Genomic DNA, 72,089 nt, shown 5'->3' with positions numbered 1-72,089 from the left:
ATCTTTTAAACGAGTCTCCATTTTTTCAGAAGAGAAAAATTAAATTTTATTTCTTTTGAAATATTACAATCTTATTCTCACTACCAACTTTCTCTCTATGACTTTCCAACTGCCAAGTCCAATGTATTGAAAGTCTCATTCACTTGTGACCTTATGTATAACTGGAATCTGGTTTCTACTCAAAGCCTTTTCCTCCTTTGACATTAAAACCTCGCCTACCATGCTCCTCTGCTTGCCTCTGCCATTTGGAGCTTTTCCAACTTATTTGATAGCAACACTTTTCAGGCTCTTATACACAGACATACCATGATCCCTGTCTTACACACTTCTTTCTTTATCCTTCTGCATGCAGAAACTCACCACCAATCCAAAATACATTTCCCCTTACAGAAACCCTCAATTGCCTTATTTTGCCTTCTAATTTAAGTACAAACTATTTGGCTTCATGGTTCCACAACACACATTTTGAATCTTCTATGCCAGTATTTTCTACTTTTGTTCATCTGTATATACCTATCCAGAAACAGCTGGTTGATAGCTAAGTAAATCTTAAGCTTCTCTGTCTCCCAGTCACTGTGATACTATTTATTCTGTCTGAAAGTCTACTTGTCTCTCCCCTTCTCGCCACCTGTCAAGGTGACTGAGGCTAGAACGCAGACTGTTCAAGGGCATGACAACAACTTGTGGGTTATTTAAATAGAAACTTGCTTAGTGACTAGCCTTTCTTGATATATTATTCTTGAACAAGTTCGTTTTGCTTTTTCTCATCTTTCAAACAAGTCTCCATTTTTAAGGGAAAAACCGTAAATCCTATTCAATTTAAGGAAATGTCCCATGATATTAGAAAGCAAGTTTATTCCTTTTTGGATTAAGAAATTTAAAATGGTTAATGTATATTTCATTTTTCAGTGAGAAAGTTAAAACTGCACTAGAATGACATTCCTCACTTCTTTCTTTTGTTTTCTATTTAAATTGGACATTTTGCTGTGTGCTAAAGCACTGGACTCTGTATTATAGAGAGACTGTGGGTGGTATGCATTTTGTGACCGTGTTAGTTAAAGCATGATCATACTGTTGACTGGTTTGGCTTAGACAGTAGGAAACATCTGGCAGTTTCCTGATATTTATCAAGACAGAACTGTGCTTCCTTTAAAAACAGTTTCACATGAACAATGCACTACATAATAGCAGAGGAATTCTATAACAACAAGTATAAAAACAAGAATGTGACTATTAAATATAGACATTAATTTTGATAATGTTAATCAAAAAGTTAATTATACTCTAGAAATATATCAATGTTTATATTATAAATCCAGAACAGAGTGTTTGTTCTTGCTGAAAAGAATATCAGAAAATTGATCTGGGATAGTAGAGCAAACTTTGATTTATAATTCTTTGACTGTAATGTTCAAATATATTTACCTAGCCTGGCATGGTGGCATGTGTGCTTGCAGTCCCAGCTACTTGGGAGGCTGAAGGAGGTGGATCACTTTGAGCCCAGGAGTTCGAAGCTGTGGTGAGCTATGATCACACACTGCACTCCAGCCTGGGCAACAGAGCAATTCCTTGACTCTAAAGCCAGTCCCAAATGAACTTGGAAGGAATAAGAATAGATCAGATAAGTGAGTGGGGTCTGATTTTTTTCTTTTTGAACCCTGTAGGTTTCAAATCCCAAGTTCCAAGGTCCATATCTTTCAGCTAAGGAACCTTAAAGTAGGGTGGCTTTTTATGACTTTTCCACTTTCATATAAATCTGTGATGGATACCTAAATGTGGCCTTTCTGTATGTCAGAAAATTGGACTAAATAACTTACAGTTATGGTTCCAGAGTTAGCAAATATATCAACCCTTTATGCTTGGCTCAAAGTAGATATCGCTAATCAGTCACTGAGTGCTCTCTTACCGAGCTAGAACAGCCCTCATAATCCTTTCCAATAGCACTGCAGGTTTACTAATCAGTTGGAGTTGACATGACATGTTAAACCTATTTGCTTTCCCAGGTTTAGACTTTCCAAAATATAATAAATACAATCATTTGGGCAAAACTTATCATTAATCGCTTTCCAAAAGAAATGCTGAAAAATTATTTTGGCAGCCCCTCCTCTCTGCCTAATACATGGCTATTTTAGGAGACATATAACTGCATGTGATCTGATTCCTCCCTTATCTTTCTTTTCCAGTAGTGTCTGCAAAGTTTATCTCATCCAGTTTGAATAGACTTCTGAGCACATCGCTCTCAGATCTTCACAGCTAATCTATTTTCAACCATGATATAACTTCCTATATCCAAGACAAGGTGTCCTTCCTTTTTAAAATAACTTATCTTTCCTAGTTCCTTTAATTCCTTTAGTTTCTTCCGTTTTCCTAAATGTTCATCACTTAGTCACTTCTTTACCATATTATGTCTCTTCTCTCCAATAATTGCCCCTCCTCACTAAAAATATGCTGTCAGTTTTTCCTTGGCTTTAACCAAGCATGCAAAGCCACAGACTTTTCACCAATTCTACCCCCTACTTAAACTAGCACATTATAACATTTTTCCCCCTTTAACCACAATGTCTGTTAAAACACCAGGCTGTTTCATCAATCTCTTCTTAATTCCTTGCAAGGATTTTTAAACTCCTGGAATTTGCCAAATGCTTTCTTTTCCTTTTAGCCTCTCAGTAGCATTCTTGACCTGCTCCGTTTCTCTGGCTTATCTAGCCCTGCACAAAATGAATGTCTTCTTTGCTTGTTCTTTTTGTGTTTCCTTTGTTAACATTTTATATAATTCCTAAGGTCTTATTCTTGACTTTCTTCTCTTCCCCTTCTCTACGTCCTTCTCTTTGGAAAACTCAACTTTGAAATTTTCAGCTATCATCTCTTTACAGCTTTCAAATTAATGTGAGTACTCCAGGCTTCACTCTTAGAGGTGAGTTTCACATTTTCAACTCCCCTTCTGAACATAAACAGTGACTTTCTTTTTCCAGTTACTTTTAACCTTAAGGAGACTTTTTAACCTGTGTTTTCATCTGTTGCATATCAGGCATGCCAAATTTAGTCGCTGTCCTTCAGTATGTTTTCTGGGGCCCATTCTTCCTCCCAGTTCTCATTGTCTTCTCGATTAAAGCTTTTATCACCTCAAAACAGAAAGCTTAAAATAGTTATATTGCAGCTTCATATTCCTGTCTCTATAGTCTTTTTTCTGAAAGCCACCTTGCAAAAGATCTTTAGGTTTGCCATCTTAAACCACTGTTTTAAAACCATATGTCTCTTGTCGAAAACCATCATGGGATTGCTATTATCTACTGAATGAGAACTGGGCTCTTTATTCTGACTGCCAAATTCTCCATAAGCCAGGCTTAACCTACCTTTAAAGCTTGTGCTCATGTCAAGCACACTACTTGCTGATTCCAAAATTTGCCTTGATCTTTTTTTTTATGAGTTTGCACCTTTGTTTTGCCACTTTAGATTTCTGGAATTAATTCCTCTACTTCTATATTCCATCTTTTAAAATTCTACTCTATCTTTAACAGCCAACTCAAACAACTTCAGCATTAGCCTTGAGGTAGAGATGTGACCAGGTCCATCCAGGTGGGCACTGACCAAGAAAGAAAAAGAAGGAGGCAGTCGAGGGACATCTCTGAAGGGGCATAAGATTTATGTCCAACAAAGACATGGATGCTAGCTAATACCAAGGGATTGCTTAAGGTGAGTTGTAAAAGTGAGCAGAAGAGAGCCTTGACATGACCTGAAGGCAGGCTAATAGTTATCTTGGGAGTAGGAAGAAGAAACATGCAAAAGACACCAGCAAGTTATGGTCAAATACAGGAGAAAAGCCAGGAAAATGCGATATGATACAAGTCAAAAGAAGAAAGTTTTTCATGAGGAACGTAGTATTTGATACTTTCCAATGTTCCTAAGAAATCAAATGAGACGAAAATCAAAAACAAAAACAAGTGGGTGGTGGGGAATAGAATTTCGTGACATGGGCCACTGGGGACATTGATGAGAGCTCTTTTGGTGGAGTGGTAAAGGGTCAAGCCAGATTAGTGTTGGCTAGTGATCAAGAGATGAAGAAGTGGAGACACCAAACATGTATAATATTTCTGGAGAGCTTGTTGTGGCTGAAAGAGAATGAGGAATGAATCTTCTTTCTTGGGAGTGGCTGGAGGTAGCTTAAAAGCCATTAAAAATATTCAGGTTTAATGGGAAAGTTAGAAGATAATGCAAAGAGAAAAAACATTTGAGTAAAGTTCCTAAGATAGGGGGAGAGGATAAGCTCAAAAGTCAGGAGATTTAGTGTGAGAAAGGAGCAGGCCACCTCCTGTCTTGCAAAAAGACAAAGAGTAGACGTGGGTGAGGAGAAAAGACATGTGTGTTTGGTGGCTTAGAGGATGTGATTTAGAGATTGAAGAAATGTCCAATTGATGGCATCTATTTTCCCTTTGAGACAGTAAGTGACATCAACCTCTGACACCAAGGAAGAAGTGGGAAGTAGTAGGGATGGGAGTTTCAGGAGAATGTAAATGGTTTGAAACAGTCATTGCAGAGTAATGTCATTGCAAAGTAATTTGAAAAAAAATTATTGGAATGCCAGAAAAGAATGTAAATGAAGAAAGACTCAATATGTGGGTTTATTCAGGACTGGTTTGTTAAGACCAGTGTGATCAAAATATGGGACATAAGTACATTTAGAATGTGGCCAAGAATGTTTTTTGGGGATTTTTTGTTTTTGTTTTTGTTTCTGTTCAGGGGTAGAGTCTTACTCTGTTGCTCAGGTTGGAGGGCAGTGACAAGATCATGGCACACTGCAGCATTGACCTACCAAGCTCAAGCAATCCTTCTGCCTCAGCTTCTCAAACATCTGGGACTACAGGTGTCCACCACCATGCCCAGCTAATTTTTTTTAGTTTTTGTAAAGATAGGGGTCTCACTGTGTTGCCTAGGCTGATCTTGAACTCCTGGGCTCAAGCACTCCTCTTGCCTCCCAAAGTTCTGGGATTACAAGCATGAGCCACCACGCCTGTCCTCAAGATTGTTATTGGAATGGTGGAATATATATCGTGAAGAGGAAAATGAAGGAAAAAAAGGCCAGTAGGTTTAACAAAAAAAGAAAGAAAGAGAGAAAAAGGAAGAAGGAAGGAAGGAAGGAAGGAAGGAAAGAAGGAAGGGAGGGAGGGAGGGAGGGAGGGAGGCAGATAAGGAGGGAGGGAGGGAGGGAAAAAGGGAGAGGGGGAGAAAGGGAGGGGTGTAATTGGATTGGCAGTCCTGATGAGATTCAAGAAGGGTCTCCGATGCCTTACCTGATTACTCCCATCTGGAAGCTGTTTTTTATCTAGCTTCCCCAATCACGGTTGTTTGAACCGCTTATTATTGAGATGTTATCCACCATATACTGCCCTATTTCAATATGGTATGCTAGCTCACTTATGTGGGCTGGATGTGTAGTACAAGTGTCTACACACTTAACCTTGCTCATGATAGGTAATCAATAAATATTTGTTGAATGAATGAATAAGAGAAGGGAAGAAGAACAGAAGGGATGAAAGTAAGAACAATATACTTTAGTTTGGTCTTTTGTTTACAGATTGTTGTCAACACATATCTTACTGATTCTATTTCCTTTTCTTGCAACTTTTAAGAATGAGTATATGGTATTTTAGTCATTTAGTGATCAAAAGATTGATCAAAAGATTAGATTAGGTTACTCAAACCAACAAATGTTTTATTTGACCATTAAACATAAATTTGTGCTCTCTTTTTATTCACAACATGAGACAGAAAATTGTGAAAGTTTCTAGTAATTATAATTCAATCCAGAGAGCCAGTTTGGGAGTGAGTCACCCCCTTGTCTGGACAGTAAGTGTCCATTATTTACGTCAATATGCTCTGTGGCTGTGCCTGCAGCTAACCCTGAATGATAGCAAATGTCTGCTTTTCCAATTCTTTTTCAATTTCCTTCTTTAAGAAGAAAACAATTGAATGTAACAGGATAGAACTACACTGAACATCACTATTAAGATAATGGCTTACTGAGTTTGTTGTTCATGACATGAATGCTGTTCCTGTTACACTAATAATTAGCCATCTGCTAAAATGTGAATTTTTCCATTTTGAGCTATGAATCTGTAAAGAATATGAGCACATTGATTTACTTCCTTTGAATTTTTTTATTACAATTGTATTGATATCTTTCAGTCCAGTTTTCCTTCCTTAACTTAAACGTATCCCTTTCCTCTTTAAGGATATTTCATGCAGAGTCAAGATACATACAAAGTAAAAAGCTTAAAATTTTTTTAAAAAATTGTCCATTAGATTGTGAAGTGCTATTTTAGTGACAATACTAAATCAATATTTGTTGTGTTATGGCTGAATTGAGTGAATTTTTCACTTGCCTAGTTAATTTTCTGTATGTGAAAAGAGTAGATCTCTTTTACTGAATACATCAAAGTTTACACGCATGATGCCTAATGGCCTAACTGAGGTAAGCAACATTACGTTCCATGAGTAGAACTTCAGTCTCTTTTGTTTCTGGTACTAAGACTAATTCTTTATTTTAGGAATTATTATTATTATTATTTCCATCATTATCATCATCATCATCATCATCACAATAGTCATTATCATATCTGGGACCTCAAGGCCCTTGCCATCACCAGGAGGTGACGATGAGTATCTCTTTTTATAAAGTACTCTTAAAGGCCTCATGATAGATGTGATTTAATATACATCCTTCAAGGGGACAAATCCTCCCCCACTGCATTCCTCTTGTTTATCCATTTTTTGAAGATTTTCAGATTTCTAGAGAATAGTTATTGTGGTGCGGTATGAAAAAGAATGAGGAAAAGATTTGAATTCAGAGTGGTTCAGGTTCAAATTTTGTGTGTACTAGTTGTTTGATTCTGACTAGATTATTTTGGCTTTGTAAATATCAGTTTCTTCAGCTGTAGATTAGGGATAATTGCTACCTGACATGATTCATTTATTCAACATCTGTTTCTTGGAAATCTATGTACTAGGTAGGTCCTGTGAACAAGGTAAATGGTTGATGACTTTGTGAAACCTACAACTTATGGAAGACATCAAGCAAATGATTTTAATTTGAGTGGCAGTATATACAATGTTTAAGAACTGAAAGTCTGGGGCCAGTCTACCTGGGTTCAAATCTCAGCTCTGGCACTTACTGGCTGCAGCAGTTTAAATTGCCTAATCTTATTTTGACTCAGTCTCCTCCTCCTTTTATGGATAAAGGTGGGTTTTCTTTTTTCTTCTGATGAGAGGACTCAAGTTCAGAAAGCTTGAAATAAAGTTAGGGGCAGCTCATAACTCAAGATGGCATTTTAAGGAAAAAAATACCTTCATCCTTCAGAAACCTGAACAGAAGTGGAAAAATAACTGCAGTTCTTTAAATAAGCTTTTGAATTTGAAGGTCTGTGTTGGAAACATGACTGGGACACTAAGGTCCAGTTGGAACCACTGAGTCACCACCTAAATGTATGTGTTTTACTGACCTCTGATGCTGCATGGAAAGACCAGGCTTCATTCAGACATATACATGAAGTAGGACAAGATAAAAAGGAATCCTGATGTGAATAACAGATCAGATACATGCAAACACATGATCACACAGTTGGGAACCTGTATTGCTGCTGCAAACATTTTCAGTCTATGAAAATAGAAAAACATTATCCATTCTTTAGAGAGAAGGAAAATAATGAAAATGTTTAAAACTTTTTATGATTCAAAATCTCTCTTTTCCTGTCTTAAAGTATTCAGAATGCCATTAAATTAAGAAAAATATCTATTGAATATTTAATTTTGCCAGGATAAAATTTAATTACTTTATATCATGTCATAAAGTTTTACAGCATGTAGTTACTTGTAGCATTTATGACAAGATGAATGAAAAATTTGAGTAATTACTTTTTTTGCAATCTTTTTCGTAGTACTTGTTTTGTGCCGGGAACTGTTCTAAGAGTTCTAAGTATAACATTCCACAATTACGTAGGAAGTTAATTGTTGGTTTTTTTATAGATTTCTTTGATCAGATTTAGAATTTTCTCTTCCACTCCTACTTTGATGGGAGATTTTCAACATTAACAGGTATTGAATTTTGTCAAATGCCTTGTCTGTGCCTATTAAATGGATCATATAATATTTCTATTTATTTCATTAATACTACTAATTGTAGAGTTGATTGATTTTGTATTGTCAGTCTAACTTGGCGTTTCTGGAATAAACTTCACTTAGTCATGATGTATTATCTTTTTCTCTGTTATTAGATTAAATTATCTAGTATTTTGTTTAAAATTTTCATATATAATTTTAAGCAGAATATTGGTCTATGGCTTCGTTTCCTTACAATATTTTCATCAGGTTAGTAGTAGGGTTATGCAGGCCTCCTGAAATTAGTTCGAAACCATTTCCCTTTCCTTAATTTTTGCAAAATGTTTTTGTATCATTTCTATTATTTCATTCTGCAAACTTAATAATATTCATGAGGGGAGGTGTTTGGGCCTAGTGCTATCTTTGTTTATGATGATGAATTCAATTTATTTAATATAGTGGTTTTAGTAGTTCTTAAGTTTTAGTATGCATCACCACCATTGGGAGGGTTGTCAAAACACAAATTGTTGAGCCCTTCCTCAAAGCTTCTGTAGGTCTAGAGTGGGGCCAAAAAATTTGCATTTCAAATAAGTTCCCAAAAGATGCTGTTGCTGTTGGTCTTCCAACCATGCTTTGAGAACCACTGCTTGCATAGATAGAGGACCATTGAGCTGATGACGCTCTTGGTAAATAATAACAATAAATAATTATTATTTTTAATTTTAATATGTGTTCCATGCTGATACGATTTGTGTCCCCATCCAAATCTCATCTTGTAGCTCCCATAGTGGCCATGTGTTGTGGGAGGGACCCAGTGGGAGATAATTGAATCACGGGGCCAGGTCTTTGCTGTTCTCTTGATAGCGAATGAGTCTTGCGAGATCTGCTAGTTTTAAAAAGGTGAGTTTCCTTGCACAAACTCTCTCCTCTCTTGCCACCACCAAGTAAGAAGTGCTTTTCACCTTTCGCCATGATTGTGAGGCCTCCCCAGCCACGTCGAACTGTGAGTCCAATAACCTCTTTCTTCTGTAAATTGCCCAGTCTCGGTTGGGTATGTCTTTATCAGCAGTGTGAAAATGGACTAATACACATACCTAGTTTTCTTTGGATTGTTTTTTCTTAATGGTATATTTTCTCACTTTTTCATGTATTTTGTATTTTTTTATTGACAGCTTGTCATTGTGTAAGAAAGATATACTTAGTGTAAGGTCTGGAGTGCTACAGAATTTTTGTCACTTCTCTTCCTCTACCCTCAGACTTCAACAGGCCTTATTTTCCTGCACCTTACATTGAGTCCTTTTAAGAATTACATCTTTCCCTCTAGGGTAGACAGATCATCACTGCCTCGTACTTGGTGCAAGGTCCATATTTCAAGAAGTTCTTCTCAATTCTGCTTTTTCCTCATTCTTAAGCAAACCTTCCTGCATCCCAGTAAAATTCATCTCAATATTACTGATTGCTTGACACCTTATAATTTCCTTGAGACTTACATTTTTGGCTCTTAATTCAAATGAGTTTTGCCACTGCTCTCTGCTTATTGATAAGATAATTATGTATTCTGCATCTTTGTGTGCTCTCTGGTGATAGATTATAATATAATTGTCCCTGCCAGAGCTGCTTTAGTTAAGTGCCTGGTAGCACGAGTCATTTTCCTCCCCAAGGGTTTGTAAATTTAATCTTCTAAAATCTCTTTTTGTTATCCAGTTACTAATAGAATATGCATTTTGGAGAAGGGCAAAAACAGATATACCTAATATTTAGACCTAGTCTCAGTGGAGTTCGTCTTTTATGAGAACTTCTATAAAGAAATGGAAGAAATCCCCTCCCCTTGTTAAATTTAAAACAATGAAGGTTTAGTGGGCCATACCTGCTGTTAGTTTGAAAAACATGGTAAAGAGCAGAATTGACTCTATGCCTGAATGTTCCCTCCCTTTTACACACATACAAATGTACACACACATTTTACACACATACAAATGTATAACCAGGAACCTGTTATTGGTTATTTTCACACTAATTCAACAGAGTTACATCAAGGATTAAGAGAACTGGAAAGATGCCAAAGGATGGGCTATGCAATGTCTAGTGTCCAGTCTAGCTTTTTATTTTAAGTAAAAGAGTTGAGAGACTTGAAAAGCAATTGTGCCAAATGAATTTTTAGAAATTTTATTGATGTTTTGCCCACATGTAATTCAACAGCAGTGTATAAACAATTCATCATTACAAAGTTATTTATAAATTTATTCAACATTGTTTTTATGAAACAACAATACCCTTTCTTTAACCCTCATCAAAACAAATGATGTTAGGGACTGTCAGCTTTGCACAGTCAGTGCATGACACAACTTCTGCTGAAAACGAAACTGAGTGCACTCAAAGAACACAGAGGAGTAGATGGGGTTCCTGGCATGATGTAAGATAATAATGAAAAATGACATGTATTTTTAAGAGTTTCTACTTATTTTATGTAACACATTGTAGCAAGAAGTGTTACAGGTATTTACAGAAACGCATGATCTCTTCTGCAAGTTTCCCTATAACAGTTGTTATTGTTATTGTTGTTACCTTGCAAGAATTCTCCAGCAAACATGTAATATTTTCAATAGGTGCTTCATGCTCCTAGTACTTGCTATCCTTGAGCTTAAGGGCCTAAGAGGCAGAACCAAATATTTAAAAATTCTAGCTTCCATTGGATGAAATAGAAAACTTCAAATTTCACAGGCAGAGCCACAAGGCAAAGATTCTTGGGGATGGGGTGGTCGTAGGGACACTAGAGTGAATCCCTGAGGAATGCAGCTCCTGCTAGATTGATTTAATTTCATCTTATGATGCTGTGCCCTGCTTTGTATATAAGATACATATAATGAAAGTTGTAATCTAGCAACATGGTATCAAATATTTCAAAGCATTTGATTTTATCCATTATATGAGTTTTATCTAAATAGGAAGTCGGAATCTCTTCTTTTGTCTGATTCTCAAATACTGGTTTGCAGACTTTTATCCTTGACCTTTTCTTACTTCGAATGCTTTAAATAGAGAAATAGACCTACTTGCATGGCCCCAACTACAACAAAAACTTTTATGTTTTTGTCACTCTTATGAGTCCATGCCAATGGTACACAGCTATATCTCATACAGCATGCTATAAAATGTAATTATTTTTATCTCTCGCTCCCCTAACATGCTTCTTGTCAAAGGTCATCTGTTGAAGCTAGACACCTAGGAACCACCATTGACCCCTACTCCTTCCTTACTCTTCACATCCAAATGCTTCTCCCAGACCTCTTGGCTTTATGGCATTTTTCCCTCAAAGTTTTGTTACCAAATGAGATGTAAGTGTTTCTAAGACAATATTTAGAATACCTAAAATGATTAATTATAAAGGGAGGGATTACTGTTAATAAGAGTATAGGTTAATTCTAAAACATAAGAGTTTCGTGCATGAGAAGTCTGAAATGAGATTTGAAATATGAGTGAACTTTGGGAGACTGGTATAGGGAGGCAAGGGGAACATTTTCACCTAAGATGAGAGAGCTAGGATACAGTCTCAGGAGGACGAGAAGGGCGGCACTGTCAAATAGTGCAGAAAGAATGGGGTGAACCAGGACTGGAATGAGTCACAGCATCTGAACCCTGGGGAGTCACCAGTGGTCTTGAGTGAACAGTGTCACTGCAGTTGGACATGAAGCCTCAACTGAAACATGAATTATGAAAACAATATGTGAGAATGTAGGAAGAAATTTAATGGTCAAGATAAAGAAGAAACAGAACTGATACCTGCAAAGGAAGTAAAGAGAAGTTTTCCTTAATGAAAAGCAGTTTTTCAGCCAAGGATGGGAGAAGATAAAATGAGAAAGAATAGTAATAATATAGCAAGTTTGCAGATGGAGGCATGGGTTGTGGAATCAGGAGTAGACGTAGAGGTACTATCTTCCAAAGAAGATGGGACAGTCTTCCTCCAAGATCACAGAGAAAAAAAGATGACAATACCTAAAGAAATTTGAGGCAAAATAAATGTAATATTGAGAGAACTTTTACTATATGGTTCTGATCACTGGAAGCAGGAAGTGTGTTGAAACTTAGCTGGGTAGCTTTTAAAAATATTAATGCTGGGTCATACTCCTAAAGATTTTGATATAAGTGGTCTTATGGGGAGCCCAGATGTCATATTTTTCAGTATTTCCCAGGAGACTCTAATATTCAGTCAGGACCATGGGCTAGAGAGAAGGGCTGGGGTGACCATATTTAGAGGCAGTAGAAAAGGTAAACAAGGTGTGAACACCTACAAAGATAAAAGGGTGAGTAAGGAACAACATCTTTTCACTGAAATATTGGAGATAAAGGGAAGCTGGAAGAGGAAGGTGTAATGAAAATGCAGCTTAATATCTTTCAAGTAGATGTGGTTTTTTGCATATTCTTTCATCTTATTTATTCACTTTTCTTATCAACTTCCTCCTATTTTCCTTATTTATTTCTAACCCCACCCTTTCTGGTTGCTTTGGCATTCCTTCCCTCTTTATCATTTACTTTTCTTACCTCTTCCATTCTCCACACTTTTTAACTTTTCCTAATTTTTCTGCCCATTAGTTCCTTTCTCCCTTCCTCTAGGCAAAGTAGCAAAAATAACTTTGGCTAGGCAAGGACAGAAAACAAGACGGTTTTAATAAATGAGCCAAGCCTGAGCCAACTGCAGAATATGGTAGGCCTAGGAGATCCTGGACTGGTACAGCAACTACTAAGAAAGTTAAATCAGAAGAAGGCAAAAGGCAGAGTCCCGTGTTATGTCCATTTCCCCCCAGAGGTATGATCTCAGGTGCTCTGGGGAAACTACAGTTATACCAGTGTCAGGGTATAAAAAAAATACTGGCAATCAGTCCACGCTTTCTTGTGCCAGTGGGTATGACTTGGAGATTATGCTAGTTAGGACTGTTTCAGTTACAACTGAGAGAAAGCAACTTGAAATAGCTTAAGCTAAGCAGAAAATTACTAAAACAGATATGCCATAGGATACCAAAGGCAGGTAAAGATGAAAACCAGGAACTAAAATGCTCTCCAGGCTGTCTCTTTCATATTTTAGTCCTATCTTCTGCTGACTTTCTCCTCTCCACTTGCATGCCAGTGTCCTCCACTGCTGTGGTGGAAATTGTTGCGTGGATAATAGTTTTAGACAAACAAAATGTGAAAGAGAGCGAGGAAGAGAAAGCTAGGCGTCCTAATTTTAGCACATAGAAGAAATCATCCACTGGGTTGAATTGGAATCACCTGTTGACTTTAGCCCTGGACAGTCAGTTTTCAGCTCTTCAATAGCAACATGGCTGCTACATTTGCACCCCTCAAAGTTGAGGAAGAAGAAATTGAAGAATCTGAGCCACCAAAAGATCATTGCTTCAGAGACTGTCCCTGAATCTTTTTTGGTAACTTGTGTTAATTCTCCCAAAGTTTTTCAAAGATAAATAATTAAGAATAAATGATATGGTTTGGCTATATCCCCACACAAATCTCATCTTAAATTGTACCCCCCATAATTCCCATGTGTCATGGAAGGGACCCAGTGGGAGGTAACCGAATCATGGGGGCAGTTTCCCCCATACTGTTCTCGTGGCAGTTAATTAGTCTCAGGAGATCTGATGGTTTTATAAATGGCAGTTCCCCTGTACAAGCTCTCTCTTGCCTGCTGCCATGTAAGCTATGCCTTTGTTTCTCCTTTGCCTTCTGCCATGATTTTGAGGCCTCCCCAGCTATGTGGAACTGTGATTTAGTTAAACCTCTTTCCTTTGTAAATTAACTAGTCTTTGGTATGTCCTTATTAGCAGCATGAGAACGGACTAATACAATAAATATATCTTAACATCCCTTTGGTAGTTTAATACATAAAATTTCTCTGTTTTGAAACAAAAGGAATAATGTATTTCATGAATCAAGTCAAGATTCACCCTAGAAGAATGCAGTAAGTGTACTTAAATGTAAAGGAAACTGAAAAGTTACAAATGTGATAAATTTAGACAGGTGCCTAATTTCATTTATGTTCTGAATGTGAAACAGAAGATGGGGCAGGGCCTCCATAAGTGTGCTGCACCCTTTGCCTCGCACAAAAGTGAAAGGGAGATCTATTGAGCAGACAATCACGTGCTTGAAGACAGGAGTGAGCATTTACTCTCAACCCTATTTCTTTCCATTCCATCTACTGTTAACTATAAACCATGTGGCTTCACTGGCATTTGAAACGTATGTGCATAAGTATTAGTAATGGTAATAATAGCAGTAGTGACAACAAGAGCAGATTTTCCCGTTTGCGTGTTTCAAAATTTGTTTTTTGTGTCACTGGTTGAAAAGTCTGAGAATCATAGCTTGCAAGCATTTCATTTACTATTTCATTTATATTTTAGCCTAGTACTAATATAACTGATGGTGAGTACTTATTGGCAATGAGAAAATAGCAATTTGCATACAATAACAGCTGAAGTTGATGGAAAATTCCAGGAATCATTGTTTTAAGTACATGACAGTGGTAATATGAGATGCTGATTGGAGTATGATGCAGATCAGACACCTAAGCCAAATTATCTTACTCATTTCCCCTTTGACTCCAATTCTGATTTTACAGATTCTATGCTGGTCTAGACTACTGTTGTCTACCACCTGAACCACTGCAGCATCTTCCTAATTGGTTTAGCTACGGCTACTGGGCTCCCTTTCATTTATCCTCCGCAGGGTTGCCAGAGCAGTCATCTCATAATGCCAGTCTGAACTTCCAGGATGAATATGACTATTTACGTCAGAATTTTTTGCTTTCTTCCTGGAATCATCCAAAAGCAACAAGGAGAGATTAAAAACTGAACAAAAAAATAATTGAACTTAATTTTTAGTGAATCTAAAAAACAGGTATGATCCGTCAATGCCAAAATATGCAAAAAGGAAAATATGCATAAGCTATAGCCCTGTTTGCAGCAGAGTATAGGAAAGGAGTTATAGCTGGAGGGACTGGTTTGACTCAGAGAAATGGAGGAAGTGAGGCTGCACAAAGATTGACGTGTGCAAGCAGCAGTTTCCTTCTGGTAGCAGCAACTGGAGGGGCCATTATATTTATAAAGTAAATAGTATATTTTATATAGTAAAGTATTTTTATATTATATATTATATATAACATATAAAGTATATGTATATGTTATATATAATATATAAAGTATAAAAGTATATTTATATATTATTTTATATATTATATTATATATTATATATTTATTTATATGTTAAAGTATATTATACATACTTTATATATTATATAATATATAAATATACTTTATTATATTTATTATATATTATATTATATATATTTATTATAATAATTATATATTATATATAGTATATATAATATATAAAGTATATTTATATATTTATAGTCAAGTATATTTTATAAAGTAAGAGTGTAATATTATTATATATAATATATAAATGTATTTTATATAGAATATATAAATATACTTTATATATGGTCAAGTATATTTTGTAAAGTAAGACTGTAATATTTTTCAGCAAACTGCAATAATGAGTGATTGCATTTGTTTTCTATTGATGTGTAACAATCTTACCACAAACTTAGTGACTAAAAACAACACATGTTTACTATCTCACATTTTCTGTGGATGAGGAGTCCAGGCACAGCTTATCTGGGTCTTTTGCCACTGGGTCTCACAAAAACTCAGTCAAGATGTTTCTGGGGCTGCAGGCTTGACTGGCAAACGATCTACTTCTAAACTCACGTGGTTGTTAGTAGAATTTAGTTCCTTGTGCCAGTGAGATTGAGGGCCTGTTTCCAGCTGGCTGTCAATAGGAGGCTGCCCTCAGCTTAAGGCCACATGGCCCTCCCCATATGATGCCTCACATCATGTTTCTTCAAAGCCAGCAAAGGAGATGGGTTACAATCTTAAGAAAGGTTACAATCTTATGAAACATAATCATGTAATCACATATATCCCAATATTTTTGCCATAGTCTCTTGGATAGAAACAAGTCAAGTGTCCACCTACACCCAAGGGAAGAAATCACATAAGAGCATGAATACCAGGAGGCCAGGATCACTGGGAGGGCCACCTTTAAGCTTGTCGTCTATAGTGATTTTTTTTTAAAAAAAGAAGATACATAGCATATACAAATATTTTAAGAGTCTATAGAAAAAAGAAAAATAACAATAAAATTTTATAAGAGATTGAGTACTCACTAGAAAATTGTTGCCATAGAATGAATGAAAAGTATGACCAAAAGTTTATAATTAATTGAAAATCTTATTGACGCAATCACCTGTATGAAGGAAGATTACAAAGTAGAAATATAAGAACTCAGGGAAGTGATAGAAAAAAAACTGAAATAGATGAAAAGTAAGTTATAGAATTAAAATAAAAGTAAAAAATATAATGAAAGAAAATTAGAATGAGTACAAGGAACACTAGACACTTGACATAAACATAAGGCATGTGGATGTAGAAATAAGAAAAATAAACACAAAATAAAAATATAGTTTAACAGGATTAAAACAAAATAATCTACAAGCTCTTAGAACTAACAATTAAATTTGACAAAGTTGCTGGATTAACAGTCAATATGTAAAATTCAATTGTATTTCTATATACCATTAACTTAAAAATAAAACTTTATTTATTTATTTTTTTATTATACTTTAAGTTTTAGGGTACATGTGCACATTGTGCAGGTTATTTAAAAAATAAAAATAAAATAAAAATAAAACTTTAAATTTTAAAAAAGTATCTTATACAAAGACATCAAATAGCTAGGAATACTTGCTACTGAAATGCGGTTAATAACTGCACACCAAAAACTATGAAATAGTATAGCAAGTTCTTAAAGATAATATAATAAAATGAAGAGGTATTCTATCTTTATGGATTATAGGATTCAATATTATAAAGTGGTCAAGTCCCCCCAAAATTATTCATAGATTCAATGTTATTTCAATGAAAGCCTTTTGCAGGCTATTTTATGGACATTGACATATCAACTCTAAAGTCTATGTAGAGAAGCAAAGGGCCAAGAATAGCTAGGATAATTTTTTTTTTTTTTTTGAGACTGAGTCTTGCTCTATTGCCCAGGCTGGAGTGCAGTGGCGTGATCTCAGCTCACTGCAACCTCCACCTCCTGGGTTCAAGTGATTCTCATACCTCAGCCTCCTGAGTAGCTGGGATTACAGGCACCCACCACCGTGCCTGGCTAAGTTTTGTATTTTTAGTACAGACGGGGTTTCACTATGTTGGCCAGTCTGGTCTCAAACTCCTGACCTCAGGTGATCCTCCCACCTCAGCCTCCTAAAGTGCTGGGATTACAGGCATGAGCCACAGAACCTGGCCTGGGATAATCTTAAAGAAGAATAAAAAGCTGGAATATTTGCATGACCACATAGAGGAAAAAATGTGTGTATCAGGGCTTTTATATGCAGTCAAGCTGTTCAAGTCTGAAGACTACAGGTATATATTTTCAACAGACAAGAGGAGAGTACAATATTATTAATATGATCTTTTTAAATCTTGTAATTTGATCTCTTTTGCACCAAAGATTAATACATTGAATATATTTGGCTGTATGACTATGCCTAAAACAAATGAAGAAAACAGTAGGACAGAACAAAATAGAAACGTATGTGTAATATATAGTACATATGCAAATACTTATGTATAGTATTTTTGTTTGTATGTATAATTTATATATGTATATATGCATATGTGTGTGTTTATATATTATGTATATATATACACTCACAGACACACACACACACACAAACACATACACACATACGTATGTTATGACAATGTAGGCACTACAGGTGCATGAGGGTATCTGTATTTCCATCCCTTCCACCAATGCCTTTCATTTAGTAGCTTTCTAATTTTGCCAGAGAAACAAGGTTTAAGACATTCTAAGTGCTGTTCTAATTTGCATTGCTCTGATGTTAGCATCTCTCCTTAAGCTTGTAAACTTGTGAGATTTCATTTTCAAATACTCAATAGCCATATGGGCTTACTACTATATGGAGAGATTGGGGGACCATCTTGGAGGCTGTCTACCACACTAATAATACAAGAGGATAATACTCCCCCTCACTGAGAAAACACAATTTTTATATATCCATCCATACATATATGTGTGTTATATGTCCATATATATGCTTATAAAATTCCAACTCAATTGGTACCAAACTATGGACCAGTGTTATGAAAGTGTTTGATAAAGTTCTATAACATTTCAAAGATTTCTGAGAAGTTGTGTGCTTTTCATTGGCATATATTTGTTTTTAGAAATTAGTTTCTTAACAATACCATAGTTCATTAGTTGTGGTGAATGTCTTTTTTCATACCAAATATCACTCTTTAAAGTTAGTATGGTGTTCTATGGGAATGATTCTAGTTCTAGTGAAGATACTAAGAATTGCCTCAGTATTTCTAATCCCATTCAGAAATCGTTCCACACAGATGTAATTTTTCAATGATCAATCTCCTGGTCTTTTTATAGAACAGTTACATGCTACTGAGTTTATATACAAGTTTTTATAATAAGCTGACCTATGTACAAAATATGACTCATCATCTATATTCTGGATTTATCTTTACCTCAACAGTAGATTTCTAGTCTTGTCAAAAGATTGTCATTGAAAAGAAATCAGAGGGAAGATAAATGATGTCAAATGGAATATATGAAAATTCAACCATGTTACAAAAAAAAATAGTCTTTGTTTTAGTGTTTTTCTACATTTACCCGTAGTCTGAAATTATAGCTGAACCCTGCAAACCAACTCTGATGAGTCTGGAAGTCCAGTTTCACAATAAACAAAGATGAAACTAAGTTAAATCTCTTGAAAGCTAGTAGAAAACTGTCAAGTACTGTTTAATAATATAAATTGAAAATCACCAGTTACTAAGATAAATTCCTAAGACTGATTTTATTTCTTTACACACAGGGTTCAAAGCTTTTGTAATTTAATGGTAAGATAAACCTTTATTAAAAAAAAAACCACAGGATACATTATCTGAAATTCAAAATACTGAGCTAATATATTCCCAACAGTTCACAGCACAGAACATCAAATAAGATGGTAAACATCTTGGCTATGCTTAAAAGTGGATACATTAGACTCTTTAACTATTGGAAATGAAACTTACTTTCAATTCTATGCATTTATGGGATGTTTGGAAAAAATCCTCTGCAATTTATATTTGTTTTGTATCAACAATAGTTTCAAACTTACTTAAAGTTAACATTGGCCATGACTTCATCAAGCCCATGTCACAGATGCTCATTCCCTAAGCAGTCAAAAGGAGTAGTTGTTGCCAACACAAGGACTGGGGTTAGTTAGAGAGGTATTTTTTTTCTTTTAAGACTAAAACTGAAACTCTCTCCTGTCTACTTCCATTTCGCATTCCACCATGGTTGTAAGTTTCCTGAGGCCTCTGTAGAAGCAGAAACCTGCATAGCCCCAAGAACCATGAGCTGGTTAAACCTCTTTTCTTTATAAATTACCCAGTCTCAGGTATGTCTTTATAGCAGTATGAAAAGAAAACTAATACTGTAGACATTTCCTAAAACTCTTAAAATTTAAAGAGCAAGTCAGTATACATGCATGCTGAATCTAGTAGTCATTTTTTTCATAGCACTTATCATTTGACATACTATATATTTTATTTGTCTATTTTTTGTTCTCTCCACTCAAAGTTAAGTCCTCACTGAGGGAAGGATCTTAATTGACTACTATATCTGCAGAATTTAGAACAATGATGGATCTGTGGCAGCCAGTTAATAAATATTTGTTGAATGAATAAATAAACTGATCTTTAAGTTATCTTCAATTTGTTAAAGATATTTTTGTTCACTTAAGCTCCCGTCTGAATGGAGAAGAAAAGTCACCTGAGCCTGGTTGGTTTTAGTAATGACAAATTTCCTTTTGGGCTTCTACTTTATTTGTTTCTGTTGCTCTGTCAAGAATTAGACTTTTAAAAAATTGAAAAAAGGCTTTATATCAAAACATACTTTTTAAAAACAATTTCAGACTCCTGACCTCAGGTGATCCGCCAGCCTCAGCCTTCAACCAACATGGTGAAACCCCGTCTCTACTAAAAATACAAAAATTAGCTGGGCATGATGCTGTGTGCCTGTAGTCCCAGCTACTCAGGAGGCTGAGCCAGGAGAATCGCTTAAACTCAGGAGGTGGAGGTTGCAGTGAGCCAAGATTGCGCCACTGCACTCCAGCCTCAGTGGCAGAGTGAGACTCTATTTCAAAAAATAAGTAAATAAAAATAAAAATAAATAAATAATACAAAAATAAAAACAATTTCCACTTTTATTTTAGATTCAGGGGTTACATGTGCAGATTTTTTACATGGTTATGTTGTATGATGCTGAGGTTTGAGATATGAATTTCTCACCCAAGCAGTGAGCATAGTACCCAGTGGCTAGTTTTTCAACCCATACCTTCCTTCCTCCCTTCCCCCTTCTACAGTGCCTGTTGTTCCAATTTTTATATCTATGTGCACTCAATGTTTAGCTCCCACTTATAAGTAAGAAATACAGTATTTGGTTTTCTGTTCTTGCATTAATTCGATTAGGATTATGACCTCCAGCTGCATGCATGTTGCTGCAAAGGATATGATTTTTTATGGCTATGTAATATTCCATGGCATATATGTACCACATTTTCTTTATCCAGTCCACTGTTGAAGGGCACCCCAGTTGATTCCATGTCCTTGTTATTGTGAATAGCACTGCGATGAACATATGAGTGCATGTAACTTCCAGAATCTTTAAGGAACTTAAATCGATACACAAAAAAACAAATAACCCCATTAAAAGGTGGGTAAAGGATGTGAACAGACACTTCTCCAAAGAAGCCATTCAAGCGGCCAAGAAACATATTTAAAAAATGCTCATAATCAGTAATTACTAGACAAATGCAAAGCAAAACTACAATGAGATACCACGAGATTGCACATCAGTCAAAATGGCTATTATTAAAAAGTCAAAAAATAACAGATGCTGGCGGGGCTGCAGAGAAAAGAGAACACTTATACATAGTTGGTAGGAATGTAAATTAGTTCTGCCACTATGGAAATCAGCTTGGAGATTTCTCAACTAATTTAAAACAGAACTACCACTCAGCCCAGCAATCCCATTACTGAATATCTATCCAAAGGAAAATAAATCATTCTAGCAAAGAGAATGAGCTTTTTAAAGAGTTTCTCATCTCTCAATCTAACTAGAAATCCTGTTAACATCCAGTGAATATAATAACATGTGCCCGGAGCTACACATGTTGGCTGGTTGACTGTGAATTATGGTCATTTTTGCACTGCCTCGTTCACTTCTGGCCTCCAGAAGCCTAAATGTTGATCCATGTACTTTGAGGAATTACAGACTTGAAGATGAAGATTCTGTAGTGTGTGAAGCATAGAAAGAGTGTAGTGCTAATAATTACACTGCTCATTCTAGACTAGTTTCTTGTAGCAAATCAGGATAAGAGTTTGTATTCACCATTTTGTGAATGCTAGTTCCCAAAGGTAAAGATTCAAGTGACTTTAACCGTGGTAAAATTGAAAAAAGCTCAAGTCCTATTTCTTCATTTTTATAATGATGTATAATATCATATGCTAATATATAATCTATACAATTTTAATTAATCTATTTCTTCATCTATAATAAGGGCTTTTGTATTTGTAAGTATAATATCATTGACAGGTATATATAGGGCTAGAAGTGTTGGAAATACAGTTTGTACCCAAAGCAAGCTTGAAAACTTCTGAACCATCACAAACAGATTCTTGAATAGAGTGTGTGTCCTGGGGTCTGTGGAGTCTGGAACTGATTGCCCAACTAGGAGTTCTCTGCATTAATTTCTGTGCAAAATACAATATTTATGAAAGTATAAGTAATAAAATATGCTAATATGAACCTTAAAATATATTATTGAAACAGCAGTAACCAAAGCAACTTAGAAATGAAATCAATAAATAATTTTTTCTAAGAGAAGTACTTTATTACCGACATTTAAAATATTTCTGGTGGATAGTGATAAGAAAACAAGATAGGCCTTTACTTAGTTTTCTTATTGCTTTTAAAGTTTTTACAGACCATGTGTACTCTTAAGTCTGTACTTGGAGTAGACTGCTCCCACCACTCTGACTTCCTCAGCCACCACTGACTAAGTACTCATCTTATGATTAGCAAAAATGAAGCCATTTTTTAAAAGTGAACAGGGTCAAAATAGCCAACAGGGGAATATTAATGGTGGTCACTGAGCTTAAGAAGTCACTTAAGCTACCTGGAATCACTAAAATTACTGATATGATTCTGATATTTACAAAGAATCCACATCTCTCCTATGGAGAATTGATTGATTGGTCCCAAGTAAAAGAAGCAGAGAGAATGGGATGCTTCTCAACTCTTCATATCATCCCTCTTCTCTTCCAAGAAGTGCTTGCTTTGAGTTTTTATTTATATTTAAAATTTAAAACAACGAAATAATATAAACTGAGAGATGCATGTTTTTGTTCTGAAAATGCAAATTTTGGTTCATACATGAAATACTTTTAATGAATTTGAACAATATTTAAATAGAATTAAAACCTGGTATGTATATATTGCTTCTATCATAGAGCTCTCTTTACTTGCAGGGGGCAAATCTTGATTATTTTAAGCAAATGAAGGTCATGCCATTTCCTTTTCTAGTGCTTGTTTTAGAAATAAGCACTTAATGCAATTCTAGCCAATGTCACTTGAAAGTCTGACGCAGGTACCAGGAAAAATTCCTCTTTTTTTTTTTTGGTGGCATATAGGGGAATATACTATCTTCTAGTCCTTTAGTTCCTTTTAGGAATGTCATAATTAGTTTGTGCAGACTTCTTGAGGGTATGGTATATTAGTATGATAGAGCTATTTGGATATCAACCCAAAGGATTGGTAGTTTAGCAATACGGGGGGAAGAAAAAAGAATCTTTGGTAGCATCCTTGGACCACTGATTCAACCTTCCCTGGGACTTCTCTACCTCTGGGCTTTGGGTTATATTTGGACCATCTGGAATTGGTTCTTCTGTTTTAGTCTAAAGCATCCTAAATGAGATGTTTCTTATGCTTCTAAATATACTCTTTTTAACCATGTTCCATTTTGTGTGGACATTGTAAGGGTAATATATACAGACTTAAAAAGAATATGCCTATGAATTAGGAAGCTTTAAGCAATGGAAACCATTTTTCATTCACTGCCATTCCACTATGGTAGCAATTCTTCCTATGGTAATTCTGTTTGTTACTTCTAAGTAATAGGAAGAATCATCAGTACAATTGTGTAAGGTACTTTTAATGAATACATATCTATATTCTCAAACCATATGGCAACTTCTGGAATGCTTTAGATTTCCATCCCACCTTCATAATCTCTTAAAGAGTCTCCTGTGCCTTACTCACTCAACCTTACAGTAGGTATTCATAGTCTGGTAACACTTTTCTTCTAATTGATCCAATGTGGTTTGGTGGTCACAGTTATTTATAATAGTGGTAATCCTCATACTACAAGAGTATGCAATATTGTATTTAACTACCTCACTATTGAGAAATCCTTAATATAGGGCCATCAACTTTAGTTGTGAAATTCCTGTGTCATGTGATATTACTGGGATCAATTCTCATAGGATGAGATCTAAGAATTAATAAGACTGAAAGGAAACATTTAGAATATGTAAATGACAGGTTTTTTGTCTTTGTAATTGTTAAGAAACTAAAACCAGATTTTATATCTATTTTGAAAGGCTGAAATGAGTTTTATATTATGACGTCTATTAACAATTCAAAGTGTCTATTTTAAAATCTTTAACAATTTCTTAAAAAATATCTTGTACTGAAGGATAAAAATGGCTCTGTTATTCATATATGATTAAGTACTGCATTTCTCACTTCAATAAGTGTAATTCCATATAATTTATTATATAAACCATTAGAATAATAGAATCCAGTTCTATTTGTGACATCTCTGCAGTTATCACAATGTATTTTGAAAACCCAAAGTAACAATGGGCATTTCCATTGAGTATGTTTCTTTGCCCATAAAGGAAACAACCAAATTTACTTCTGGCAGAAACTCACTTGACACCTTCTAACCAGAATATATTAAATCAATTGTTTGCTTCATGTGGGATGTTAAAATGACACCCCATTTTATCCTTCCATTTTCTTAACATAATAATGAGCACATTCAATTCACAAACATTTCAATTTGGTTATGAGCTCACTTCCTCCATACTACTCCTACCACCTCCACTTCAAGTTTAGCATAATCACTCTCTTGATGATTTATGCAATTTCTAAACATTAGCAAACATAACTAACCAAATATAATTTATTAATAAGTCCTCAATTATTTTTAGAAAGAGATGCAAAAGCGTTGGCATTGTCTTACAGAAATACACCTGATTTTAAAAGTAGATTTTTTTTCTGATTTACCAGACAAGAATATCCAAACACCAAACTGTGTAAATATTTCAAAACCATACATACAAAAGTATTATCTAATTTGTAGTGACTTATCAAGGCAGGGAGGTAGGAACTTAATATTCATTAAGTCATTTGACATTCTTAACAATGTGCAGAAGATATGCTTTGTGCAGAGTTCAAAATAGATAACAAATGCCTTCTTCTGTGGGAAAAACATGAACATCAATGTGTCTAAAGGGCTATTCAATACATGTTTTGTATGCATCATTATTTGTATGCTTTATAACAATCCTCAGAGTTAGGCCTATTTTATAGATGAGAAGACTGAGCCTCAAATGTAACTTAGCCGAGGACTTATATACCTGCTAAGTTGCAGAACTGGTATGTGCACCCAGTTATCTAAGAATCTAAAGCCCACATGCTTTTGTCACACTACACTCTCTTTCTTTTGAAATTTATAATCTGTTATCAAGGAGGGAGAACTTATATAAAGTTCAGAGAAGGTATATACACTTATACGCACACATACACACATATATACAAAGTTCAAAGAAGGTGGAGATGAGTACAATATAGACAAATGTAATTAAAGAAGTTTTTGATTCTTATGAGCATCATACATATTTTAGGGGATCTGTGTTCTTTTCAATGTCTATGAATTTGACCATCTTTTCTTCTCACATTCTTCCCCATCCGTTCACCAGTGACTTCACTCTTCTGTGAAGGATGAGATAGAAACAGCTACTTTTCTCTAACAGCATAATTTATCTAATTGGTGTGATAGCAAAAGAACGAAAACTATTGGCTTGCAATAGGCAGATTAAGATGTGAAACGCTTGTGTCACTGGTTGCCCAATGACGTTGCCCTTCACTGGGTGAAAAGTGAGGAGTAAGAGGAGGAAGAATGAGAGGCACATTTTTCTTCTTGGGTCCACGGAAATTCTCTAATCCAGTTTTAATGAAATTTCTGTTTTATCACTCTCTGACTTTTGAGTTCATTTATCAATTTGTTAATAACACAGACAGAAGAAATATGTGATTCTTTTGTAACAGGGTAGTCCAACAATGAACAGCTTTGGGAAGGATCTGGCTTCCCTGGGGAAAGTGTTGCTTCCTTAAAGAATGCTCCCTGTCTAGTAAATAATTGTAACTTGGCAGTCACTCTCAAACTATCAATTTAACAAGTAAACTCACATTTTCCTACTCTATGCTGGTGGATATGAATAATCAGGAAGGAGACATAGATGCTGGACTTTTCCCCTAGGATAGAAAGATTCATTTATGACCTGCTTTTTTTTTTTTTTTGGAAAAGCAGAAGAAACCCAAATTATAATCCATAAGGTATTCACCTGAGCACATGCTGACTTCATGTAAGTATTTTTGTACTTATTTCAGTTTACAACAGTCAGTGCAGTCTCACACGGCATATATTTCTATATTCTTTATTTGTGGCTATTTGAATTATTCATATGTTTAATTTTTAGTCTCTTTATCCTTGATTCTTCAAGATTCTGGAAATGACAATTTGTTCTTTTCTCACCTGGTTTATGATGATTTCAAATGCCCTACTTGGTCTCATTGAATTTAGCTATAAATTTCAAAATTGAATTGCAGAAAACAATGTATACTATTTGAAATCAATCTTGGATAAGTCATAATTACCCAAATATTTATTAATTTGATGAATTTCTATATGCCTTTTTTGGTCTTCACAAAGAGAGTATCAATTGCTAAGTGTTTTTAGTCAGTGGCTCTTTGTAAATGAAATACCTAAATTCACAATACTTCATACAAAATGTGTTACATTAGAGGATTTGCATTAAAGATATTTTACTCTGCAATAAAATTTTGTACAATCTAACATTCATGAAAGAGGGAAATAAGTGGATTTTGCAAAGAATATTCACCAAGACCTTTGTTTAATAGAGGGGAGAAAAAGAAATAATTAAATACTAGCAGAAAACAGGGTTGCCTCTTTGGGAAATGTACTCATTCAGGTAGCCCCTGGAACATTGGGTAAGTATCTCCTCTTGTCTGGGTAGGTGACAGTGTGTGGAGAAGCTAATGAATGCAGGGCCAAATTGCACCTCTTTGTTTGGTGGATTTTTCTCCATCTCCATTAGCTCTCAAGAAGAAAACACTTATTTGACCTTTTAAGTAGCTAGACTTCAAAATAATTTTAGAATTTGCATATTTTACACATTTTTTTCTGAATCCTGAGCACATATAATGCAAATATATAGTCATAATTCTTACTCTGTTGCCTTGTTCTAAATAATGAAAGTATTAGAGTCAACTCTTTGAGACAAGGCACATCTTACATTGACATCCCAAAAATGGGAATAGTGCTCCATAGTAAATAGTTTAAAAATATTATTTGGATTATAAAATGAATTAATTATATAAAGAGAAAATGTGTTCACAAATGTAATTGGGAATAAATGTGTTAAATATTACATAGAATCTGGTTTTAATCCAAAAACGACTCGAACTTATTAATTAGATTTGTATTTTAATTCAACCATTTAGTTTTTTCTTTAAATATTTCAGAGTGTTAGTAATATACTAGCTGGAAGATGTAGCTAGATGGTAAATTGTCAGAATGAACATAGAAATCTTGGAAAAGACAGACACAGATGAAATAAATATATCTTGCCTGGTCCCTGAATAGGGGGACATGCTATTATCAAAAGTTTTAAGTAGCTGTGAATTACTTATAATAGCAAGTACTGAAGATTGTAATTTATGTTATTATGTTATTAAGCAAATTGCCTGACAGAAAATATTGCAGTGTATTAAAACAACTTCTACTGCACCTAACATAAATTCAATAGATTAAAATATAGACTGTATATACTGTAAATAATACTTAAGCAGAAATACCTATAGAATATAATATATAAATAGGCACCTTTGTTTCCCTTCACACTTCATTTAAAAGCCCAGACCCCCTCTTAACAACATATCTTGCTAAAAGCAATGTGCCCTTTTTGGTGAAACAGGTACCATATAATGAAGCTCAAATCTAATAGTCATAAATTGACTTACTGTTGTTAATGCATTAGCAAGTAATAAATCCAAGTCCATGCCATCAATACAGGAATTCTGTTCCTGCCTTAAAATTTGAGGACAATTTAAGTCTACAGAGTTTTTCTTGCAATAACAGTTAATGCTGAAATGAAAGTGGCATGCAAATCTCCCAATTCAGGAAGAAAAAAAATCACAATATGCTTCTGCTGAATCTAAACAGCCCTACTTCCTTTCACAGTACCTTGTGAGCAGTCCTCTTAGGTGTCAGTAGTAGGCCTAGTAAACATTTTTTGTCCAAGGCTGTCCCTATGTGGCCCCACTTATGCTCACATTATGACTTCAGCATAATAATTAATAAAGCCCACTTTCACTCTCCAAAGTGTCTCGGTCTACATAATAAATTACATAGTTATTATATTATAGGTTAAGGTAATATATATGAAATAGTATTAATGATATGGATTCATTACTAATGAGATTTAACTAAGAAAGTTTAAATTATATGGTAACTTTCCATGAAGTAATCTGACTTTTAAAGGTGCAGATAAATGCTTTATTAAATGAAATGCTTTTTGATATTGTACAGCTTTTTCCAGAAACTGCAAGCTTAAAAAAAAAAAGCCATTGGATATGAAAAAAGAAGCAATCTTGAGAAAATTCCCTAAGGAGAATTTATTTTTTCTTAAAAAGGGGCTTTATTTGAGGTGTCAAGCTAAGATTGTGCTCCTTCCCACCTGGAGAATGACATTCGACATCAAATATTTGGCCAGAATTTTGCTATAGACATTAGCAAGTCATTCCTTTCATCTGTGATTGTATACGAAGTGTTAGCTCTAGAGTGTGAGCTGCCATCCATCAGAGACAACGTTTGCTTCTCCTGTGTAACAATGTCACAACACTGTAAGTTCAATAACATTGCCTAAGTAGTCAGGCAATGAAACCAATATGCATGAAATGCTATCATTGTCGTTGGCTTAAAGGCAAAATATGTTGAACCAAGGTTATTTTCTTATTCAATTAACATTTACAGAAAACCTATTATGTGCCACGCATCTTGACACAAATTTTTTATTTGTTCCTAATAACAACCTGTGAGGTATGTGTTACTTTCCAGATGGGGAAATAGAAAGCCAGAGAGATTAAGTGACTCTTTTAAAGTTACTTAGCTGGTAATTGATGGAAGGTTGATTCAAATCAAGGCTGATTGATTCAACATGTAAGCTCTTTCCGCCCCATTTCTGCTTACATCTCTAGCTCCAGACTTTGATGTTTGGCCAAGAAGAGACTTTTCAGAGTGGTAGAAAGCCATTTCCTACTAATCTAAAATAAGGATTCCTGCATGGAGATAAAATTGAATATTATTTTTTCCCATTATTTTTGATAGAAAGCCATTTCCTACTAATCTAAAATAAGAATCCCTGCATGGAGATAAAATTGAATATTTTTTTCCTATTATTTTTGAAACATCTTCAACACTTTCCTTAGGGAAAAACAGTGGGTAGACAGCATCACTCTTATCTTTTTTTTTTCTTCTATCATTTGCCCTTCACAATTCAATGGAGGAAACTGTACATTTCAGTGGGAAGATTCTATTATTCTACTACTGCAAGACAGCCTTATCTTCTGCATATCATTTATTTTTGAAGCTGTAAACTGGCTGAATTCTTTAGTCTTTCCAACTTTAAAACTAGAAATTTTGCTCCAAAATTAAAGAGTATCAGGAATACAAAGGAGAACAGGAAAATCTGAGACCTTTTTCATTTAAGATCAATGAATTATTTGGTTATATAGATATTTGAAGTATAGTTAACAGATATCAAAAAGAAGTCCTGGGTTACACTCAGTCATGGCTGCCACAGATGTCAAAACTTCACATGTGGGATGAAAGATTGTCCACTATGGAACAAGAGAGTTTGAAGTTCTTTAAGGATTCTGCAGTCTTACTACTAAGCAAAAGCCTGGCATTTTAGATCTCCTATAGCTGTTGAGCAGAATTGAACAGTCATTCTTGAATCATATTTACTACATTGCTACCTGATGACTAAAGTAAAGGCTCAAAACTTCAGCTGTATCTAGGAAGGTTTTGGGATCCTCAGTTCCCTGAACTTTTTGAACTACAAAGTGTATATTATTCCCATCCACCAGAATTTAGCTCTGGGGAGACAAACTCTGGAGAAGGAGTTTTCATGAAATAGATTTTCCATGTGAATTACTTGAACTGTTGTATAAAGAACTCAGAAAAAAAAATGTGTATGCATACAAACCATACATTTTAAAAACCTAGTGACTACTGATCATGGGGCGAGACACAGAAAGAGAGATAAGACAGGTCTATAGGCTTCCCATGTATACCTCAACACCTGGCCTCTTGGGCCCTGTGATGAGAAGGCTGAAACACAAAGGAATCTGAACAGGGACACTGCATACAAATACTGAATTATATGCTACATAAAGGTTTTAAAATGCACCAGGCCTGGGAAGAACCCCAACTAGAATAGAAACTGTAGCAAATGTATCTAACTGTATTAAAAATGAGTAACAGAACACTACAGGAGGTGTAAAAGAAGAACTAACTTATTCTGGAAAACAATATTTTGATTGAATAGTATGAGGCTAAAGACAAAAAGAACTGCACACAAATAATATACTTTCCTTAGTAAATTTGTTCCCAAATGGGTACAGATTCATATTTCAGAAGCTATTTTCTTTGTATGCTAGGGTTGAAAAAAATACATGTATATATTGAAGAAAATGAGAGTCAGTTTTCTCTTTGTCTATAATAGAAAAGTTATATATAAGAAAAGGAATAGCTAGAATAAACCCTGTAGTATTGAATGGGAATTGTAGATATCAATATGAATTCATCATTTTTAAAGATAAATACCGACATAAACTTAGACATATGTGTATGCAATAACCAGTATAATATGTGTATTCTGAAACCATGTTCACTGACAGGTATTAAAAGTAGTGACACTCTGTTAGTAGTAAGCACACCTGTCACCCAGATTTTTGTTTCTAATACCTTTATCTAATAAAAGGAACCAGAACTCCTTGGAGATATAGTTGATTCCAAGGCTGGCACAGAAAATATACAAGATAAGACTTTAGCCCCACGCAGCAGCAGGAAGTACGACAGTGCTCAAAAAAGAATAGGGCATGTTGAAAGGGCACAGGAGCCAAATGGAAAAGATCCCAATGCCCAAAGCTAGAAAAATTTACAAAAAGAAAAAATATAATTGGATTATAATCCATAGAATAAAGTAAATATCTGTGGTGCCATAGTGATAAAGATAAGTATTTGAGTAGATACATAAATGTAGGAGAAGAGGCAGCTCTTTTTAGAAAAAGATTCCAATTAATAAGTAAGGAAGGAATGAGGGAAATGGAAAATCACCATTAGAACACCACTAATGAATGCTGAAATTGTTGGGTAAAAGTTTGAGGAGAAATAATATTTGCATTTGAAAGTAACTCTTACAAAATATTTATTAATTAAAAAAGAAATATAGTAACTTTAGAGTAGAGAAAACTGGGAGACACCACTTTTAGAAAGTGATCCAGGTCAACATAACCAATAATTAGATACATTGACATCATACATGATATACATATATTGACGATACACTGAGAGGGGCATATCACTTCTGTAGTATTCTTGCCAAAAATGCATAATCTCAATCTAATCATGAGAAACATCAAATAGAACCAAATTGATGGAAATTCTACAAAATAGCTGACCAGGACTCTTCAGAAGTGTCTGTTGTATCTGATGTAACAGATCAGAGGAAACCATAAAGACATCACAACTAAATGAGACATGAGATCCTGACTAGGACTCTGGAACATAAACATAACATTAAAAGAAAAATTGGTGAAATTTGAAAAATGTCTGTAATTTAATTAATAGTATTGTAACAATGTTAACTTCTTGGTTTTGACCATTAAAGCAACTGTATTTTTCTATTTTTATAACTTTTCTGTAAGTAATGTTCTTATAAAACAAGAAGTTTTTAAAAATTGAAATAAAATGTACTAGAATATTGAGAATAGCTATCTTTGGAAAGTGAAAGTGCAGACGATTTTTATTTTTTCCTTAATTTTGTTTTCCAAAATCTCTACAATGAGCATGTGATATTTAGAAAATGCATTACTATTTTTATTTTTGGCCAGGAAATCCCTTATGTATGGCTTTAGTTGTAAAAAAATTAACAAATCGTGTTTTAATTTTAAAAGATAATGCAAAAATGTTTATATGACGTATTAGAAAGTGTCTGTAAGCTTTAATAGCAAAGGAGATTCCACACCAGTTAATGCTGTTTTTTGCATAGATACTTAAATTGTCATTAAGTCATCCTTTATGTTTTAATTACAAGCATACTGCTTACCATTTTTGAAAGCCGAGATGATCCCAGATATAATGGGTATAGGTGGAAAATGCTACTTTCTCTTGAGTAATTGAAGAATGTCATGATGTTCTCTTTTAATATCATGCTCAATCACACCTGCCAGATACGATTTTTAATTTTCAAAATATTATGAGACTATCAAATGTACTTGTTAAAAACTTACTTCTTTCTTGGAAGATTTGGAAGGCTTCAGAGTCATTATTTTGACATGTCATGATATAATTCTGCAGCTGTGATAGATGGCACTGAAAGTAAGCCTGCTTCTTTTTAAGCTTCTGGACAAATGCTGAGGAACAGTCAAAATTAGCAGAAGTAGGCTTTCACTGCTATTGGTGAAATCCCTGGAACCTGAAGGATCCACTGTAAAAACAGATGGAGATCTTAGTTTCTAAATAATTTGAAAAAAAAAAACACAACATTTAAAGTAGAAGTAAATGTACTCTCAGAAGAGTTACAGAAAAACTGAGCAGGTATTCAGAGAATTAATGGAAGGCTTATGTGATAGAAAACGTTCTAAGTCATTATTTTAACCTGCTTCCCTCCAACCCCTTCACATCCAGAACTACTTTTCACAGGATACATTTTAAAGATATCTACTTATTGTGTGTGTGTGTGTGTGTGTGTGTGTGTGTGTGTAAACATACATTCAGCATCTGCAAAGCACAATAAAGCAAAACACAATAAAATGAAGTACATGTACTCACTTAAAATGGCACAATGACCTTTTAACATAAGAATGTTTAGTATTGTCATTTTTATTTAAACTAGTCAAGCTTGAACGCCGGCAGGATCTCTGAACAATAGTTTTCAGGTAAATAAAAAATGTAATTTTATCGTTCTTTAAAAATAACAATGAACAGAGCATTACAGTGCTGCTTTTTTGCCTCATATTTCATCTCACCTTGACCACATGTGGTTAATAAAAGAGTACTTATTATTATTTTTTAAATTTTATTTCAATCGTTTTCGGAGAATAGATGGTGTTTGCATATATGCATAAGTCTTTTAGTTGTGATTTCTGAGATTTTGGTGCACCCATTACCTGAGCAGCATACACTGTACCCAATGTGTAGTCTTTTATCCCTTACTACCCTCCCACACTTCCCCATGAGTCTCCAAAGTCCGTTATATCATTCTTATGCCTTTGCATCCTTCTGGCTTAGTTCTCATAAGTGAGAAGAGAAGTTATTTGGTTTAACATTTGTGACTTACTTCACTTAACAATAACAGTCTCCGACTCCATCCAGGTTCCTGAAAATGCCCTTATTTTGTTCCCTTTTATGGCTGAGATGTATCTATATCTATATCTGTCTATATCTATATCTCAATCACATTTTCTTTGGATACTCCAACCTGAGCTCTTGTATCTTCCTTGTTAGTCAATCATAATCTGGATGAAGTTTCGTCTACTGTGCACAGATCTTTCAGCATCAAAGATGTTGGAGGGGCTGGGTACGGTGGCTCATGCTTGTAATCTCAGCACTTTGGGAAGTCGAGGCAGGCAGATTACTTGAGGCCAGGAGTTTGAGATCAGCCTGGCCATCGTGGTGAAACCCTGTCTCTACTATACATATGCAGAATTAGCAGGGCATGGTGGCAGGCACCTCTAGTTTTTTGCCTGCCAGTCTAAGTCATTATTTAGCCTTCATTGGCTTTGTTACAGAATGCGTTCTAATTAGATAAACCCCAAACAGATGGTACAGATTACGGGCAGTAGCTCTGTATAAGTGTAACTAATTTGAGAAAAAATAAAAAATTGGTTTATAAATGAATCCTCATATTTTAAATTATTTACTTAATAGGATTTAAGGATTAGAATAAAAACCCTGTACTTTGATCATTTACTCACTTCTATCTGGCACAAGATTCAGACCTCAGCTCTCCATTTCTCTCTCTCTAGCTCTTATTCTTGGCCACGGGACCAACCCTCACAGGGGCACTCTATGCAGAAGCTTCCTTCCTAAATTGGAACTCCCACTTTGACCACTCTCCTTTGTAAACAGAAATAAAACTGAATTCTGCATGTTGTCCCAGAGGCCAGATGCTTGTGTTAATCTTCCATTCTTCCAGCTTGAAAACACATCTGACACTTTCTTTAATGACCACCCTATCATATTTATTGACCAGAACCTGTGGAGTCTTTCTCTGTGACGGTTTCATTGAATCCTTTACCTGATTATATGCCACTTGCCCACTTAGGAACCTTCAATTCCCCTACGTGTACAGGCTCAAATTCAAGCTCCTTACTAGCATCTGAGGCCATAATCGAATGTTTCTTTTACTTAAACTCTCTGTCCTAGACTGGTTGTTATTGTCGCAAAATGTGGCATCTGCAACTTTCTTTTTTTTTTTTTTCCAGACAGGGTATCACTCTGTTGCCCAGATTGGAGTGCAGTGGCATGATTGGCTTACCACAGCCTCCACCTCTGAGGCTAAATGATCCTCCCATCTCTCAGCCTCCCCATAGCTGGCGCTAAAGGCATGTACCATGATGCCCGGTTAATTTTGTATTTTTTTGTCGAGAGGGGTTTTGCTATGTGGCCCAGGCTGGTCTGGAGCTCCTGGGCTCAAGCAATCTGCCCACCTTGGCCTCCCAAAGTGCTGGCATTACAGGCGTGAGCCACTGTGCCTGGCCTGCAATCTCATTTTTAAGTCTTTGCTCAGATCAGCACTTCCACTTGGAAAGATCTCTCTGGTTCTCTTTATCTATCTCCTTCCTGCATTTCCTATACAATATTTCCCACGTTTCATTTCCCCCTTGATGCATTTCTCATTACATTATCATACATTGTTAGAGTTTCTGAACTCTGTAAGAATTTGCCTTTACTAGTCTGTTGGCTTGTTTGACTATTTTCATATGCTTCCTTTTTCTATTTAATATCTTGTTTAAATTTTCAGTTTATAGATTACTTAAAGTAAAAAACCATGCGCCCATTTCCCGAGTTTTAGTAATTTAAAAATTACTGTAATATGCAAACTTACGTCATGAAAATTAAGGGGTATCAGTCAGAGTTTGATGTTAGAAAAAATGGCTTTGACAAACTTTTACAGAAAATGAATCTGTTTGAAGGGAGTCCACACATTCATTCTGGAAGCTTGGAGATCAAGAATAAGAAATAGATAAGGACAAATGAAGGTTGGCCAGAGAATAAGAAGTATAGCTGGTCATGGTTCAAGAGCACCCAATCACTGGAGCTGCCACTAGTGGACACTTAAGCTACTGTCTTCTCGTGTCTGCCAGACTGTTCAGCACTAAATGCTCAAGGCCTCTGCCACTGGATGCCACACCTATCCCTGCAAAATAATTGATGCTGCTGCTTCTGCCACTGATAGTTTTTCAGGTTCCTGAATCTTTGGAAGTCCAGTTGGTGGTGTCCAACTGGTCAAGTCTGCATTCTGAGCCTACATCTGGCTTTCAGGAAGACAGGAAGGGAGTATCTTCAATCCCTTTGGCTTCTGGAGTGGGAAGGGATACACACACAACTAGGGAATGTCTCATAATAGGAAGGATTGTCTGGATGCTGGGTACCTAAAAATAACCAATGTCTAACACACAGGCCTAGCTGTGCCACTGTTCAGTGCAATGGCAGGGATTTACCACCAACTTAAAATGTTTTATACATACTTTTGTATAAAAGTATATTTTTATTTCCTGAAAGCAGTGACATTTTCCCATAAGTGTCATATCATAAATTAGTGAACTTTAACATTCTATCCTAATTCTCATAACCTTGTCTGCCTTTAAACACGACTGCAAGATGGGAATGGTAATGTCAGCAAGAACCTTCCTTCTCCCCATGACACATCAGCAACCACATATGAACCAATTCTTTTTGTGAGAACTTCAGAAACTAATTGAGGGACTCCTGCACTCCAGGCAAGCATGAGACCGGCACATTGAAGCCAGTAAGAAAATTCGACTCTCTTTCTCACCATAATCCCTACCCCCAGCATACTGCCATATGATTGGGAGGAAGTTTCCATCTCCCAGCTTCTCCCTGGGGAGTTAAGGAAAGGACTGGATCATATATCCAATGTTCTTATTCTTCTGAGGGTTGCTCAAGGAACTGGCTTCTGTCTCACTGGCCTTAGGTTCTGACCAGACCCAATGTACTCTAGATGCTGGGAGCCACTGAGAAAGAACAAAAACAGTGATTTACTGCAGCCCACATGCACTTGCCATAGCCCCTCCACCTGGCTTGGTGCAGAGCAAGTGGTCAAAAAAACCCAGATTCCAGCTTCTCCCTGGGGAGGGAAAGAGTTGGGCCATGTGCGCAACATTCCAAATTTTCCTACCTACAAGAAATAGATAAATTCCTAGAAACCTACAGTCTACCAATACTGAATCATGAAGAAATGGAAAACCTGAACAGATCTATAACTTGTAAGGAGATTGAATCAAGAATCAGAAATCTCCCAACAAAGAAAAGCCCAGGACCAGATGGCCTCACTGGTGAACTCTACCAACATTTAAAGAATTAATGTCAATCCTTCTCAAACTCCCTCAGAAAATTGAATAGGAGGAAGGCTTCCAAATCCATTTTGCAGGACCAGCATTATCCTGACACCAAAGCCAAAGACACTATTTTTTAACAACAACAACAAACAACTATAGGCCAATAATCTTGATGATCATAGATGCAAAATTTCTCACCAAAAAACTAGCAAATTAAATTCAACAGCATATTAAAAGAATCATATACCAGGATCAAGTGAAATTTATCCTTGGGATTCAAGGATGGTTCAACATACAAAAATCAATTAACCTGATACACAATATTACCAAGATGATGAAGGATAAAAATCACATGAGAAAAGCATTTGATAAAACTTAACACACTTCCATAGTAACTCTCAAAGAACTAGCAGCAGAAGTAAATTGCTTCAACATAATAAAGGCCATACATGGAAAGCCCACAGCCAGCATTATATTCAATGGGAAAAGTTGAAATATTTTCCTTTAGGACCCAGAACAAGGCCAGGATACCCACCGTCGCCACTTCTATTCAACATAGTACTGGAAGTCCTAGCGAGAGCAATCAGGCAAGGAAAAATTTTTAAATGCATCCATATCAGAAAGGAAGAAGTAAAACTGTCTGTGTTTGCTGATGATGTGATCTTATATATGTTGGAGTTCTCATTTTACCATTTTTTTTTCTTTGAAGTGAAAGGCAATAAAGTGAAAGGCAATGAAGTGAAAGGCAATATTTCTTTGAAGTGCAATAAAAAGAAGTTTTTATTGCAAAGCAAAAGTACACAAGAGTTCAAGTGTAATTGGGAAAGTCGCCATTTACGTATCTTAGTACCACTTTTAGTTTTCTGTTTTTTATCTCTGGGCTTTATTTTAGACAGTTTCTTCAATTCTGCCATCTGGAGATTTCCCCCTGTTTCATTTATTCCTATATGAATTTTTTGTTAATATTTGTAGTATTTTGTCTGTCATTTCTATGTGTTTGCTGTTGGGGGTGTTTCTACACAAATTCAGCCTACCTTTGTAAATTTCTCCTAACTGCTTTTCACAGTGACCAACTCTTCCTGGTCTGCCCAGGATTTTCCCAGTTTCAGCACTGGAAGTCTCATGCCCTGGGAAATCCCTCAGTCCTCTACAGACTGGGATGATTTGTCATTGAATTGCTTTTTATCATTCCACATTGTGAGAGAAGCAAAAGGTCATTAATTGTTTACATTACTTCAGTAGTGGGTTGTCTATGAATTCTTATAAATAGCAAAAAGCTATCATGTTCTCCCAAGTAAAATCTTTTCCAAGTACTGTTTTGGCCCACACTTCCTGAAAAACAAAGCCTGATTCAAAAGCTTATTGGGAAGTAAATTTGGGGAAAACAGCAGCAAGGCAGAGAAGAAAGGGGACCAAAATGCAAAGAGAGCATACTACTTAAGCTGTCCACAGCCTCAAAGGAAAAACAGTAGGTTGCTGATTCTCATATAAATTCTCCAGAAGGGCAATTCCTGGAATTCAAGTAATGTATCAGCTGGCTGCTGCTGTCTCTTTGTCTTTCATTGGTTGAAGTCCTCCTAGGAGTCATTAAATCCATTGTACTTCCGGGTAGCATTCCCGGGCAGCCACTGGAGAAGTAACACCTTCTCTTGGTCCAATCTGGTGATGGAGCAGACATTGCAGTCAGTAGTGCCAATGGGAACTGGTCCAAGGGTGTGCATGGCAGTGGCAGAAGTCACGGCATTAAACTATAAGACCAGTGGGCAGTGCCAGGGTCCTTCCAGCTGGGAAGCAAAGAAAGTGGGGGATTGTGGGGAGAGTGGATAGGCGAAGCTGAGTAGCTCTGGTATGACACAGAGTCTGGATCTGATACAGATATTAAATAAAAACTACTCCCTCTTTATCCCACCACACACCTATTTGCACCTGCTTTATTGCTTAATTGTAGTGATGAATGTAAACGTCTTTAGCTATGTCATAATCTGCTAAAGGCAGGATTTTATATGTATTTTTCTATGATATCTAGTAGACTATTGGCAGAAGCTTAATAAATATTTTATGAAATCATGGCACACTGCTTGAAATATAGATATATAGATCAGTCTATAATTATGAAGCTCATTGTACTATGTGACTTTCTAGCAAATAGAAACATAGTATAAGATGATAGTTCCAATGGTCTTGGAAGCCAGGAATTCTCTCACTCTGCCATCCCATTATAATTGACAACTCTCAGTCATAAACAAATTTACCTATCTGGGTGTCTAGAACTCTGTAATTTGGTGATTCTGGTTCAGCTACCCCTTACTTTATGAATTTATTTGCTCATTCAGTCCATTGAGTTTCTACTATGTGCCAGATACTATGTTGGGCTTGGATAATAAAGATTAAATGTGTATACATCCTGTCCTTGCCCTCAAGAGACTGAAAGTATGGTTGGGAATTTATTCTCCACCTGGAATTCTCCGTGTCTTTGTGCCCATCAAATGTCCTTCTTCTTGTAAGGACATTAGTCGTTGGATTTGAGCTCACCCTAATCCAGTGTGGCTTCATCTTAACTAGATTATATCTGCAAAGACACTATTTCCAAATAAGGTCACATTTTGAGGTTCTGGGTACACAAGAAATAATAATAATAATAATAATTCTGAACAAATAATACAGAATTTTGTCCCTTATCTCCAAGAAACGGGATAGTTTTGCTTGTTTGTTCAAATTGTGCTTAATACTATCAACACCTCTACATATTTCAGTAAGAATAGTTATTTTTATTCTGCTTGAGACAAGAGTATGTACATTTCTCATAATACGAAGGTTCTGGTGTTCTTTAGCACTGACGTAATTGACCCTACACTAGGGAAAGAACAGGGCAGATAAGGCATTCTTCAGACAATTCCCTCTTCTAGATCCAAAGTTGATCCTGATGCCAAAAAATCAGTACCAGAAGACCAGAGGTGGCCCAGGCCAGGAAATAAGAGAGTCATGGGAGATTCCCCTTTTAGCATTCACTCAATGATTAAGGCATGACCCATGGCTTGTTGATTATTTTTGACCTGTCATTGTCTATTTTCCTATCACTGATAGAAAAAGGTATTTGGTGTCACATTATTCTTCCCAATTCTAGTTGGAACACATCCTCCCTTTCACTTCTTCATGGAGTACATCTCTATTAATTATTTCTTCATGCCATGACAAGATCAACTCTTGTCTTTAAAACATCATTGCATTGATGGTTCACCTCAATATATTGAATTCCCTAAAAAGACATGAACTGGCCTCTGATTCATGGGGAAAATCTCCAAAAGTTGCAATATTTTAGGGGATTAAAATTTATAATAGTTCCTCTGTGTTTAAGGATACATAACATGTTTTCTGCATCAATGGTTAAGTTTGATATACATTCATGGACCTAAAAAAATTTTAAGACCAAATTAAGATGAGCCATGACTCTGTACAAAATTGTAGTGGGAAAAAAATGCTTACAGAATTACACTATATCAATTGGAAAGGGTTAGTGTCTTCTTATTTGTGGCTCCTCATTTCAGAATATTTTCCTTGATTTCGGCCTCATTTCAGGTTCCTGCTTCTACTAATCAGGGTGCATTATTTACCCAATTCAATTCTTCAGTCATGCATTGCAAAAAAGAAAAAAAAAGGAAAAGAAGTAAAGTCTTTTGAGCAAATATTCCCTAGAATATCCACAGAGCTTGACTGCATTGGCAATAGCTGGCACTTAGGAGAATGTGGTAGCCAGAGCCCTGTATTTTGCTGTCTAGAATCTCACTCTTGTGCATCTGGATTTTCATCCCAGGCACTCCTAGGCAACCCATGATGCTGCAATGACTGATGTCTTAGTTTCCTAGGGACTCTAACAAATTGGTAGCTGAAAACAACAGAAATTGATTATCCCACAATTCAGGAGGCTAGAACTTCAAAATCAAGATGTTGGCAAGGCCATGCTCTTTCTGAGAGCTCATGGGTAGGATCCTTTCTTGCCTTCTCCTAGCTTCAGGTGGTTGCTGGCAATCCTTGGTGTTGCTTTGCTTGTAGGCATATTGCTCAATCTCTGCCTCTGTCTCCACAGGGCATTTTCTGTGTCTCTGTGCCCATCAAATGTCCTTCCTCTTGTAAGGACATTAGTCATTGTATTAGGGCTCACCCTAACCCAGTGTGGCTTGATCTTACCTAGATTATATCTGCAATGATGCTATTTCCAAATAACGTCATATTTTGAGGTTCTGGGTGTACATGAATCTTTAGGAACCATTATTCAACTCAGTACATCTGAGAAGAGTTGGTGGACAACTATGTCAAACCTTTTGGTACTGTTAAAATGTCATTCTGCCAAATAGGTGAACATTAATTGTAAGTTATTTGAGATGAAATTCCTTCTACGGTAAGTTATTTGAGATTAAATTCCTTCTACTGAAGAAGGCCACTTTCTTTCCTGGAAATTGGATGAACCAGAAACAAAGATAAATGTCTTGGGTTAAAAAAAAAAAAAAGTTGTAATTAGGTGGCAAAACAGCACTGATTAGCTTGTCATTCTTTCCTTTTGTGCTTCAGTATGCCTACTTGTATAATGAACTACAGAATAGCCTCCAGATTGTGTTTGCAAATGCTTGATGGAAATTTAAATCAGAGCACTATAAAGCATTGCGTGATTTAAAAAAAAAAGTCTTCAAAGAAAATTCAGATATAAATATGGCTAAATGAATAAATATTTCTCCCTAGAAAACTTAGTCACGTATTAGTACTATAATCCTCAGAGGACAAAAGAAAATGTCAGATATCATGGAGTTACACAGATTTCTTTATGTCTAGTACAGTCTCTAGCCAAATTCAACTGCTGATTTACACATCAAATTCAGAAGCTAGGAGATTAAAATAGTTTGCTTTTTCAGAAGCTATAAAGAATATATATTCTCAGTCTATATTTTGAAAATTCAGAATTTTTAATCAGGCTCAATTCCTAGCAAAATAGTCTTACTATCCCATTCTCTCACCTCTGTATCTCTGCCCTCCCCCACACCATCTCTGCCACCTTCCCTAACCATGCTCCCAACTCCAGAAAGTTAGAAATATGGCCACTGTTGCTGGTCCTCTTTCAACTTCATAATCTACCTTGAGTCTGGGAAGACTTTCTATAAAGTTTCATGCTGAGCTACAAAAACAATGCTGTGTGTGATTAAGAATGCAGGCTTTGGAGACAGACTGCCTGAATTCCCAACTTTATGTGACTTTGGGTTGTTTAATGGTTCTGGGCCAGAATTTTATGTGTAACATAAGGCTATTACTAATACTCACCTTAAGGATATTATGCAGGTTAAATGAGCTAGGTTACATAAAGTGTTCAGAACTGTCTCTCACCCAATAAATGGTTATTATTATTAACCTGTGTGATGCTGGTATATAACAGAATAATTCAAACTAAATAATGTATTCAAACTAAACTGTATTCAAACTAAATAGTGGAGAGTTCATATTCAAACTAAACTGTATTGTAATGTATTCAAACTATATTGTAATGTATTCAAACTGTACTGTAATGTATTCAAACTAAACTGTGTTCAAACCAAATAATGGAGAGTTTTAAGTACAAAACATCACCTCATATACTTAATATAAATGTGCTTTTAACAGAGCAATGATCCAGCTCTTGTGAATGGTAGGTTGAGCTCAGTGGAATAGGACCCAATGAATATGGACACTCCAACTAAATTTCAGGTTCAGATTGTCCCACAATAAGACACAATCATTCAAACAACACCCTCCAAGCTGATAAGCAATTACGGGATCAAGGCAGAAACACACAGCCAAGGACCTAGAGCATCTTAGAGTTGGTGGTTGTAAAGTTAGACATGGACCATAGTGGTCCTCCTGTGATACTGAGATTTAAATGTTTTTATCTTTTTTCCTGCTCCCCTCACCCCATTCTTCTTTCCTTACCATTTCTGTTATTATCGTCTCAGGTAAGTTAATGGTTAGAAATAATGAGAGTTGATGGTAGCCAGACCAGAAAAACAAATCTGTTCGGTTTTTGTTATTCGACCTATGTGCATCCTCTTGATTCAATTAGTTCTCAAGTATCTCTCAATTATACCTGTGAACATGTGCGGGACAGAAACTTGAATTTATAAAATAATGTTTGAATTAAATGGTGTCTCATTTGCAATTCAAAATTCTATAATCCAGGGAATAGACTGGAAAGTTTTAGCTCTGAAAATCCATGGTAGACCTAAAGAGCTGAGTTTCTAAGTTGCTAATATTTATCACTTGCCTTTCACAAATGAGAATGGATTGCCTGTTCTGAAAGTTGGAAACGAAAACTCTTTTCTCTGATTCCCTTATATCAGCATAACAAACATGAAGAAAGGTAATGACTGCATCATCAATGGCAGCAAAATGTGAACTACCCACGGACGCTAAGCTAACTAGGTGTGCCTAATTGCCAACACTAGGGATATGCCCCACCTGTCACTTGAATACGTTCTTAATTTATGTGCCACTGAAATTCCCTGGTAAGATGTCACCACTTACATTGTGGGCTAAGTGGATTACACATCTTGCTGTAGGGCTTTGAGTGAAATGCAGACTTCTTGGCTAAGGTCAACAATGGATAACATATATAATGGTGGTCCCATCAGATTAATTGGAGCTGAAAAATTCCTATCCCCTAGTGATGTTGTAGCCATTGTAACATTGCAAAAATTCCTATAATCTAGTGGTGTAGCTATTGTAACATCACAGTGCAATGCATTACCTTTTCTATGATTAGATGTGTTCAGATACACAAATACTTCCCACGGTGTTACAATTGCCTACACTATTCCGTATAGTACATGCTGTACAGGTTTGTAGCCTGGAAGCAATGGGGTACACCTCATAGCCTAAGTGTACAGTAGAACATACCATGTAGGTTTGTGTACGCACACTCTAGGATGTTCTCATAAGGACAAAATCAATCACCTAACAATGCATTTCTCAGAATGTGTTTCTGAAACAGAAATAGAAAAAAAAAAGGTTTCTTTTGTTTTTTTGTTTTTTTAATCTAGGCTTTCAGGAATGAAATGCCTAACTCACTGGATCAACTTGGGTCAGAGATACTGATAAACCTCTCATGCCTTGAAATTGTAATGGAAAGCAAGTTCAGCCACTTGCCGCTTGAGAAGCCGAATACACAAGAGGTGAGGTATAGTGGAAGGAAAGCAGCTTTATTAATCAAATGCCGGCAGTTGAGGAAATGGCTGGGTTTATGCCTCTACAAAACCATTTCAAATTTTTGGGCTGACTGTGGGGGTTTAAAAAGAGAAACTTGCAGGAGTTGTGCAAGATGCAGTTCTGCATGTCTTGTTCCAATGGCTATCTTGAATTATTGTCTACCTGGACAGAATCCAAGCTGGCATCATCTTCACTGTGGCTGGGTCATAGATTATCCCCTCTGAGGTAATTTCTAGGTGGGGGAGAGTTCTACAACTGGGTTTCCGTATCTGGTTTGCTTCTAGAGTAGCCCCGGGAGCTTCTAAACAAGCATATCATTAAATAAGTGTGCATGGTGCTAGGGAGTGTCTGGTCGGAAAGGGAGAGAAACAGAGTTGTAAAGTGCATTTCAAGGCTATATTCCGAGTTTAGAGAAAAAAAGTTTTTAAGTGCATTTTAAAGCTAAGATACTTGATTACAAAATGTGAATTTTGATTGAAGAGGAAGACTATTAAACAGCTTTCCTCAGTTGTTCTTCCACTTGTGCCTAAGTGGCATCCATACTCGACCCTGTAGACATGGCATTCAATTTTAACTCATCTTCCCTCAGCTTTAAAGTAGCGAAAATCATAAGAAGAACTTTAATTTAGCAATAATTTTTGGCCCCCAATTAATCTAATGGCTAAAATATTGTACTTCTAATACTCAAAGAAGCTCAGCTAGCAAGTAAACTTGGTATGTTATTAATCAAGCCATATATTTTTATTAAGGGCCTTTTATGGTCTCAGCACTGGAATTTTAGTGAGAGGTGATTAAAAAGATATGTTCTCTAGCAGAAAAGATGAAAACCAAAGCATCAATTTATTCAGCAAACACTTGTTGGGATCTACTACTGTGCCAAGTGCTTAATGGAAAACACAGGTGTTTAACATAAAGTACTTTATGTTGATACACACCAAATATGTCTTTCCTAAATGAATTAAACACAAATATTTTATTTTTTATATTAAAAATGTCCTGTTCTACATATAATCTTTATGTTCTTTATTATTAGGAATTCATATCTCTAAAAGAATTGAAACACTGTTTATGTGCATAGGCCATCAAACACCACAGAGATATCTTTTGAAGACGTTAACAGTTTAAAACTCCTCACTGGTGAAGAAAAACATGAGTTTTACATAGCAGATGCTACAGTTTAAGATGGATGTATGTGTATAACCTCTCTAGGGAAGTACTAGAACGAAAATTTAAGTCATGAGTAAATATGCATGCTTATATTAAGAAAACCCATCTTGAGTTTACCTGGCATGGATAAGTACCAGTAGGAATTGTTTAATTAGTAATTAATTAAATTTTCTGAAAACATACATCATTTCATTACTAGAAACAAGAGCAAAACTGCATGTTGAATAAAGCAACACTCGTACACTTAATTAAAAAGCAAATAAGTTAACATATAATATTTTCATACTGCCCATCTGCCCTTAGAAGGTCTACATCCTCCGGAAAAAGCTGAATATAATTTAGGTAAAAGACCATATTAATACAAAAAGGACTGAAGTTTAACTTTCTCCTGTCTCTCCTTCCTTCCTTTTCATTTTTGCCAACACACATTTCACTTATATTAAAACTTATTCCATCACAACTTCCTTGTGATTAATTCTAAGACACACAGTGGTAGAAAAAAGTTAAGCAAATATATATATATAAAAACATATAAATAAATATATATAAATATATAAATAAATACGTATATAAAAGATATATAAATATATATATATACTGTTGTTGTTGTTTGTTTTTTTGAAACGGAGTCACTCTGTCACCCAGGCTGGAGTGCAGTGGCGCGATCTCGGCTCACTGCAACCTCCGCCTCCTGGGTTCAAGCAGTTCGCCCGTCTCAGCCTCCCGAGTAGCTGGGATTACAGATGCCCGCCACCACACCCGGCTAATTTTTGTATTTTTAGTAGACACGGGGTTTCATCATGTTGGCCAGGCTGGTCTTGAACTACTGACCTCAAGTGATCCATCTACCTCGGCCTTCCAAAGTGCTGGGATTACAGGCGCGAGCCACCGTGCCAGGCCGAAGCAAGTATATTAAAATCACTCTTAAATTCAAATATTAGAATGCTGTTGTTTTATGAAATAGATTTGTAGTTTCTTTTAAAAAAAAAAAAATTAAGTTTTTTAAAGTTTAGAGAGAGGATTCTGTGAAACTGCCCTAGGGTGGTTTGCTAGCCATGCCCAAAAGGTAGATTCAGATTACACTGTGTGTAAGTGCAAGTGAACTAAACTTTGCAAGTTGTCTCGTCCCATCTGTTACAAACTTCACAGTAGGGAGCCTGGCATTGTCAGTTGCCTTAAGTGACCGGTTGTGAATGCAAACAAAATTTGTGTGTACTTTTCTAGTTTTTTGCTAGAGTCAAAAATACATCATGTTCTTGGTGCTCAGTTTTCACTGAGCCTGTGGAAACAGGGTTTATGGCAATTTTGAAGACAAAAGAGTGTGTAACCAATAGAAAGAATATTTTCTATATCCCCATTGATCTGGTTTAAAATGCTCTCTGTGTGAATCTAAAACTATTTTAGAAATAGTTTAAAATTAAATTTAAATTATTTAGCCATGAGAAACAAATGCAGACAAAGAGTTTAAGGGAGCTGACTAGCACATAGCATTCAGAAGTTTGTTTGTCTTTCAAGCAGTAACCCAGCAGATAATCCATTAATTATGAAAATAATTTTAATCATGTGGTATGGATATCTTTAATAGACATCATCATAACATATTTGGACTCCTTGAAATTGTCTTGTGTGTGAACAAAACAAACTCAATTTGCCTTTTACAGATTTTAAATAATTTTGAAATAAGTTAAATATAAACATATATTAATGTAAAATTAACATATTAAAAGATCTTTGAAGAAACTAAGCATTAAATCTGTGTATAATCAGACTAAAGCATTTTATTCCAGTAACTTTTCTGAAATACAAATTACCTCACATAAAACTCATGTTCTACTTTCCTTAAAAATAAGACAGTTTATCTTATGTGCTTTAAAGCAAATGGATTATTAAATAATGTAAAAGCTTAATAAATTACCAGCTGGTCGAACTATTTATTAATTAATGAGATCAACTTGAGGAGAAAGCAATAATTATAAATATTCTTTTAAAATGTAAATTGATGACCTGACAAGGTTTTTCATTATAAATATATTAATATCTGTTGTATATAGACATTTTTATGCTATGTATTTCATTTTCTCCTGCTCATTTCTAAATTAATTACAGGCATTAGAGAAGCTATAAACACCAAAAGTCAGATTCAGCTGTCTGCTTTCAAGTGTATCACACCACAATCATCGATCTTTGAGAAAACATAGGACAATTCTTTACATAATTGTATAATTATAATCCATGTTGAAATTAGCAAAGTTAGTCAAAAGAAAACATTAAACAGTTTTTCTTTTCTAAATGTCACAAAGACTTTGTAGAATACTTATATTTATAATGGGTAATGTGGTTACATTTTGCATTACACTTCAGCTACTAAAGTTATAAATGATTAAGTTTGAATGAATTTTGGAGTCTCACATCTAGTATATGCTTGTTTTTTTTTTTTTTTGGCCAGAAACATTTTATGTTTATTTCTTTCTCTTCATTTTGAAGATTAAGGAAAGATTACTTTAAGACTTGAACTTGGCACTTTGCATATCTCTTTGGTTCATGCAATAGTCTTTCCAAGGCTTGTGAAAAATTCTTCTAAAAGGACAAGGTGAATTACTTGGCTAAGATACAGATGCCAATATATACACAAAGAGAACAAAGCTCTATGAAATGTACAGAAGGATCCTGCTCTCCTGCTTGAACATTTAACTGAAAGGAAAAGAACGGAGGAAGCCAGAGTAACAATAACCACGTGCCTTTTCCATAAATGATTCTTGCACAGGATTTCAAACACCAGAAGATGGAAGGTTAATAAATGTAGGAAGATTTTATCCATACAATTTGAGAAAAAGTTAACATATGTAAAATATGGAAATGATCTTCTAAGTGTCTATTGCCTTTGAAAGGTATCATTCTCAAGTTAATTCACCAGTTAATTTCATGTCATCTGAAGTTTCTCTATTAAAATTTAAGTAAGAGATTCTCATTTGGGAAACAAATAACTTCTAAATATTTCAGAAACACTTATCAACATAACCACAGTGTACTGAATTTAGCTTGTACCAACTCAAGAGAGCTAATTGTGCATGTATATTCACAACTCTTGTGTTTCAGTGCTGTCACAATAGTGCTTGGAATCGAGTGTGGTGGGAGATTTTACACCACAGAAATAAAAAATTCTATTTTTTAATATTTTATTTAATTATTCCTATCAGCCTATGAGTGTATTTCTATATTTTTATACAATTTTTATTCCTGTTTTACAAACAGAGAAACTGAGATGGAGAGGTCATCAGCCCAAAGTCATAGTGTGAATGGTGGAGCCAGGATTTATGCTCAGGCAGTGTAACTTCATAGCCTTTGGTCTTAGCCACGATGCTACTCTGCTTCCCAATAAATATTTAGTCAAAGTTTATTCATCAGTATAGAATGATGACATTATTTATTGACTGCATAAACCCAAATTATCAAACACTTTTTCAACATTCTCTCAAAGAAGTAAATTCAATATATCTAACTTGAAATTTAGGAGCATTAAAAAATTAGGAAAACTATTTTATAGAACCAGAGCTTTTCATGGGGACAGGTGCTAGGGTTCTCTGCTCCAGAATTCTGATGCTTAAAATGTTGCATATTTGTTTTAGATGGAAAAAGAGGGTGCTGGCAGAAGGATCCCTGGTTGGGCAGCGACATGCCAGTGTGTCCAGAGGAGTTCCCTGCCTGCCAGGAATCTCAGCAGACATAGTGATGTGAAGGAGCAAGACAAAATGCCAGGTAGAGACCTACTTTAAATAGTACTTAGAAATAAAAATCATAAGAAATGTTGAACCATGCAGTGATGAGAATCACTTTTATACCACCCAAAATCCCTTTTCCTGAAATCTCTATCTGCTTGATGATACTGTCCACATTAAAATTTTTAAATATTTTACAAAGTACTTTCATAAAATAGCTAAACAATCCTGAAATCCATCCTTCTCTTGCCATCATTGGTTTTCCTAAGGCTTTCATATCCTCTACTTCCATTGTTGATTCTCCTGTTTTCATTTTTAAGTCATTTTCTTTGGCCTTCTGCTCTTCCCGTTTTTCACAACTTTAATTATTGACAATGATTTCTGAATCTCCCATGAGCTCTGGTGTCACACACTTGACACAAAGTACAGTTAAAAACTTCTTGAATGAATGAGTCACTCTCCAGTTGCCTGATGAAAATACCTACTTGGAGGTATTTCATCACCTCGAAGCCTGAAAACAACCTATTGTCTTGTCCTTAAAATAACTACCTTTTCTGAGAATTTCTGTTAATGGTAGTGAGAACCAACATTTATTGAGTGATTATCGCATACCAGGCACTTTACAATATATTATCTACTTCTCACAACTATCCTATGAAATAGATGGTGTAATGAAGAAATCAAGGACAAAAGCAGTGAGCAAGTTAAGGAATAGAGATATGAACCCAGGTCATCTAACTCAAACCAGTGCCTCTCCCATCACATGTCAGGCTTATCTGTTTAAGTCCCCTAACCACACTCAGTTCCGGTGGTTTTAACCTGTCAGGTAGAGGCCCAAATAATGACGAATGAAGCCAGAAAAAACAGGACCCAAACTGACAGGTTACTAGGGATGAACAAAAAGAATTGAAAACTCAGTAAAATCCAAGAAAATACATTCATAACCAAAAATATAAAGAATTAAAGAGATTTTTGAAATAGAGTCAAGATTTGCTTATTTGTTTGAATCAAGTTCCAACAATACAAATATTAACTTTGCTTGATTTGGGTTGGAATCTGAGTTGTCAGGACCATTTCTCAGATTCTACTGAGAATGTAAAAGAGACTTAAAGAAGTAACACAGTCGACTAATATATTTTATTTAAAAATTTACTTTTGAAGCCTATAAACGGATAAATTCCAAAATACAGAATATTTAACAATATTTAATATTTTTTACTCAACAGTCTGCCTTTGTGTTTTTCTTTCCATAAACAAATACACTGGATTAAAGCAACAATACTCTTATCTTCAAGTTCAATGCCTGAGTTTCTTGCATACTATTTCCATTTAAAGTTCAGTAATTACTTAACTTCACATTATTCTGTCACAAATGATAAATGTGCTACCTATGTAGTAAAAATCATAAAACTAGTATAAGCCAAGTCAAGAGAATTTATAAAGTTAATATGAAATAATAACTATACTGATACACATGTGCAATGGGCCCTACCAGAAATATGCCAAAATAACAAGTTTTATTTAAAGAATGAGGTCTTTAGGCAGAAAGAAATGAGGGGCCATTATCATCAAAAATTATTAGGAAGATTGTAGGTAAAAAGAAATCAGCCTACAATTTTAACTAAATAAAGGAGGAGAAGGGAGTATATCATTACAATTGATGCAGTTAGGAAAATTCAATTACCATTTTACCACAAACTCGCTGACTACTTCAAGAGCTCAGAATCAGGCTCTCCAGGCATTCTGTTACTCTCCCACTAAGTTTCCTTACATGGGACATAAAACTGCATTTATGATTACAACAAAATATTATAATGCTATTTAATCTGACAGTTGGCAAACAATAGAATAACAAACTGGAAATTAGTGGAGCCACACCCTCTCACTACCCCTGAAAATAGGGGCTAAAATGAGTCATTAAGAAACAGTATTCAAAGACCACTGTATTAACTAATGTGATTTATAAAATAAGCAAAATTCAGCAATTTTCAATGGAAAATGCCACAGTATTTGAACACTAGGAATGTTTTGATGCTGATTTTTATCAAAGTGGTACTGCAAGCCATTAAGTTGGAACAAATTCCAAATTCACAATTACATGCATCACCTCAGCTTAATAATCCAATAAATGATAAAAAAGACAAATAAAGAAAACAGCATCATATAGCACAGCAGCTTTGTTTGGCTCCCTCTGGATAAAATCTTCAGTTTGCCCATAGTTTTACCTAGAAATCCAGTTGTGGAATCAAATTGTGAATCCTATCAGAGATAAAGGCAAATAAAATATCACAGTTAGATTCTAAGAGTCTACATATGCATATCCAAGTAATTGAATAACTGTTACCATAGTACATTTGTAATGACAGTTTTGTGTTTAATCAATTCAGGAGCCTGTTGATAACCTTGGATAATCAGCCTGATTTCGCCATGCAAAATACAGTAATACTCTCAGTGAATAAAAAGCTCTTTCATTGTCCAATAAACACTTCTTTCAGCTCCACAGAGTAATTCAACAACTCAAAACTATTTAGGTGTTATTCCAATTATGTGGATAAAAAAATTAACAATAAATGTAAGTACTTTGTGCATTATCACACAGATTTTTTTCCCCACTTTTTGTTGTGCCATTGCTCTCCAAGGTCAAATGGTTGACTGCTACCCAAGTAGAGGATTTCATCCAAAATGTAATATGGTTAGCAGTTAAATGTACCTTTATTTACTTATTTATTTATTTAGAGATGGAGTCTCGCTCTGTTGCCCAGGCTGGAGTGCAGTGGTGCAATCTCAGCTCACTGCAATCTCTGCCTCCCAGGTTCAAGTGATTCTCCTGCCTCAGCCTCCCAAGTAGCTGGGACTACAGGCGCACGCCACCATGCCCAGCTAATTTTTTTGTATTTTTAGTAGAGATGGGGTTTCACCATGTTGGCCAGGCTGGTCTTGAACTACTGACCTCAGGTAATCCGCCCACCTCATCCTCCCAAAATGTTGGGAGTATAGGCGTGAGCTACCATGCTAGGCCTTGGACCTTTACTTTTAATATCCTTTTGTTTAGACAGCTGACTTTGAAGTAGAGTCTATTAAGTTAAGAGAATATCATATAGAGGTAGTAAAATGTGATAAGGACTATAAATATGGATGCGGAAAAACTAACGTATTAAAACATAGCTGGAAAATCCTAAAGATGAGAGAGGCTTAGGTATGGACTAGAAATATTACACATACTTTCATAGAAATTGTAATATCCTGAGATGTAAAAGCCCTGGCATAATAATATCCTTTGTATAGCTCAGTGTCTATGTGGCTCATACACTTTAGATCTATGGATCTTCACCATGGTTATGCATCAGAATCACCGGAGATGCTTTTTTCAAAATATTTACATCTAGATCCCTCCTCACAAAATTCTAAATCAGTATATTTAAAGACAGAATCAGGCATATACATTTTTAAAGAGGTCCCTAGCTGATTATAGTGCACAAGCTTAGCAAGAACATTGCTTTTGATGCCAAATTCATTTTTGAATAGCACAATTTTAAAAGCACATGGAACCAGAGAAGGTTCAGAGAAGCTTGACATTCAAGATAAACGTTAACAAATGGAAGAGGACTCTAACAAGAAAAGGTATATGTTGTTAGAGAGAAAAGGCTCTGGGCTGTTCAAATCTATGAGCACTTTTTTCATAAGTGATCCTTCGGAAATCAAGCAAAAGAGTAAGTATCCATTAAGTGAACGACATTTGGTTGGTTGGATATCAAGTGCCTTTTGATTGCTTGGTTAATAAATTACTAGTAGTCTCTACTATCGAGATTTCTAAGACTACTCAAAATAGTCATTTGTCTTGAGTTTTTAACAATCATTCTAAAAACAGGATTAAAGATACATTGGCTTCCACTTGTTCCTCCCACTTACATGTGTGAGACGAGATGAAAAATGCAAAAGCATGGCAAAAATAAACCTTATAGTTATTCCAAACACATTAGATACAAATGGACGGGAATCAAGGACTTAGGATCTCTGTATTTCAAAATGAATAAAAGTTGAAATTCTATTATTTGTGAATATTAGATCAAATTTCTTAAAGTTAAAATCATAACCACTTACCATTTCAGCTAATAATTTATTCTGGGTTTTAACTTCATGGCCTATTTCAATGGAAAGCTATAAAGAAGAAGGTATACACAGGATTACTCACATAAAAGTATTCAAGTGTTATAAAGTAAAAATAATGTCATTCTAAGCATACACATTTTCTGAAATGAAACGGTCTTCTAGACACATAAACTCTCTTCTTCTGATACTTTTTCTACCAAGATCAATAAAAAATAAATTTGGAATTTCTACTCCTCCCAATTATGGACATTTCCTGTTTCCTCTTTAATTTCATCTTAATATTCAATTCCATCTTTTAATTTGGTATGTACTACTTCTCTCTGATTCTCTTAACCTTGTATGCTTTTATATCTTTATTATATTCCTACAAAAGCTACAAATTCCTACAAATATCTGTATATTTCCTTCTTACATTTTATTTATTTATTATATGTTATAAATTATATATATATTTTTTAACTTATTTTAGGTTTGGGGGTACAGATGAAGGTTTGTTATACAGTTAAACTCATGTCACATGGATTTGTTGTACAGATTATTTCGTCAACCAAGAATTAAGGCTAGTACCCAACCTTATTACATTTTGAAAGATCTAGAAGTATCCATACAACCAATTCAAATCTAGACAAAAGTATTTAATATTTTCCTAATGAAATGTTACATTACTTTAAATATGTCTAAATTGATTATTTCCTTAGTTTAAAGGTTTTTGCTTTAAAATATGATAATAAATTGAAAAAAATAAATATTAGTGTTACTTACTTCCTGAAGCTCTGAAGAAAAGAGCCATAGCTTACAAAATACAATACTATAGCTAATTATGACAACTATTCAAACCAAAACCTATATAATACTTTATAGGACAGATTCATCAAAGGCTTCACTTCCAAGATATTTAAATACATAGAATCATCTACTGAAAATCTTGGTAAATCACTGCAAATATTGTTCTTCATCTGTGTGAAAGCACATGGGATAATACTGATACAAAACCATACTAGAACTCTATAGATCAGAGCATGAGCTTTCCTCCCAGATTTAACAACTCAGAGATAATAAAGTAACTATAAAGCTAGACTGCCCACATTACTCAACTTCTATCACTGTCATTCATACCAAGGAAAAATATTTCCAGGACATCACAACTTTCTTCTAACAAGTAAACTAAATTATCTACGTTGGGGGGGGTTTTAAAGGCATTTAATTCTTAAGTCCTTCCAAGTGTTGTATTTTTAAAATTAACATTATACAATATTACTTAGTTCATAAATCAACTTTAGTTTAATATGAGTTTGAAAACAATCCTGTTTCAAAATCTAAAGATCTCCAGACTGAATGTAATTCGATTTTCCAAAGACTATAATGAAATACCAATTAAGTTTTATCAACATGGGCTTCTACTGAATGCTTTATAAGTGAACGACATGTTCATTATAATGCAGTATCAATCACATATATTATTAAAATCATCTTCGTGTAATTCTTTTGTTCAATACAAATTTACTCAACACCATTGATAAGGAATTATGCTAAGTGCTATATAGAATATAAAGTAAGTACAATAGAAAACCTGCATTCTGGTAAATTCCTTTTACGTACAAATAATGCCAATGCAAATCACTATGAATAAGTGCTACAGAAATGGCACAAATGGTCTCATGTTCATAAGAAGAAAAGTTACTTCTGGATGTGGTAATCAGGTAAAAGTTTGGAGGGAGGGGGTGCAATGAAGTGGGGCGGATGTGGATAAGCAGCACTTCAGTTGATCTAAGAAGGAAGTGGAGGCTTAAGGCAAAGGGATAGTGTGATATGGGGGTGGGAAAGTGACAGCATACAGAGGACACAAAGTGTAATTTGTCTAGCAGGAAGCACATACAGATTCTGGAAGTGTGAGAGATAAGATCTCAAAAGCTAAGGCCAATTTTTGAAAGATCTATCTGATTTAATCAAGCTACGAAGCATGAACTTTATTAAATCATGGAAGGACGCTGAAGACTTCTGGGAGTGCAGGATGCAAGTTTTAAAATATTCTAAACGAGGACTGTGGCAATGATTATACAGCTCAGATCATAACGTGCAAAAAAACAGGAACAGATAGGTTAAGATGTTCTTCCAATAGTTCAACTAAGAAAACCAGGGGATAGGCCAGGTGCGGTGGCTCACACCTATAATCCCAGCACTTTGGGAGGCCAAGGCGGGCGGATCACCTGAGATAAGGAGTTCAAGACCAGCCTGGCCAACATGGTAAAACCCTGTCTCTGCTAAAAATACAAAAATTAGCCGGGTGTGGTGGCGGGCACCTGTAATCGCAGCTATTTGGGAGGCTGAGACAGGGGGATTGCTTTAACCTAGGAGGCAGAGGTTGCAGTGAGCCAAAACTGCACCATTGCACTCCAGCCTGGGCAACAAGTGCAAAACTCCATCTCAAAAAAAAAAAAAGAAAAGAAAAGAAAACCAGGGGATAGTATTAGAAATAGAAAGGCAAAGATAGAAACATCAGAAAGACAGTGTAAGACTCAGTGACTGAAATGAAGTACAAAGGTAGAAATAAGAAAGACCAAGATTTATAGCTTAGAAGACTAGATTAAAAAAAGCAGAAGAGCTACTTGGGGGTGGAAGATGGACAGCTCTGTTTGAGACATTACAGCAGACAGCATACAGTATACAAAAAACAGCTGGAGATTTTTCTTAAGTATTAAAAAAAAACTATCTTTTGATGTGCCACATTTTTTAACTTACTCAAAGCACAGTCTAAATTTTGAGTGTACTTTGACCTCACAAAACCACAGTATCTGAGTAAATGAATTCCTTAGGATGACGTCAATAAGAATATATAGTTTATAATTATATGTATAGAAATATACGAATTAAAACACATATAATATTTGTTATATACTTACAGATTTTATAGCAGTTACTTTGCTTCTCAGACTTTCAGTGAGCCTCTCATTTTCTTCTTCACAGGCACTATACCCACTATTAGCATAGCCATAGTTCCCATAGTTGCCAGGAGGTACTCCTTCACCTGCAAGGATCAGAGTCACAAAGGTGGTTCTAGAGAAGCCACTTTTGAAACACTGATAGTTAGGAAAGAACTGAAAAAGACCCTGGAGGGCCTTGCAAACCACATATGTCTCTAATATTCATACTCCAAATGAATTTAAAAACTAAATAACCAAACAGAGATCAGACCAATTCTTTCCATTACCCTTTGTTAACCAAAGAATATTCAGTTCAGTTCATTTTGATACACATTTCTGGATTGCTTATTGATTGTCCAGAAGATACAAAAATAGGTACTAATACACAAGAATATTCAGGATACATTCCCTGCTCAAGAGAAACATATATTTTAATAAAAGTTCTAAAAGCAGTAACATCATCTACCCATTGAAAAAGCGTGGCTGTGAAGAGGAAGGGAAAAGTGGTTAATACAGAAGGACGGGAGCTCATAGCGGCGAGGGTTCTTTACTGGCATCTCTTTCTCTTAAAATAGACAGTTGGACAGGAAAGAGCCAAAGCAGGGAGGGGGCAAACTGAAGCTCTAGGAAAGAGACACAATAACTTATGCAGAATGTTAGCTGAGAGTCAAGAGGGAGATTCATTTATTCTTCAACATATATTTGAAGAATTACCATGTATCAGATCCACTGTTCTTTCTAGGTGCTACTTTTATGGAACTCTAAGGGATAAGAATGTACACCTCCCTGCCTAATATAGTACTTCATAGTCATCAGGCTATCAAACAACAGATGGAGTGGGCCTTAGTGAATACATATATAAATATGTTGGGCGATTAAGAGGAAACGGCATAGTTCAGGGTGTTAGTTAACTATACTTTTTTTTTTTTTTTTGAGATGGAGTCTCGCTCTGTCGCCCAAGCTGAAGTGCTGTGGCGCGATCTCGGCTCACTGAAAGCTCCGCCTCCCAGGTTCAGGCCATTCTCCTGCCTCAGCCTCCCGAGTAGCTGGGACTACAGGTGCCCGCCATCACACCTGGCTAATTTTTTTTTTTTTTTTTTTTTGTATTTTTTAGCAGAGACAGGGTTTCACCCTGTTAGCCAGGATGGTCTCGATCTCGTGACCTCATGATCCATCCGCCTCGGCCCCCCAAAGTGCTGGGATTACAGGCGTGAACTTTTTTTTTAACATAATTGTTGCCATCAATTTTCTCAGTAAAGGGAGAAAACGGGCTATCTGCTGAAGAATGGGTGATCATTCAGAATATACAGTAAGGAGAATGATGGAGGAAAGGGACCGGGACTGCACAGGATTACTAAAGATAAAACAAACCTGTTTGAGGCAATATACTACGGTGGCTTCAATCATCCCAGGTGTGTGGTTTTTTTCTGCAGAAGAGTTCATCGGCCTGAGTTAGTCCAGGAGAAGGTGGATGGTTGGACTAATCTATAGCTGGAAGCTTATAATATTGAGGTTGCAGAAAAACGGAGCCCCAAGAGGTTGAGACTGCTTGCCAAAAGAGAGGTTGAAGATCTGGATTATGGGGATTAGATTGGACAGATATTAAAGCAGATTCAACAGTGACTTGAGAATGTGGGGAAAGGAATGATATCAAAACTAGAAGTCTCAGAGCCTGCTGCACACAGTTGCTTGCACCTATAATCCCAGCTACTCGAGAAGCTGAGGGAGGCAGGATCACTTGAGGCCAGGAATTTGAGACCAGCCTGGGCAACACAGCAAGATCTCATCTATTAAAAACAAACAAAACTAGAAGTCTCCATATGCTCAATGAGCAGATGCAGCAGCAGTGACAGGAGGTAACAGCACTGATCACTGAAGGACAGTCAAGGTGTGAATAGGAAGTTCTTTCAAGGCACAACAGAAATTTCATTTTCCCTATGAAGCAAAACTCTCACAGATTTCTTACAGCTCTGATTGTATGTAACATTAATATTGTACTCTGTACAGTACTATAAGGGAAGAGACTAAGTTTGTTTGACTCAACACTGTATGTCCCCCCATAAACCTACAAACACATACACACTGTAAGGCACACTCAATGAATACATGATGTGAACTAATTAATGAAAAGAATCTGAGTTCACTGTTATTGAACTTTGAATGTGCATACCTTTGTCCAGAATAGAATCATATGCTTCTCTGAAGGCAAAGACAGTATCTCATGCTTCCATATCCTCCCTGTACCTAATGAGTACTTTATATGCAGCAGATACCTATGCAATCTCCACCACCACAAAAACCACAACAAAATATCGAAGAAGTATTTTCCAAACAGAAGAGAGTTGTACTATCTGAATTTTGCTGCTGACACACTATCCATGACACACTATCCATGAAGCTCTCCACATGTTTTATTATAAAAGAACTCAAGGAGTGGGCATATTTTTCCGCTCAGTCAAATATTAAAATCACCATTTAAAAATGCATTCTTACTCTATTAATCAATGATACTCTGTGCAAACTGTAGTTTAATAAGGGCCAAGATACTTAAAGAAAGAATAATGTCTTCTTATTTTGTGTGGCTGAGGTTCTGAGTATATAACATTTACCCAATAAGTAATTACTGACTGGTTGAATTCAAACATTTGACAACTTCACCAAGGAATTCATTATAAATTAATTGCTATTTTTTCTTTCCTTTGTTTAGTTGCTTTTGCCTATCTTAATTTTAATTTTAGAGTTCTTCCATGCTGTTCCATTTATTCAAAGTGAAATTCTTGTTGTATTTATCGTCCAGAAATATATCAATGCACATTCCTATTAAAGAGTTGATCTTCCCTCAAACTATGACCCATCCCAAATACAATGACAAAAGTAAAAACCAAATAAAATGCTAGAATTGCTATTCCAAACAAAGCCACTTCTCTTCTGGTGGTGTACTGCTATGAAAAGTTATAAAAAAGCTAGTAAGTACTGAAGATCATCCTCAGCCTTTGTTTATTTAGATAAACGCTACTTTTTTGGATAGGTTCTATCAGTAAGCTAACAAAACCATTTAGAGATTCATGTGAAGTGTGGCAGCTTCTGCCTATGGATATGTATCAGATTCACTATGATCCCAAATTTAAAATTTCAGGTCAATATGCATTCATAATTTAAAAAAAAAGAAAAGAAAAAATGTGTAACAAAAGCCCTTGTCACTTCACACCAATGTAAATTATAGCAATAGTAGTTACCTAGGTAATTATCTCTCCTCTCAATCACGGAAGAGCTTTTTTTTAAAAAAAAAAAAAAAAAGGAAAAAAGGTGAAGGTAGTGGGCTCTAAATTGGAGAAATTCTAATTTTACTGGCTGAGCTGAGGTCCAGGTAACAATACTTTAAAAACTTCCCAAGGGATTCTAATGTACAGTCAGGGCTGAGAACCATTACTCAAGTCACTTTCCTGCAATTTAACATGGCACACTGCAGCAGGAAAATACTCAAAAGGGCCTAGGGGACTACTGATGAAATCCAAACTCTTTGGCCTCGCATGCAAAGATCTCCACAGTGTGATCCCGCAACCCCTACTTCACCCAAACTGGCTTAATCATAATCCCTTACTTCTTTTGAGTTCCTCCTATCTGGAACTCACTTCCCCCACTCTCCATTATTCAAGGTCTACTTCAAATTCCTATGTCTCCACCAAATACACAAAGATCTTCCCCACAAAGTACACAGTGATCTATCTCTGAAATCTCTGAGACCATCCCTTATATGTAGAGCTTATCTGGTATTTGGATGTATAGCGACACTTTGTACCACAATTTATCTTTGCACATATTCCTGCTCCCTACCTAGACTGGAAGCTTTGGGGATCACAAACAGGGCAACAAACTGTATACCTAGAGCTTACTCAAGCACACAATAAATCTTTTTTGGTATTAAGGATGATGAACAAGAAAAACATTTAGACATATAAAGCTAAACTTGCTCAAAATTATTTCTTTTTTTTTCTCTTCAGTTTACCTGGCCCCATTTTCTATGATCCAAGTATTCATAAAAACTTCATTAAAAAAACAAAAAACTTTCTCATACTACAATTTATTGATCAATAAACAAGTCTACGGTTATTGGCAACTTTCACTGACTTTAAATATCTGACACTTTGGGGATTTTTTTTTTTCTTTTTTCAATCTTATAATGACTGAGAAAGGTAACATCTTTTTTCAAATGTTTCATTTATTTTCTGAAGTATACTGCACTCTAATTTAGCGGGGTCTTCTTTAAAAAAAAAAATCGTGCCTAAGAGAAAGCTTCAGAACCAGAAAATGCCGTTCTAGTAGCTGTGCGTTACTATAAGGGCCCATTAAAATTCCTTGTGTCTAACTTATTCTTGCTGATGAGCCAGTTTCCTAACCCCAAAGGTAAAGATCAAATGTTAAGTCGCCAAACCTTAACCACGTTCTACTGCCTTAACCGTGGCACAAGGTTCAGATTAAGAAATCGCCTTTGACCCAGAAGTTACAGTTCCAGGACCTTTAACAATAATGACACATACATTTACCTTTGTAACTCACTGTTACCAGATTAACGACCACTACTAGCATGCTTTGGGTGCAACCACCCACTCTTCAAATTCCGCTTCTGAAGAAACTAAGATCCAGGGCCAGTAGAGAAACAGAAACCGGAGTCGGACTTTGGAAAACATAGCAGGGTCCATAAGCACGCTCAGTCAATAACACTAAAACACTCGACCACTGAGATGCCACCTGTACACACCCACCCCTAGTCCACTACTTTCTCTAGCCTACCATCCAAACTTGAATCTGACTCAAACTTAAGGAAATTCCAAGGATCTGGGACAAATGGTGTGTTTCCACTCGACATGGACCCCAAAGATCCCCTCTAGACATCCTGTTTTTTGGACCAAATGCCAGGAACATAAGACAGGTTCGATTTCCTCCCGCGCCCCAGCGCTCCCGGTTTTAGGGCCCCGAACTTCGAACCTCAGCCCTCTTCTTACCCAGGCCTGCACGCCTCATCCTGCAAGAGGAGAGAGAGAAAAGGCGGGTGCGGGGCTTTGGGTGAGTAGGAAACAGCTAGGGGCGACCCGGACCGCGTCTTCAGTACCAGGGCCCAGCGAAACACCAACTTCTTCCCCTAAAGCGCCACGACATCAGTGGAGTCTAAACACCGCGCCGGATGATGGCGTCACCACGGCGTTCATTGGAGCCCTGGGAAGAAGGTTGAAAGGCATTCTGGGAAATGTAGTTCACCAACGCATAACGTGTTGCTGAGGGCGTGATGTGAACCTGGTTCCAGGAGCGGACGGGGCGTCCGGAAAAGGGGGCGGCTTCGACTGCGGCTCTGATTCTGGGTTTCTGATCCAACGTTCCCGCTGTTCCGCTCGCAGCCCGCGGGTCGCTGCTTTCAGTTTGTTGACCACCAAGTTTAACCCAGCAGATCTGCTCCTCCCCACCCACAAGAGGATGGTTGGGGTATCTTTCCTGATTCAGCCTCGAACTCCCTCTCACCTCCAGAGACGATTCAGGGAAAGTTAGAGAAAACTTTGTCCAGGTTTCTCAGTTTACAAACAAGTAATCCGACACCCACAGAAGTAACCGATTTGTGCCTTGTAGTATCCAGTAAAGGAAAGAAAACCAGGTTCCTTTGAGTAGGACTCCTGCTCAGATGAGAGCAGACTAGGAAAGGCCGCGGGGTCTGGTCGGAGGCACTGAACAGTTAGTTCCCTGTTACTGCATCTGTTGTACTTCTAGAAAGAACCAAGACTTTTAGTTGTTATGGGGACCAAAGGACCCCTAAACGCTCTCCCACTTTTTTTTTTTTTAACTTACACAAAGCTTATTGAAATACTGCTTACACAAGGCAGTGTGCCAAATAGGGGTTTAAAACTTGTTGGCGAGTTGGAGGTGTTACTGGTATCGAGGTTAATCCTAGAATTTCATTTTATCTCACAGGATTTATCGTGAGAATACGATGAAATGTGGTTTTTGAAGGGAAAACAAAAAAACCTGATACACAGTAGGTGATCAAAATTCACTGGGTGTCTGCGGTTTTGTTGTTGCTGCTGTATATATGGCAGTGGAATCGTCTCCACACTAGAGATTTCCGAATATGTGATCTTTGATCATTTAGCGTTTCCTCATAGTTTCCCAGGACATTATTAACATTGACTATAATACTGGCATAAGTCTCTGCGTTAAGTTGCTTTTGTAAAAAACACATGAAAACAATTTTTAATAAGAGTTATTAACCTGGGAAGGAAGCTTTATCCAATAGTGTTTTGATAGAAAAAAAAATCATTAAAATAAAACCGCCATTTTCTAAAAGCAATGAAATTAAATGAGCATAATATCAGGGACAATTATTACAAATAAAAGATGGAGATTCGATAAAAGAAATGATAGCTAGGTATCCCTTTATGACTTAAAATCTGTGACAGTCCTTTGGTTAAAAAAATGCATGTTCTATAATTAAAACGTTTAAAAATTGCCTTACAGAAGGCTTGCTGATGGAAATGTAGAAATCGTTATTTTTGAAAATATGGTAATATTTACTAGAACTAATCATTTAGATTACATAAAATATACTGCTTCCTTTACATGGTAGGAAGACATAAGAATGAAATGTAGTTAAAAGGAAGACATATATAATGTACTAAGAATATAACTGAAGTAAGGCAAAGCTAGTTCATATTGAAGTTGTTACCTAAAAAATCCAATTATTGTTTTTAGCTAACATTGCTAGTATCAAATTAGGATAATGTCATCTGAAAAAAATTTGCACTCAAAGGAAGAGGCGGGAAAAATGAACTCAATGTGCAGAAAAAGAATTATTAAATGTGACCATAGTTGACATTAGCGATCAGAGGGAATCATTTTCACTTTTCTGGTTGTGCTTTTTCCTTTTTAAATTAAAATCCTTAACTTTTCTTACTGATTGAAAGCAAATAAATTTCGCAGAGATGAATAGCATTTAGAACCTCTTCTCTATTCTCACAGGATAGTCTCACAGAAAACATCTAATGTTTGTAGGTCTCTAGGAGATAAAGGACTAAAAATTACTTAAAATAATATTAAGTATTCCTTCTAGTAATTACAAAAGCAAGAATAAAAGCAGGAAATGTCTGAATCGAGGTGCAAAATTGGAACTTTTCTTTCTCCTATCTGTCTGCTTCCTGCCTGCCCATTTGTCCTACCTCTTCCTGACCAAATTTCAAGTCCAATCCAAGGGAAAAGAGCATACCAAGCTCTCAAAACTGGTTCAATAAACATTAACACACTTTTCAATCATGAAGCAAATTCAGTATCTCGGGTATCATATTTGAACTGTCACAAAATGTAAACTAGAAACAAAAAGCTCTTGATTTACAAACAAGCTATCGGACAAAGTTTGTTTCTAAGTTTGTTGTTTGGTATTTAAAGCACATTTTCTCTGAAGACTGAAATGATGGTCAGGTTCCCAACTCAGCCCAGAAAACACATGGCTGTTAGAGTTACTATGCTGGCCAATCAAAGTCTGTGTAACCCATAGGACAGCAGAAATACCGCATATTTTCAAGACCAATAGAAGGAAAATAATGTTGTAATACGTGTGATAAAATAAAGCAATGCCATTAAAGAAGAAATAGAGTGTTTAAAAATTATTTTGGTTATTCATGTTTGAGAAAGAATGAGTTTTACTTAAAAGTTTTAAGAATGTGAAGAATATTTTCAAGGAGTTTGCAAAAAGTCACCAATTTGATCTGTCTTTTCCATAATTTGGGAATATTACTAGCACTGATGGCAAGCTTTTCAGCCATAGTTTGTAAAAATTAGGCACACAATTCCAACCTTAAAGTCCTCAGCAGAGCCAGACACATAATTTGTGGGGCTCAGGGCAAAATGAAAATGTTGTGCCTCTAGTTCAGAAAACAGGGGAAAAGTTCAGTTAAAGGTATTAAGATACAAAACTTCTCTTTCTTCTGTTTTCTTCTGTAATCTCCCTACCATCCTTCCTCCCCTCCCCACACCAACTTGCCATGGTGTTTTTATTTGCTATTTAATATTCTTCTGAGTAAAGAAAAAAATAAATTATTAGCATTAATTTTACCCTTGATCTTTATATTGTGCAATGACAGTTTTAAATGCAAACATAAGAGCACGCTACTCATGAAATCACTAAAATTACACGTTTGGTATTTTGTACTTTGATATGGTTTGGATATTTGTCCCAACTAAACATCATGTTGAAATGTAATCCCCAGTGTTGGAAGTAAGTCCTGGTGGGAAATGTTTGGATCATGGAGGCAGATCCCACATGAATAACTTAGCACCATCCCCTTGAGTGAGTTCACACGAGATCCGATGTCTAAAAGTGTGTGGCACCACCTCCTGTCTCTCTGGGTCCCACTCTCACCAAGTAACCTGCCCTCTGCCGCTTCACCTTCTGCTATGAGTAAGAGCTCCCTGAGGCATTACCAGAAGCTGAGCAGATGCTGGCACTATGCTTCCTGTACTGCCTGCAGAAACATGTGTCAATTAAACCTCTTTTCTTTATAAATTACCCAGTCTCAGGTACGTCTTTATAAAAATGCAAGAATGGCCTAAATAGATACCTCACACATGAATCTGTATTTCATTCTTACCATGGCAGAGCAGTCAAAACATTGCATCAAAACTAAGTCAACTGATTTTATTTCATGTCTTGACAGGCACATATTCTACCAACATTCTACCTTCAGCCTACTGATGAGTTAGGAGGGACTTAAAAGAAAGAGAGCAAGGGGTTGCCTTATCTATTCTTTTCCTTTTATGCCATCATTTTTAATACAATTGGCTAATACAACAATGTAAGATAAAAAAGCAAGCAATAGGGTTCCTTGGTCATTTTCTTCTTTCTGTGGAAGAAGTTCTGGTTCAAGCAGAACACGTGGCCTTTTGGGGCTGTCAGTGTCCATACTTATTCTGACACAAACTTAACACACCTTGTACTCTTTTTGAGTGTTTCTGAACTCCCATGCATCATGGGTCCATTGGCATTCTGTGTTCCTGGGTCACTGCAAATGTAATATTCAAATGAAGTGGCAAAGAACAATGAAAATGCATGTTGTACGTATCTCCTGCAATCGTGGGCACTCTCTCTTGTTCCATAAGACTTTATGTACAAAATTTAAGGCCAAAGGTAAAATTATTAAGAATTTCAAGACAGTGACCACAGAGCATTAAACCAAGTTTGGGGGCCTTCTGGTTAAGGAACCTTATGCAACTGCAAAGGTTGCAGGCCCCTGAACCTGGCCCTGGTCCTCAGAAAGAAATTTTCAAAGGAAATAGGGCCATAATTGGTAGAGAAAAAGGAGGGAATGAGTGAATACAGAGGACATATATATCCACAGATAGAATTAAAGTGAAACATTTAAATTGAGCAGTGAAATTCACAGGGAAGCAAGAAAGTAGAGTATACAGGTACTGCCCCAAGAGAAAGGAAAGAAGAAAGGGAAGAGGTGGTAAGTTGCACACTTCTCTCAAACCACTGACCAAGCCAGTTTCTGTCTGAAGTAAATTATTATTGTGGTTGACGAGCCATAGATGAGTAAAACTCTAGTGTGTATAAGCAGTAAGAAAAACTGTCCTCAAGGTGGGCATGATGCCAGCAAACATGAGTGATGGGGCATAACTTCAGGGATGAGGCTTTTTCTGTGTTTCGTGGCAAGATGTTTCACACTTCCAGCAATTCTAATGTATTACTAAGTTCTCAGTCTGGGAAATGATTCCTTCCTTAATATCAGTTAATCAGTAGCTGTGATTTTTTTTTGTCTGAATATCCGGCCCCACAGCAGAACAGTACTATAAAGCTAAATTTTAAAATGAGTACTTTGCATAGGCTGCCCTTTTAATATTCCAATTTTGAAGACATCTTTGACATTTCTAAAACATAATTTTAAAGAAGATAGGTTAATTTTCATTGCCTAGAATATGTCAGTGTTGTGTATTTTAAAATTCTCTGCATTATCATTCAAGACTAATTTAGTCAAGTTGATAGTCATTTTATTTTAATAGAATTTATTATTCAATAAGTATATTGAATTATCATAGTGACACATTTAAACTACAAAATGAAAAATGAAGTATACAACTTAGTTTTATTCCTACAGCACTGTTAGACACTTTGACAGACATGTTACACTACTGACTTGTTTTTTTTTCCCAGTGGTGATTAGCTGAGTTTACATCATAGACAAAACACTTCAATATGTTATTCAGATATTAAAATATGCTATCCATTTTTATGTAGTAGACATTCATTTCACCTAAGTTTCCTGTTTTACTAAAGCTAATGATCTCATGACTTTTGATTTCTAGAATTAGGCCAAGACTGTGTCACAGATGTATGCAAGTCATCTCATTTCAATTTGCCTTGGCTATTGACACAGAAGCACTCCTTGGAGCCTAAATGATCCAGTTTTCTCACCTTGTCTGTTGACCATAATCCCACACTCAGCTGAAATGATCCAATTTTTTACCTTTAATATTTTGGGTTTTTTTCTTATAGGTTGAATTTAACTGCTTTGGAATATCAGATAGCATTAAAATGATTTAATTATTGTACCAAGAATCATTATTATTTTACATCCACATTCCAGGAGGATGGAATCTGGTATATCCTTCAAAACACATTTGTGCTTGAGTAAAGTTTTCCTGTAACTAATTTGTACTGACTTCCTCTTCTTGATTTACTTTATGGTACCTCTATATCAGGATATATAGATTGCACTACTTTGCTCACTCATTATGGGCAGTAATTCTGAAATCAGATATATGCTTCAGATTTTAATGTAATGGAGCATTTTCTTAATTTAAAATTCTTCTCTAGCAAGGTTTTACTTTTTACTTTTCCACAGGGAAACCATTTCTGATGACACAAAACTTGAGTCATAATGTATAAGCTTTGCAGTTATAAAATAACTGCCATCTTTGTTTTACGGTTTACTCACCTGTAAAAGCTGTTTATTGTCAAATAGGAGACACTATGAATCAAATTTCTTCTCTTGCTGAAGTGCTTCCCCCACTAAAAATCTCTATTAATAGGGCCCCCGAAGATCAAAAAGGTAGTTTGATCAGTGTTAGCAAGGAGTTATGCAGAAATAAGAATTGTTACAGGGAGAATTAGAAAACTGGTTTTATAGGAACAGACGGGAGAGAATTTGCCACTACTGCTCTGGCTGCTCAACCTTTATTAAAGTATTAATATGGCACTTTTGGGCACTTAGCTTGGATGCCTTATTCTAGGCCAGTGTGAATTTTATGGCTCAGTTAGAAAACTTTGCAAAGAGAAAAAAAGAAGTTTTTAAATAATAATATGTGACATTAATATTCATGCTTATACAATCCTATGAAATCTGGGTTTGATTTCTTTTCTTTCCTTCCTTCCTTTCTTTTTTCTTCCAGGTGCCACCCACAGAATATTTACCCTGTACTATAAAGAATTAAAAAAAAACAAAACAAAAACGAGTTGGGAAGATGCTTTAATTCTCTCCCAGATCACGAATGTCCTCCCTTATCCCAAGTGAAGGAGTTAAGTAGATGGGTCATCCAGTATGTCACCATAGTACTCTACTAGTCTAATGGGTCAGAGTTAAGTTTACTGATGAAACAGACAACCTGACAGACTCTAATGCTAGTGAAATAATGGAGTAGCTTGTCAAGAGTATATTGAGACATCTCTTAATCCAGAAGGCCTTAAGACAAGGTTAGTTCAATTTTGCTCAATATTCTGTTTGACTTAAGGGTTACAGGCATGCCTCTGCAGATGTCAGTCTCTATTAATATCAACACTTGTCCCTTCTCCTTCATTGCAAAGGCAGCTTAGTTACCTGCTAAGAAGATGGCACCACGATTGTAATGCAACGAATGGATGTGGGAGAAATGAGACAGACAGTGAGTAGCCACGTGTCATTTACCTGCAGATGCTATTGACATCCTGTTTATCACTCTAGGCCTGCCTCCTTTTGTGTCCGGAATTGGTGGGTTCTTGGTCTCACTGACTTCAAGAATGAAGCCATGGACCCTCGCGGTGAGTGTTACAGTTCTTAAAGGTGGCATGTCCAGGTGATGTTCAGATGTGTTCAGAGTTTCTTCCTTCTGGTGGGTTCGTGGTCTCGCTGGCTTCAGGAGTGAAGCTACAGACCTTCCGCGTATTACAGCTCATAAAAGCAGTGTGGACCCAAAGAGTGAGCAGCAGCAAGATTTATTGCAAAGAGCAAAGAACAAGGCTTCCACACTTTGGAAAGGGACGCCAGCGGGTTGCCACTGCTGGCTCAGGCAGCCTGCTTTTATTCCCTTATCTGGCTCCACCCACATCCTGCTGATTGGTCCATTTTGACAGTGTGCTGATTGGTGTGTTTACAATTCCTGAGCTAGACACAAAAGTTCTCCAAGTCCCCACTAGATTAGCTAGATACAGAGTGCCGATTGGTGCATCCACAAACCTTGAGCTAGACACAGAGCACTGATTGGTGCATTTACAAACCTTGAGCTAGACACAGAGTGCTGATTGGTGTATTCACAATCCCTTTGCTAGACATAAAGGTTCTCCAAGTCCCCACTAGACTCAGGAGCCCAGATGGCTTCACCTAGTGGATCCTGCAGTGGGGCCACAGGCGGAGATGCCTGCCAATCCTGCGGTGCACCCGCACTCCTCAGCTCTTGGGTGGTTGATGGGACAGGGCTGCAGAGCAGGGGGCGGGGCTCATCAGGCAGGCTCCGGCCACGCAGGAGCCCATGGCGGCGGCGGGAGGCTCAGGGATGGGGGCCTGCAGATCCCAAGCCCTGCCCCACAGGGAGGCAGCTGAGGCCCCGCGAGAATTCAAGTGCAGCGCCAGCAGGCCGGCACTGCTGGGGGACCCCGCACACCCTCCACAGCTGCTGGCCTAGTTACTAAGCCCCTCACTCCCCGAGGCCTGTGGCCCCCAGCAGCCGCTTGGAGTGCTGGGCCGCCAAACCCACGCCCACCCGGAACTCGCGCTGGCCCACAAGCGCCTGGCGCAGCCCTGGTTCCCGCACACGCCTCTCCCTCCACACCTCCCCGCAAGCTGAGGGAGCCGGCTTTGGCCTCCGCCAGCCCAGAAAGGGGATCCCACAGTGCAGCGGCGGGCTGAAGGGCTCCTCAAGCGTGGCCAGAGTGGGCGCTGAGGCCGAGGAGGCGCCAATAGCGAGCGAGAGCTGCCAGCACGCTGTCACCTCTCACTTTCTTCTCTTCCAATAACTTATTTCTACCATTTCTTTGGACATTCCTGTTTAGATATGTCACAATAATTTCAAACTCAATAATTTTCACTCCTAAACCAGCTTGCCTTAGTGGGTTTTCTTGTCCCTGTTAAAAATACCATTAAGGCCCAAAGCCTCTGGGTTTTTTTGGATTTTTTTCTACTTTGCCTATTAAAACAACTCATCTTCAAAGCCCTATTGAGACTGCATTTGAAGTATCATTTTTGTCCTCTTTCTTTCCATTCCAAAACTAACAATATTAATACAAATTTCAGATACCTCAAATCTTACCAGAGCTGCTTCACTTCCTTGTTCTCAGGTCCATTTTCCCCAAACACACCAGATTGAAATTTCAAGAACTCTAATCTCATCTCATTACTGTTTAAAGGCATTTAATGAATTCTCCATGACCTGCGTGGGGAAGCATAAAGAGGTATGTTTCAGTTTCCCTGAAGATACCACAGAAGTGGTGGTTGTGTTGGGTACAGACTGTAGGCTGGAAGTTGGCCAGGGAGTGCCTCCTGTAGGACAAAGGAGGCACAGAAGGCGGCAGCAGTTGGCTTGGAAGCCCATGTCTATAACTTTCCATTTAATCAGGATCCTCTGGATAGGATCACGGTTCTATAGGGTGCAGTCAACCATTCTCTTCCACAAGTTTTACCCAGTTTCTATCTTATTAGGATCCTACAGTCTGTAATTTAGACACATTAATCTACATGTTGTTTCTTGCACATTTCAGAGAGGATACCAGTAGGTTAGCAGTGCAAAAGAACACAAAAGTTTCTTTCCTCTGTTTTTTTTCAACCACCATCATTCTTTCCCTTGCTGCAATTATTCACTTCACTTCTTCCTTTTTTTCTCACTCTTCCTCTCACATCTCTCCATGTCTCATAATCTACAAAAAGCCCCTAAGTCTTTACCTTGTAATCATTTCAATTAAAAAGTATCAAACCGCTGCACAGCGTTCTTAAATTTCTTTAGACTTTACATAGATGTTGTCCATAGCAATGACCTGAAAAATATTAATGCGTTATGAATGACTTCTCCTTTCTTCATTCTCAATATTTTTAATTCACATATCATTATTTAACTTTGTATTAAACAAGAAGTTTATCTTGCTCTTCCAATTATAGTCATTGAAAGCCTCTCTTCTTCTTTGACTTCTACAGCACAGAGAAAGTATGCAATAAATATCTACTGATTGGCTGTTCACAAATCAAGTCTCCTCATTAGGAGTTGTTGATATTTTCACTCCTCCTTGAGCAAACACATGGTTGTCTTTTAATACATTTTTAATGAGGTAAGTACATGGAATTTACTTAGGGCTTAGAGAGGCATGAGCCACTGCGCCCGGCCCAAAACCAAATTTCTGTTAACCGATGAATAGGTAAATAAAATGTGGTATTTCCATACAATGTGAACCTGCTGATAATGGAGATCTAATGCCAGTCTTATTTTATTATGCCAGAGAGATCATTGGGAATTTTCCCTTTGATTTTAGAAACATGAGTATGACCTTTACTTGTCACACTTTCAAGGAACTGAGGACTAGACATCTGAATTTCTTCAGATGTGATTAAAAGGATATATGAATTTAAGGATATGTGAATTAAAAAATATTGAGAATGAAGAAAGGAGAAGTCATTCATAATGTATTAATATTTTTCAGGTCATTGCTATGGACAACATCTATGGTAAAGTCTAAAGAAATTTAAGAACACTGTGCAGCGGTTTGATACTGTTTAATTGAAATGATTACATGGTAAAGACTCTTTAATTTCAGAGATGTTCTCCTCATTTCATGTGCCCCTGACTGGATTGTCAATCAAGTCACTCCATTTATGTCCTATCTACAGGAGATACCCATACACTTAGCACAGTGATTGCTCTAAAGCATGAGCACATAACACAAGCAAGTCCAGAGATCTTCCGTAAGAGTGCTGTATGGACACTGGGAAAGAGTCGATCTATTCCTTTTATCTCACAAGCTGTAAAGGTAAAATCTGAAGACTGCTAGAAGACATTTTTCCTAACTCAAGAAGAAAAGGTATCCATAGTAGGATAGAATGAGGCCAACACAGAGAAGGCTTGACACACAAAACTGATTATGATGGAGATAAAAATAGAGGTGGAGATGGAGATGGAAATAGAGAAATGAGATAGAGGATTATAATGATATTGTTTGGACTCTGAATCCAGCCATGCCTAACCTCAGATTTGTACTAAGTTATTTGTCAGTAAACTCCTATAGTTTTGTTTGTTTTGTTTTTGCTTCAATTGCCATTAAATTGGATTTTTAACATTTAAAACCCAGAGTGTTCAATATTCAATCAGGTTGAGGAAATTTTGCTGATAGTGCTTGTTTCTAGGGGTTTATCCACCCTAAGTTAAGTGTAATTTCCTGATTGTTGGCCAAAAAAAATTCATTTTTTTATAGTTCATGGATAAAATAAACATGACATGGATGGATAAATGGTCATGGATAGTTTAATATAGAAGAATGATGTAATAGGCTGAAATTTAAAATTGGTTCTTTAGAATTAAAAGGCTACTCCCATATCTAATGCGTCAATTCTGACATCTAAAACAAAAACTCTTAAGTAATGCAATGCACTATTCATTAATTTGAAGGACATTTTTGCAGTCATCATTTGAAATATTTCTTAAGAACAAAGGATGAAAGATAAAATATGCAAGGAAAATTATTTTTTGTGTGTACAATCCACCATTTTCCTTCTTACAGAAAATTATTTACTGTGATTCTTTATTTCAAAAGGAGTTATTGCTTCCATTTCAAAAGGAATTATACATAAAGAAAAAAGTCACATGCCCCAAACCTAGTCAAACACATAATATAAACAATCAGTATAACTTGGGAAAGAGATGTATTTATTTTTGGGTTAACTACATGGAATAATATACTTCCTAATATTTTTATTCGATATGCTCATTGAACACAATAATATTCTTCAGCTAGAAGTGACTGATAAACATGCATACTTACTTTAAAATTAGAAAGAACTTTTTTCTGAACTCTTTTTTTTTTTTTGAAACAGAGTCTCTCTGTCGCCTAGGCTGGAGTGCAGTGGTGCGATCTCAGCTCACTGCAAGCTCCACCTCCCAGGTTCATGCCATTCTCCTGCCTCAACCTCCCGAGTAGCTGGGACTACAGGCGCCCACCACCACGCCCGGCTAATTCTTTGTATTTTTAGTAGAGACGGGGTGTTAGCCAGGATGGTCTTGATCT

General features: G+C 36.2%; 1 protein-coding gene and 1 long non-coding RNA gene across 2 annotated transcripts; both read right to left on the bottom strand.

Moving 5' to 3' along the window:
• Positions 1–28,651: 28,651 nt before the first annotated feature.
• LOC129534612 (uncharacterized) lies at positions 28,652–32,362 on the bottom strand. The gene is made up of 2 exons (XR_008681246.2): positions 32,170–32,362; positions 28,652–28,932 (listed from the first exon to the last, which is right to left on the bottom strand). It is a non-coding gene; the product is annotated as an uncharacterized lncRNA (long non-coding RNA).
• Positions 32,363–49,684: 17,322 nt separating this feature from the next.
• Positions 49,685–60,793, bottom strand: BET1 (Bet1 golgi vesicular membrane trafficking protein). Its single transcript, XM_004045762.5, has 4 exons — positions 60,601–60,793; positions 55,577–55,701; positions 52,668–52,724; positions 49,685–50,825 (listed from the first exon to the last, which is right to left on the bottom strand). Exons 1-4 carry the CDS (start codon positions 60,617–60,619, stop codon positions 50,670–50,672), a joined length of 357 nt encoding a protein of 118 aa, XP_004045810.3. The 5' UTR covers positions 60,620–60,793; the 3' UTR covers positions 49,685–50,669.
• Positions 60,794–72,089: the final 11,296 nt, after the last annotated feature.

The sequence above is a fragment of the Gorilla gorilla genome, chromosome 6 (genome assembly GCF_029281585.2).
Source record: "Gorilla gorilla gorilla isolate KB3781 chromosome 6, NHGRI_mGorGor1-v2.1_pri, whole genome shotgun sequence".
NCBI classification, from domain to species: domain Eukaryota; kingdom Metazoa; phylum Chordata; class Mammalia; order Primates; family Hominidae; genus Gorilla; species Gorilla gorilla.
Note: the sequence above shows the minus strand (reverse complement) of the source record. Positions and strands in the feature narration are given on the sequence as shown.

Bases quoted from the DNA above. Each gene is read 5' to 3' on its own strand.
- BET1 (XM_004045762.5), bottom strand. The intron at 52,725-55,576 runs GTAAGTATATAA...TCTTCTTTATAG, and splicing joins AAGTAACTGCTATAAAATCT to CTTTCCATTGAAATAGGCCA. The intron at 50,826-52,667 runs GTAAGTGGTTAT...TATCTCTGATAG, and splicing joins ATAAATTATTAGCTGAAATG to GATTCACAATTTGATTCCAC.